The 72,089-nt window shown below is 42.9% G+C and overlaps 2 protein-coding genes and 1 non-coding gene across 3 annotated transcripts in view; 1 reads left to right on the top strand and 2 right to left on the bottom strand.

Moving 5' to 3' along the window:
• TTC23 (tetratricopeptide repeat domain 23) overlaps positions 1–28,358 on the top strand; it is a 48,452-nt gene extending 20,094 nt beyond the window's left edge. The window contains 5 exon segments of the mRNA XM_074964518.1: positions 6,253–6,430; positions 11,106–11,213; positions 13,317–13,439; positions 27,475–27,554; positions 27,934–28,358. Of these exon segments, the coding sequence (XP_074820619.1) occupies positions 6,253–6,430; positions 11,106–11,213; positions 13,317–13,439; positions 27,475–27,554; positions 27,934–28,006 (562 nt within the window). The 3' untranslated portion in view covers positions 28,007–28,358.
• Positions 28,359–30,755: 2,397 nt separating this feature from the next.
• Positions 30,756–61,638, bottom strand: SYNM (synemin). The gene is made up of 4 exons (XM_074966525.1): positions 60,740–61,638; positions 51,319–51,443; positions 39,906–39,979; positions 30,756–39,294 (listed from the first exon to the last, which is right to left on the bottom strand). The coding sequence occupies exons 1-4, from the start codon at positions 61,526–61,528 to the stop codon at positions 35,147–35,149; spliced, it is 5,136 nt and encodes a 1,711-aa protein (XP_074822626.1). The 5' UTR covers positions 61,529–61,638; the 3' UTR covers positions 30,756–35,146.
• Positions 61,639–66,311: 4,673 nt separating this feature from the next.
• TRNAV-CAC (transfer RNA valine (anticodon CAC)) lies at positions 66,312–66,384 on the bottom strand. Its single transcript has one exon. It is a non-coding gene; the product is annotated as a tRNA-Val (tRNA).
• Between the last annotated feature and the right edge of the window lie 5,705 nt (positions 66,385–72,089).

The following is a 72,089-nucleotide window of genomic DNA, read 5'->3' as shown; positions in this document are numbered from 1 at the left end:
AATGGACTCTCTGTAGGAAGCTTCTGTTGCTGTTAAAACACAGATTTTCAAGCAGCAGTAAAGGGGTTAAAGAGCAAAAAATGAATGGAGCTGAATGGACATTTGTATTTGGTCCTGTTGCACCATCTTCTCATTAAGTGTTTGAAGTGAATTCCTGAGCAGTGAGTTTGTAGAAAGTTAAGCAGCCAAAGTTGGAGCAAAAACTGATAAAAGAAGAAGCGATAATGAAATTGGGCCGAGCAGTTTCTAAGGAGGTGCTCAAGAGGCTGATATCTTGCACAAATGTCTGCTCAGAATATCTCATTCTTTTAAGTTCCTGACTCCTTCCCGGTTTTGTCACCATGACAGTGCAAAGTCTATGCCTAGCAGGGCAACTGGGAATTCCCTGGTTGTAGGGAAATCCTGGGTGACGTAGCGCTGGAATAGCCAGCTCTACACTACCCACTCCCTTCCCCCTGGAGTTGGGGGGCATTCCTGGGTGCACTGGGGACATGATTGGAGACAGAAGGAGACTCCACCAGAGTGTGATGAACTCTGGCAAACCTTTGGGCAGCCAAGCTATCTCTAGGGTCCTGGATTTGTGCTGGAAATGGCCCTCCTTGATGATCACTTTAGATAAGCTGTTACCAGCAGGACAGTGGGGTGGGAGGAAGTTTTGTTTCATGGTCTCTGTGTGTATATAATGTCTTCTGCAGTTTCCACGATATGCTATGCATCCGATGAAGTGAGCTGTAGCTCACGAAAGCTCATGCTCAAATAAACTGGTTAGTCTCTAAGGTGCCACAAGTACTCCTTTTCTTTTTTCTTTTTACGAATACAGACTAACACGGCTGTTACTCTGAAACCCATAATTTAGAGTGAGTCTTAGGTTGCTGTACATTATAGCAGGGGCCAATTTGACCCCTACTCAGCCCCAGGATCAGAGGAAAAGAAAGGGGCTTAAAGTCATCTTTCCTTCAGTCCCTTGCACCAAGTCTAATTTTCACTAGTTGCAAATGGCAGCTTAGGCATAGGGAAACCATAGCACACCCCGATTCCCCTTCTTGACAATCCTACTTTTAGGGGTTAACAGCAGCTGCAGAGCTTCATCTGTGGGCTAGAATTTGGATTAGAAGATCTTGTCCCAAAAACAATGACTAAGACTATTTGTTAACAAATTCAGATTAAATCTGTTAAATTACTTGATGGAAGAATAGTTGGATGGTCTCAAATTATTTTCTTGGATTCCTATGCTCCAATTTTTATGTCAAACATCATTCCATTATATCAATAATACATAAACTAGAGTTACACATTAGAGACAACCTTATCAACACAGGATATAAAGGCATTACAGCTGTAACTTTATTGTAATCCTTACTTTGGATCACTGATGTTATCTTTTGATTCTTAAAGAAAATAGAGGTGCATCAAATAATCACACACAAAACATTTCCAGCTTTAATATTTTGTTCTGTGGTAAAATTGTTTGTGCTTGCTGCTGGAGAATATATCCCTTTTAAGTATCACAAAATTGCAGTTCTTTTGTGTAGCTTGAAATGCATTCTTCATAGACTAGGATTTTACATCTGCTGCAATTTCCATGGACTTGATTTGGCAGATTAAATAAACTAGTGATTCCTCAATGAATTTCTGAGGATCTCTCTGGATAACACAAGAAAAGAATCTAATTCAAAATATGTTTTTCTTTCCTATTTATTTTGTCATAATAGGAATATACATTTTTAATTCATTCAGAGGACATCCTTGTCTCATTTAAGTCAATGGCAACATTCCCATTGACTTCAGTGGGATCAAAATTTGGACCTAAATAAGTGTTACATTTTTTTTATGTATGATCACACATTTAATATTTGATGCCTGAAATGTATTTCTTTACCCTGTACATTTGTTAACATTACCAAAAGTGTCCTATTTGGCCATCAACTCTAAAAGATTACTAGCTAGTGCAGTGATAATGACATTTATAATGTAAGGCCCAGATCCTGCAAACCCTTAATTATGCAAGCAATCCCTGATTAGTGCACACTGAAATCAATTGGACCACTCAGTAGATAAGGAGTACTCACATGAGTAAATGTTGAGAGGAATCATAATTTAAAGCCAGTTCCTCAGTTTAGCACCCAGTCTGAGAATCTGGGTTGGGTAGGTAGATGAAGGGTGGGAAGGAATCCTTCCCCTATCTCACGCTGCAGAACTGCTCTGCAGAGGCTATTTCAACCCAGTGACTGTGGTCTTAAAAGACACACACACTCAAATGCACACACTCCTTTACCTCTACCTCCAAGAGCAACAAAAGATCCACACATGATCAGTTCATCTGGCTCCAGATCTGTGTGCAGGAAGCCCTCTGTGGTCATTGAAGAAGGACTTGGATTTGCTTTCTAGCATTTCAAGTTTTGGGTAACCTTATTATTTGGAGCCACAAACACAAGAGAAACAGAGAACACTGTCTTTAAAAGACCCTCTTTTTGTTACATACATGTGCAATGGAACCCCCCCTGCACTGGAATTCTTCACTGGGGGCTCTAGAAGTTACTGTCATACAAATAATAATAAAATGTTGGCACAGCTATGGTTCCTTCTGATCTATGTTTAAGACCCATATTCATTTGTTCAGCATATACAAGTCTCCCCTCTCCTTCATAGTTTTCAGGTAGGACATTGAACTACCAAGATGATGTCATCATGGCATTTAGCTTTTTCTTTTCTTCTATGACTTTAGCAATCTACCCAGCAAACAAAGGGGCTATTCATTCAGTATTTTACTCTCCTGGCAGGACCCAGTTGCTTTATGGAAACAAGAAGAGTTGAAAATGCATACTTTTTTCCTTTGCTTAAGCAGCCTGAAAGTTGGCAAGTTCTGGAGGCTAAAATAATCTAGGGAAAAAAATCAAAGGGAGTTAGATATCCACTGGCTCACTCTAGATTTATGAATTATTTTACAGTTCTTTTTCACTCGCTTGACACTTTGCTCAATCAGCTAATTAGCCATCTGCCATGAATTCTGTTTGTTTCAAATCTATAGCTATAGATCTTTGTGGAGAAGTCATTTTTCAGGGAAAACTTTATATTTAGTGAATATATTATACTAGGTAAGCATTTTCCAGAAGATTTAAATAAGTTAGAATAGTGAGAAACATTTTCTTTTCACAAAGAGTTAATTCAGACCTCAGACAGAGGTTCTTGACTTTTCTTGCACATTTGTGCAAGGAAGAGATGGGCTTTCTGTGCCTGACTCATCCACCTGTGCAGGTGTGTACTCCCACTAGCAAGGTTGGATATCACAAGATAAGCATAGAGATGTCTATGGCCCTTCAGCACTGGTTGGCATTCTATAGCGACACTGGAGAGGAGCACACACTGCAACCATTTAAAGGGGATCATAGAATCATAGAATTCTATGAATCATAGAATATCAGGGTTGGAAGGGACCTCAGGAGGTCATTTAGTCCAACCCCCTGCTCAAAGCAGGACCAATCCCCAACTAAATCATCCCAGCCAGGGCTTTGTCAAGACTGACCTTAAAAATATCTAAGGAAGGAGATTCCACCACCTCCCTAGGCAACACATTCCAGTGTTTCACCACCCTCCTAGTGAAAAAGTTTTTCCTAATATCCAACCTAAACCTCCCCCACTGCAACTTGAGACCACTACTTCTTGTTCTGTCATCAGCTAGCACTGAGAACAGTCTAGAGCCATCCTCTTTGGAACCCCCTTTCAGGTAGTTGAAAGCAGCTATCAAATCCCCCCTCATTCTTCTCTTCCACAGACTAAACAATCCCAGTTCCCTGAGCCTCTCCTCATAAGTCATGTGTTCCAGTCCCCTAATCATTTTTGTTGCCCTCCGCTGGACTCTTTCCAATTTTTCCACATCCTTCTTGTAGTTGTGGGGCCCAAAACTGGACACAGTACTCCAGATGAGGCCTCACCAATGTCGAATAGAGGGGAACGATCACGTCCCCTGATCTGCTGGCAATGCCCCTACTTATACATCCCAAAATGCCATTGGCCTTCTTGGCAACAAGGGCACATTGTTGACTCATATCCAGCTTCTCGTCCACTGTAACCCCTAGGTCCTTTTCTGCAGAACTGCTGCCTACCCATTCGGTCCCTAGTCTGTAGCGGTGCATGGGATTCTTCCGTCCTAAGTGCAGGACTCTGCACTTGTCCTTGTGGAACCTCATCAGATTTCTTTTGGCCCAATCCTCCAATTTGTCTAGGTCCCTCTGTATCCTATCCCTACCCTCCAGCGTATCTACCTCTCCTCCCAGTTTAGTGTCATCTGCAAACTTGCTGAGGGTGCAATCCACACCATCCTCCAGATCATTTATGAAGATATTGAACAAAACTGGCCCGAGGACCGACCCTTGGGGCACTCCACTTGATACCGGCTGCCAACTAGACATGGAGCCATTGATCACTACCCGTTGAGCCCGACAATCTAGCCAACTTTCTATCCACCTTATAGTCCATTCATCCAGCCCATACTTCTTTAACTTGCTGGCAAGAATACTGTGGGAGACCGTGTCAAAAGCTCTGCTAAAGTCAAGGAACAACACGTCCACCGCTTTCCCCTCATCCACAGAGCCAGTTATCTTGTCATAGAAGGCAATTAGATTAGTCAGGCATGACTTGCCCTTGGTGAATCCATGCTGACTGTTCCTGATCACTTTCCTCTCCTCTAAGTGCTTCAGAATTGATTCCTTGAGGACCTGCTCCATGATTTTTCCAGGGATTGAGGTGAGGCTGACTGGCCTGTAGTTCCCAGGATCCTCCTTCTTCCCTTTTTTAAAGATGGGCAGTACATTAGCCTTTTTCCAGTCGTCCGGAACTTCCCCAATCGCCATGAGTTTTCAAAGATAATGGCCAATGTCTCTTTGCATTTCTCTATTGCCCCGGAAGTACTGTGCTGCCATGTGCTTCGGCCACTGCTGCTGGTATTTTTCCCGCTATACACCCTCTTAATACGGCATGGGCCGGTAAAGCCACATTCTGGCCCTAAGTTATTAACTGGTATTCATTTCAATTGTGTTGTCTTTCTAAACATGTTAAGAGTATGATTTGTGTAAGACTCTCTCCTTTTGTACTGCAGTGTACAATGCAGGTTGAAGAAAGGGAAGCTAAGATGCAAATCAGAGACCTCCATTTTTCAAGATTAAACATTTGTTAATTTTTAGGCAACACATTCCTTAGCATTTTATTGAAGAGGAAGTTTAAGATTAAAATTTAGGGGCAAAAATTCTCCTCTCTGTTGTGGATAGCTAGTGCCTGTTCATCACTCACTCCACATATGGAACTGGTCTTCCTGGCAATGGAATTGTATCCTAAGCCTTTAGGTACTTGAATACAGAAAACGTTTGTCACTTGCAATCGACGAGAAAATATACAGTCACTTGTTTTCTGGTGTCAAGATTACTCTTCCCTACTGTGGGTTTTTGGCACTGTTACGAATTATACCTGATAGGACACGCACACAACTGCTGCGAATTATACCTGGCAGGGCACGCACACAAATGCTGCGAATTATACCTGGTAGGTCACGCACAAAACTGCTGCGAATTATACCTGATAGGTCACGCACAATTCGAATCTAGGCTGAGGCACATGAACAAAGTCCACAACTGCAGAGTTCCCAAAAAACACCAAGTTTATTACGCTCGAGCGTGGTGCCCCCCTGCTAGCCAGGAGGGGACCCCGAATACAGATTATACGAAGGTTATATACTTTTTAGCAAAGCATGTTGCCCTCGTGCATCGGAAACCTTAGCCAATAAACAAACCCTTTTCTTATCTACTACCTATCCCTGCTTGGTGCATTCCTCATGCGAAACTAGTATGTTAATTACACAGCACGGTCCTAAAGCAATGCATCAGTAACTTTTATTATCAGGATGGGAGGCCTCACATCAAAGGCCAGGAGATAGGGAGTTAGGGACAGACAAAGAACAGATACCGGGAGTCAAGGCAGGCTGGAGACAAGGAGGAGGATTTTCACCGGAATGCAATATCTAAGGAACACTCCTCCTGGTGCATGATGTGCTTGCTTTTAGACAATGGTGGGCCCCAAACCAAAATGGAGTCACATGTGCTAACTTTTCCTTAACAGCACAAAAAGTTAGCAATGAGATTAAATTTCTTAAGACACAGGTAACTTCTGCGTTACATAAAATGCATCCTGTTTAGCATCTTCCTGGCACATGAGTTTTTAACAGCTATATAATTTAAAAGAAAACCTGCTTTTACTTTCCAGATTATACCAGTGTCACAAAAGATCAGAAGACGCTATTCTCTGCTGTCAAAAAGCTCTGAGCTATATTGAGAAGAGTGAGGGTGAAAGCAATCTGGAATGTATTCCTGTACACAAGAAAATGGCAGGAGTAGCACGGGTTCTTGGGGATCATGCAACAGCAATCCAGCATCTTGTAAAGGTAAAGAAGGTTTCAAGTAAGGCTTTTTGCTAAATGTCATGGTTAATAGATAGCAAATCATCACCGTAATGAGGCTCATGCACAATTAGTAAATACATGTCTTTGCTGCATTTTTTCAAAATTTCAAGACATTAGTTCCCGTTAAAGGATTAAATGATACACAGTCAGCAGCCAAGGCAGTACATTAAAAACCTAACTCCTGTTAATAATAATGGGATTTGTGCATCTAAACCACCATGGAGAGCACTGAAAATTGCCCGGGATGCTTACAAACATTAACTCTGAGCCTAATCCTGTAAAGTTCTAAGCACCTTGCAAATGGCAATCAGAATCCTTAACTCCTATAAAAAGACACTCAGTACCCTGCAGTATCAGGTCCTATATTACTACTAAGAACATCTGAAACCATCAACACAGCTGGTGGTGGCTGGTTTGGTTTTGGTTTTGTTACTTTTCCCAAAGAAAGATAAAGCTTGAGAGACTTGTAAAGAGCTAGATACTTACACACATAGGTGGCACTCAGTGGCTGTTTGGTGGAATATGTGAAATGAGTCAGTTGTGTGTTTCCTACCGGGACAGATGATTCTAAGTATTATTAAAACAAAGTCCACCATCACAATGACAATAATTAGCATCTTGCTGTAGTCTTGGCAGAGCAGCTTTGCCACTAGTAGACATGGAGTCTGAAAATGCTTTTTACTTACTAGAGATGATCCCTTTGGGTTTGAATTGAGATACGTTGCTGAGGTAGTGTTTTATGGAAGCATAAGAACATAAGAATGGCCATACTGGGTCAGACCAAAGGTCCATCTAGCCCACTATCCTGTGTTCCAACAGTGGCCAATGCCAGGTGCCCCAGAGGGAATGAACAGAACAGGTAATCACCAAGTGATCCATCCCCTGTTGTCCATTCCCAGCTTCTGGCAAACAGAGGCTAGGGACACCATCCCTGTTCATCCTGGCTACTAGCCATTGATGGACCTATCCTCCATGAACTTATCTAGTTCTTTTTTGAACCCTGTTATAGTCTTGGCCTTCACAACATCCTCTGACAAAGAGTTCCACAGGTTGACTGTGCGTTGTGTGAAAAAATAATTCCTTTTGGTTGCTTTAAACCTGCTGCCTATTAATTTCATTTGGTGACCCCTAGTTCTTGTGTTATAAGAAGGAATAAATAACACTTCCTTATTTACTTTCTCCACACCAGTCATGATTTTGTAGACCTCTATTATATCCCTCCTTAGCTGTCTCTTTTCCAAGCTGAAAAGTCCCAGTTTTATTAATTTCTCCTCATATGGCAGCCGTTGAATACCCCTAATAATTTTTGTTGCCCTTTTCTGAACCTTTTCCAATTCCAATATATCTTTTTTGAGATGGGGCGACCACATCTGCACGCAGTATTCAAGATGTGGACATACCATGGATTTATATAGAGGCAATATGATATTTTCTGTTTTATTATCTATCCCTTTCTTAATGATTCCCAACATTCTGTTCACTTTTTTGACTGCCGCTGCACATTGAGTGGATGTTTTCAGAGAACTATCCGCAATGACTCCAAGATCTCTTTCTTGAGTGGTAACAGCCAGTTTAGACCCCATCATTTTATATGTATAGTCGGGATTATGTTTTCCAATGTGCATTACTTTGCATTTATCAACATTGAATTTCATCTGCCATTTTGTTGCCCAGTCACTCAGTTTTGAGAGATCCTTTTGTAGCTCTTCACAGTCTGCCTGGGACTTAATTATCTTGAACAGTTTTATATCATCTGCAAATTTTGCCACCTCACTGTTTACCCCTTTTTCCAGATCATTTATGAATATATTGAATAGTACTAGGCCCAGTACAGACCCCTGGGGGACACCACTATTTACCTTTCTCCATTCTGAAAACTGACAATTTATTCCTAACTTTTTTTTCCTCTCTTTTAACCAGTTACCAATCCATGAGAGGACCTTCCCTCTTATCCCATGGCAGCTTATTTTGCTTAAGAGCCTTTGGTGAGGGACCTTGTCAAAGGCTTTCTGAAAATCTAAGTACTACTATATCCACTGGATCCCCTTTCTCCACATGCTTATTGACCCCTTCAAAGGATTCTAGTAGATTGGTGAGGCATGATTTCCCTTTACAAAAACCATGTTGACTCTCCCCCAACAAATTATGTTCATCTAGGTGTCTGACAATTTTGTTCTTTACTATTGTTTCAACCAGTTTGCCCGGTACTGAGGTCAGGCATATTGGCCTGTAATTGCCGGCATCACCTCTGGAGCCCTTATTAAAAATTAGCATCACATTAGCTATCCTCCAGTCATTTGGTACAGAAGATGATTTAAATGATAGGTTACAGACTACAGTTAGTAGTTTTGCAATTTCACATCTGAGTTCCTTCAGAACTCTTGGGTGAATACCATCTGGTCCTGGTGACTTATTACTGTTTAGTTTATCAATTTGTTCCAAAACCCTCCTCAAATGACACCTCAATCTGGGACAGTTCCTCAGATTTGTAAACCTAAAAAGAATGGCTTATGTTTGGGAATCTCCCTCACATCCTCAGCCATGAAGATTGATGCAAAGAATTCATTTAGTTTCTCCACAATGGCCTTATATTCTGCAGTCAGAATAAAAATGAAACTGAAAATCTCCATTAACGAGGTTGAATAGAAAACAGTAACCATTCTGCCTAAACTCAGAAATGTACTGGATCACCATTACACTGGAAAAATTCCTGGTGCTTTGCCCATGATACTTGGCAAACATCCCCTGTGCTCCCTATGCTGTAGCAAATTGCATTTTTCAGATCACTTCACAGCTGACTTTATTTCTGCTGCTGTCTGCATTCCTCCTCTCCCACTGCACCATTTACTCAGATTGTCTTGGGATGGACTACATCACTTACATGCAAGAGGAAGGGAAGAAATGAAAGCAATTGTGTTGTCTATACTAGGAGTTAAAGATGTATTGTTAGAACATGCCAGCTAACAAATTCTAAAAGTCTAGCGTAGATAAGGCCATGGAGACTTTAACACTTGATAAATTGTTCAAATTAAAGCATAGACACTTCCCTGTGGGTCACTTTGACCAGAAAATGTGTTAAAATACAACTTGCCCTATCTACACTTACGGTTTAAGCATGTTTAGGCTGTGTTTGCTAATCTGTTTTTTTAACACCACACACTAACACCGTTGTCAATATTCTAGCGAAGGCCTAAGGGGAAAGCCTGTGTATCTGAGAGACTAAATTCTCTCCACAGGCCTGAACATTTTCCAAAGGGGCTGTGGCTGAAGCTCTTCTGCGTACACTTCAGTACAGCCTGAGAGCTTGATCCAAGTCCTTTTCAAGTCAACAAGTTTGATGTCAATGGGAGTTGGATTGGGCGCTAGGAGATTACCAGAAAGAACTATATAGCCACTAACCGTAGAGGAACCCAAGTGAAGGCTGACCAATCTGTCCTTACCTTGCACCTTGGTTTTTGTATGCGCCAGTAGGTTTTAGGGGATGGGGTTTGGGAGGGCAGATGGTTGACTTGGGTGTTTTTAGAACAGCTTATACGAAGATGAAAGCTTCAGTCCTATGTGTTTATACACACTGAGTCAGATTTCCAAGACAGCTCAATATGTTGGGTATTGAACTTTTTTTGAAATAAGTGTCACAATGGGAACTGCTGGATGCTGAGCTGTTTTGGAAATCTGGCCCCAACTCTGGCTAGAGAGCTCTTGAAAACCTAGCCCATTACTTATATTGGCCACATAGCTGATAATAACTAGCCACTTCTCTGTAATGAGCGTACGTATCTTTTTTTAATGCTTGTACATAGAATCATAGATTATCAGAGTTGGAAAGGACCTCAGGAGGTCATCTAGTCCAACCGCCTGCTCAAAGCAGGACCAATCCCCCAGTTTTTGCCCCAGATCCCTAAATGGCCCCCTCAAGAATTGAACTCACAACCCTGGGTTTAGCAGGCCAATGCTCAAGCCACTGAGCTATCCCTTCCCCCATCTTTCTATGGATAATATATCCCAAGATTTGATAAGCCATTTATGAACCTGAGTGAAATTATGAGAATTCCATTCTGAAGCTCATACCACTCTGGTTACTTCGTGAAGCTAGCCTGGTGCAAAAGAGAGCATACCAGTAAAGCATCCCAGAAGGAAATAACCAATGCTTCTTAAAATATTAGAGCAGTGAAATATCATCACTTGGCTTTTGTCAGTTGTTTGTCACCCTAACGTTGCTTAAGAAGAGTTTTTTGGTACCGGGTATGCATGGTGCTGATTGAAATGTAATAGGCTCTTTTTGAGTTTTTTAAAATCCTTTCTAATGGCCCAGTCCTACTCACCCTCACTCACAAGAGATGTCTCATTGAAGTCAGTGGGATTATTCATGTGAAAAAGGGTTTGCAAGATTGGATCCTAAAGGTGGAATGCCCAAGGAAAATTGCACTGTAGTTGTAATTTCCCCAACTGGTGAGGCATGATCCTTTGTGTTCCTTGGATGAATCCACTTGTTTTTATTGGTGCAATATTTTGCATTGTATTGATATCAGCAGGCTTAAATTGGGGTTTAATGTACAGATATTACAAGAGCCTATATCTTGATAAGGTCACTGGGAATGATCATTTGTTCTACTTTGTAGTCAAAGTCCTAAACCTACATTTCATTTTTCTTTTGCAGTCTGTCTCGCTCATGCCATTTTCTTGCCTTTTCTCCCCAGTTTCATACAAGGAATATGTACCCAGGAATGTAGAGGAAGGAAATTTTATCTTTTTCCAAGCAGGTATTGTATGCAGTATACTTGAATCCTCCTCCTACTCCAGTGGGGACTGTTAGATTACTGCCATTTTAGGGCCTGGTTTTGCATCTCTTTGCCTCTGCCCAAGAGAGAACCAGGAATGGACTAGCAGGGCTTTTGGAAGTCAGGACTGAGGAGCATAAGCAAAGCTATGTTGGGAAGGTTGCAGTGTGCCCCCTATACTACACCTGGCTTACGTCAATACTGTTGTCTCCTCACTTTCGTAAGTACCAATGTCACTTACCAATTAAAAAAAGATTCATATGTCAATACTTACTTTAAGCTTTATCGCCTAAGCTTTATTGTAAAGTTTCCTCACATTTCTTATAGAACTAGTGTATGCTGATGTTCTGCCTTTGGGCAGCAACACATCACTTAATTTGCAAGTGCAAACCAGAGACTTGTGTTTTGTCACTCTGCTATTTGTGGCTTCATGTAATTTTAGTGGGCTTTTTGGAAACTCTAGAAACTCTTGCAGGTTTCCGTTTTCTTCTGCTCCCTCTCTCCTTCCTTTTTCTCTCTCCACTTCCTTTCCCTCACTCACAGCTACCTTGATCCTTTTTGATAACTCTTTCTTCTCTAAAATCACTACCCTCTGATGTTACATGTATGGCTACCTTTTGAAGTCAGTATATTTGCCTTAATATTTATATATACATAGGCTGACTTGGGATATCATATGTAGTTCAGTGTATACAGGCTTGCAGGGTAAAGTCTATATCATATAGCCATTGTTGCTTTTCTCTATGTTACGATTCTCTGTGTTTTGCTTTATATAGCTTTATTATTTATGCTTGTCCCCAAAACTCAATAAATATAATTTTAAAACTTCCATCCACTTTAAATTGGAACCTGATGGAAGTTTTGCAAATATCCATGTTTGGTCCTCACAATTTCAGAGATGAAAAAGCCATGTTCATTTCCCACAAGATATCCCATAAATCACTTAATTCCTCCTTCATTCTCTCCTGAATGTGGACTGAGCACAGTAACTTTTCTATTTGATTTTTCTATAGTCCTTCCCTTTTCAGGTCCACTTGAGAGACTGTTTTTGACTCCTGATTTTCCCCAGTTAGACTAGGAATTGCAGTTGCTTGTGAGTTTATTACCTTTCAGAAGGCTCCCTGCAGTGAAGAGTGGATGGGAGGAGGATAGAGCAACAAATACCTTGTATTTCTGCATGACCTGACACAGCTGAGCTGGCTTACTGCTGATTATGACAATGAGCAGCAGTGGCAGGGCTTTACTGGCAGAGAATGCTGCAGCAACATTATAGCCTCTTGCCATTAGTGTCATTATGCCCACAAGGACAAAGCATGGGAAAGGGTAAAAATCATCTTTAGCGGGACCAAGATTTTTCCCCTTTTGTGTAAAAAGTTTTAATAGTGAATCAGTGGATCTCATTATGAGGTGTATTCTTCTCTCATGCACATGCCTGTAAATCCCATGCGTTTGGAGTGGCATTGCACATGCCCACCAAGAGGTGCATATAAATCTCTCTGTGTCCAAAGTGAAGGGAAACCCCACTGATAAGACTGAAATGATGCTTCATTCTGGGCTTCAAATAAATATAACCATCATTTGTACAGCCCCTTTTACCCCAAGGATCCCAAAACACTCTAACCACATGTGACCATTTATGTGCAGGAGTCATCTCACCCACCCCTCAACTACAGCCATCTCGGGAGTGGACTATGCAGCTATATAACAGTGCACAGGAAAAATGCACAACAAATCAAGACAGGAAATGAACAAGAATACTGTTGTTAGAAACTGAAGTGGAAAATTAGATTGGAGGGGAGGGGGTTTTACTTTCTGAACCAAAACAGAATGTAACTGATATTTGGGATTGGTAGCTAAACAGTTCACCTCGGACCTGATCCAATGCCAGTGGAAGAAACTGGGAAAACTGATTTTAATATGCACCCAACATCTCATTTATAAAGTCTGTTTGATTTCCCTGAAAAAGAAACTTTCTGCCAAATAAGCCCATTTATTTTCTTCTTCTCCCACTGGAGACAGAGCTAGCTGTGACACCACATCAAAGAAGTGTCATTTAAACTAAACTGTTTCCTCTGTTTATTTTTTAACAGGCTCATTTCATTGCACTGAGAAAAAGCCCTTCTTCAGGGGAAGCAGCAGAAACTGCTCACTTGGTGACACAGGCTGCAGTTTCCTCTAAACGACCAGAGCACTGTGGTGAATTCCTTTTAAAGGTTATGAATGGTTACCATGCTGTCCTGCTTGTAGGAATGCACATTTCAGTAAATGCTGCATGCTGTATCACGGTAGATTTAGTCCCTCTTGCATTGTTTGCTTCATTTTGCAGACTTTGTATGACTGACGTTGTTTCTCAAGGCATAGCGGATGCTTTTGATATGTATCACCCTCCACTTAATCCTTTGCCTTTTATGAGCAATAGCTAAATCACCAGAGGGAGTTACAGAGGCAGCCTTGAAGCCACAGAAGATGTTATAAACCGACGGCAGGCATTTGCCATTTCTTTCTAACGTGTTTATCCATCTTTTAAAATCATTAGTGAGCTGCAGCCACTGCTATGACTGAACCAGTAAGTGTGCTGACTGCAATCTCTTTCCATTCCCTTGCTGGAATTCTTACTTTGCAATTTGAAGTGGCCTCAAGCTATCAATCAGTGTGTGCAGCTGTAGCTATACAAATTTGCTGTATCCAAAAGCCTGGGCACAGGGTTGCTGCCATCAAATTTTAAAACCCTACCATTTATCCTTTGGGACCCTGCCACTGAAAGTTTTCTGTCCTGATTTAGTATTCTGCTATTCTGTTAGGATTCTTTCAGTTCTATCAGTTAATAATAACCTAGTATTTATAGATTTGGTTCTCAACCAGTGGTACACATACCCCTGGGGGTACACAGAGGTCTTCCAGGGGGTACGTGAACTCATCTAGATATTTGCCTAGTTTTACAACAGGCTATATAAAAAGCACTAGCAAAGTCAATACATACTAAAATTTCATACAGACAACGACTTGTTTATACTGCTCTATCTACTATACACTGAAACATAAGTACACTATTTATATTCCAGGGGATTTAGTTAGAATTATATGGTAAAAATGAGAACGTCAGCAATTTTTCAGTAACAGTGAGCTGTGACACTTTTGTATTTTTATGTCTGATTTTGTAAGCAAGTAGTTTTTAAATGAGGTGAAACTTGGGATACACAAGACATATCAGACTCCTGAAAGGAATACGGTAGTCTGGAAAGGTTGAGAGCCACTGTTGTAGAGCATATTGCATGTTCCTTGCACTTGAAATATTTTCTACTTAATTTTCTGTAAACGCTGGAGGCACACTAATCAGGTTGACATGTAAGGCCATCCACCCTAAACTCTGATTGGCTGAGAGTTCAAAACTGTCATTAAGGTACATTGATGGAGCCTCAAAGCCAGAGGCATTGATACAGAGCTAGAATAAAGAGGATTTGACTCCCACGAGGGATGTTATTCAGTGAATCTGAAATACAGCCTGGTACAGAGAGCTCTGTACAAGGCTCTACATATCACTTAAGCCTCATGTTGTTATAGCCATAAGTGCAACATAGGAGCACAGATCCACATTAGAGGGGTGAATTTCACCCAGAGGGAATTTTAAATGTGAGAGTTTAGAACATGGGAACAGAAGTCTATTGTTCAGTTATTGTGAAGTGAATTCGAGGAGGTATACGGAAGGTTTAGACGACCAGGGAGAACCAGGACCTTGCCATTTATAGAAAATACCTTTATCTGATTTCTGATGGAGACTGAATGACTAAGACTGGCTCAGAGTAACAGATAGGGCCACCTACTCTAAGCCATACACTGACTATCCATTTCAAGCAGATCAGTTACATACAATGTGTGGGGAGAAGATATTTTGAAATAAAATTACTTATGCTCAGTGTTTAAATGGTTTATAAAGTGCTGCTGGTAAGTATTCTCATGCATATTTTAAAAGGCTATTTCAGGTGACCAGAATGAAGAAAGCCATGCAAGACTTTGGGCTGGCAGGTTTATAAAAGGAAAACAAATGGGGGGAATAAAAAACTCTTTCCAGCAGTCGTCAGCTATCCTAGCTCATATAATGGGCATTAGGAATATGTTCAGTGCTTCCTCGTGACCCTGAATTAACAGGATGTGATCTGTTTGCAATTCCCTTGGAATGATCTACCTCAACCCTTAGTTGAAGACACCAATTATCCCCTATCGGTTCAGCTATTATTTTAAATCACAAAGAAATTAAAGAGGCAGGAATGTATATTCCTTATGGGGAAAGCAAATTCCTGCAGTCTCATCCTGGTTTACACATTAACCAAATTTGAATACTTGCATGCCCCATCAAGTCTTGCAGCCTTTGAGACATTTCTTTTTTGTGTGTTTTTCTGCACCTTTCTCTTTCAATTTTTAATTTCTTGCTTATAAAACTGAGTAAGAAAGTATGACAGTATTGTCATTAAAAGTTGAAATATTTTTCATTATACAGAGCAAAGAAAAGAGCTTGGATCTCTTTCAGCCCTGTGGGCTTGATTCTTCCCTGCATCAGGGCTAAGCCTAGTGCCAGAACTGAGGGGGCAGCAGTACTTCTCTCCTGGGACTGCCAGGGCTGGTTCTGATCCCAACTCAAGTTTGGACATGCCTGAAGGCTGGCTTAACTTGTGCCATATCTTCAATATCTGGGGCATGGCCCCGCCTACCTTCATTCTGCTCCACCATGCCCCCAGCTCTGAGGAGGCTCCCTGTGTTGGGGTTATTTCCCAGGTGTGCTTTTTAATTGTGGCCCTTTAGTCTCTGAACGGGGGACACTGCCAGACATGCCCAAGTTGCTGCTTTGAATGTGGGCATGGGATCCAAAAGTTGGTTAAGCTACCAACATTTTATGATTACAAATATTCTAGCTACAGATTACTAGTCAGCCCTTCTCTGAGCAAAATACAATTATGAAATTATCCATGTAAAGATTTCTTAAGTGCCTTTACTTCTTGGAACTGTTTACAAATATTAATGAACATATGAAGAACTGCCTTAAAAAAGAGTAACAAAAGCTACTGCTCTTGTTTCAGCCAATTACCCTTTTATTGTTAGACAGAGTGAGGAAAGGGGGAGAAAATAACCAAATACTGAACAGATAAATATGCTTTAGATCATGCCCTGAAGCTCACAGGTCCTGAGCTCTGGCGAACAACCACTTCCAAAGGTGAGAGCCCTGTGCTGACAGAGTTTTGCTGTCAGTCATAAAAAAAAAAGTCAGTTATAGGATCTAGCAGCCAGAATGTCCTGGCTGATCTTAATTAATGTGATGGAATATGTGAGAGGTGATCTCACAGGTCCAGACACAGACCATTGAAGACTTTCAAGATTGTAATCAAAATTTTGAATTGCACCCAAAAGTAGTTGAGTTGCCAATGCATACTTGAGCATAGGTGGACTAATAACTCCTTTCACTCAGAAGGTGGCATCTTCCTTAGCTGAAACTTCCAGCTGTTTTTCAAGAATAGCCCTAACAATTGCATATGGTGGCTGTCTAGCTTGGATGTGACAAAGGCATGGATACCCATTGTGAGGTCACTTATCTCAGCCCTCACCTACATCACTATGACACTTTATATTTTTGTTCTAAAATACTCTAAGAAAATAAAATTCAGAGCTAGAAAACTTACCCCAGCCTATAGACTATAGTTTACTTTTACAATTCCATGGCAGATAAAATATCATTTCAAATTTTACATCCTCTATTGGGTACATGCTTTTTGAAGTCACCTGCTTCATATAAGAAGAACCTATCACAGGAACAGCTACATAATAGGAATTTTGAGCCTGTTTCCTCAAAACACCCCATCTATGTACAGAGTCTAGCAAGGGAAAAAATTGCTCAGTGCCCACTTCAATTCGTTTCCACTCTATTGGCTTGCACAGTGATACTAACCTGGCTAGCTTGCCAGTGCAACCAGTGTCAAACTTTATACTAACACTTCTCCCCAGCACTGAAAGGCATTCAAGATATTTGCGTTTTGTTTATAGCTTTTTCCATAAATGATATTCAGATAAAATAGCTTTTGGGACAACATGTACTTCAATGTAAACCTTCAAAGCCTGATAGCAAAAACAGAGCTGAACACAGGCAGCCTTGTTTGGAATTGTTTCCCTCTTTGCTTTGCAATGCTTGAGCCCCTTCCAGGCAGTGTTCTTTAAAGAGTATTTGAATACAGAGTCTGCGCATCACTGCAGACACGAGGCAGAGAGACCTTTCTTTAACTATGCCATTCCTTCCAAGCATGCAGTTGCCACAGTTTAGTAAAAAGCTAACATCACAGAAAGTTAGCTGCAGATTTGAGTCACACTAAGTATTACTTCAGGATAGGTTCTATTTATTGTACGCTTTCAGATTTTAAATGTATGTATATCTATAATATATCAAAGGTGCTCTGCTTAGATATGTCAGTACTTTCCACTTAGTTTATGGTATAAAATATGGCTTTAACAAAATATTATATAAATTTATACACATTTATAATTAATCTACTGCTGATACATTGCACTTATATAGCACTTTTCCTCCAAGGATCTCAAAGCACTTCATAAACACTCTCATGCCAGTATTTAGCCTTAGATGGAGTTTACCGCCAGCTTTAGACTGCATTCCCAAGCAGCCCAACTCCAAAAAGACCCAATCCCGGTGTGCCGGGGGCCACTACTGGCCTCACACCATCCACGGGCACCTCTTAATGGTTTCACGCCAGGACCGGGTCTTCTTGGGGTTGGGTTGCTTCGGAATGCAGCCCAAAGCTGGTGGTAAACTCCATCTAAGGCTAAATACTGGCACAAGACCAATAGTCAACAAGTACCATAAGGGAAAGTTGTAAAGAACTTTATAAACACTAATTATTTATGCCTTAACCTTGTTACTTATTTTACCCATCTTAGAGATGAGTAAACTGAGATTCAGACCAATTAAGTGATTTGCTCAAGGTGTCACAGCAAATAAGTGGGAGAATTGGGAATAGAATTCAAGAATCTTGACTCCAGTCCCACTAGATCACATTCACTCCCAAAAGTATATATATGTATAATACTAATTTTGAGACTGTCTTCAGATATTTAGTATGTTCATACCATGAACATGTTCATATTCAATATTATTGGTTTTCAGCCTTTTGTCAGAGATCAAATGTGGTAAAGTTATTTGCCCATTGTTACACAGTGAGTCAGTGACAGAGATGGGATTAGAACCCAGGAGTCTTGACTCACTGTTCTCCATTCTAACAATTTAATCTTACAGCCCCAGATTACATGCTGTTTTAAATTTAACATATTTTTATATTTAGACTTTCCCCAGTTTGTAACTGACCCTGCTGTCAAACAACATCAGTGAGAGGAGAACTTCTCTATTTTATCAAAAAGAAAAGGAGTACTTGTGGCACCTTAGAGACTAACAAATTTATTTGAGCATAAGCTTTCGTGAGCTACAGCTCACTTCATCGGATGCATGCAGCGGAAAATACAGTGGGGAGATTTATATACACAGAGAACACGAAACAATGGGTGTTACCATACACACTGTAACAAAAGTGATCAGGTAAGGTGAGCTATTACCAGTGGGGGGTGGGGGGGGGAACCTTTTGTAGTGATAATCAAGGTGGGGCATTTCCAGCAGTTGACAAGAACGTGTGAGGAACAGTGGGGGGGCGGGGGGAGAATAAACATGGGGAAATAGTTTTACTTTGTGTAATGACACATCCACTCCCAGTCTTTATTCAAGTCTAAGTTAATTGTATCCAGTTTGCAAATTAATTCCAATTCAGCAGTCTCTCGTTGGAGTCTGTTTTTGAAGTTTTTTTGTTGAAGAATTGCCACTTTTAGGTCTGTAATCGAGTGACCAAAGAGATTGAAGTGTTCTCCGACTGGTTTTTGAATGTTATAATTCTTGACGCCTTCATCATCTGGACCCATGGAAAAGAAACCCTTGAGGAATTCCACCACGATTTCAACAATTTCCGTCCCACCATCAACCTCAGCCTGGACCAGTCCACACAAGAGATCCACTTCCTGGACACTACGGTGCTAATAAGCGATGGTCACATAAATACCACCCTATACCGGAAACTAATTTGCAAACTGGATACAATTAACTTAGGCTTGAATAAAGACTGGGAGTGGATGGGACATTACAGAAAGTAAAACTGTTTCCCGATGTTTATTTCCCCCCCACACACACACACACTGTTCCTCAGACGTTCTTGTCAACTGCTGGAAATGGCCCACCTTGATTATCACTACAAAAGGTTCCCTCCCCCCCACCCCGGCTCTCCTGCTGGTAATAGCTCATCTTACCTGATCACTTTTGTTACAGTGTGCATGGTAACACCCATTGTTTCATGTTCTCTGTGTATATAAATCTCCCCATTGTATTTTCCACTGCATGCAGCCGATGAAGTGAGCTGTAGCTCACGAAAGCTTATGCTCAAATAAATTTGTAAGCTTATGCTCAAATAAATAAGCCACAAGTACTCCTTTTCTTTTTGCAGATATAGACTAACTCAGTTGCTACTCTGAAATCTATTTTATCATGTGTTGATAAACAACTCCCAACTAAATGGGTCACAAAGTGGAATAGCCTGCACATACTTTATTCATGAAGTGTTAATTGCCCTTTTTCTGTGAATTTACTTTGTGGTAGGTTAACATATGTAACCTTTAGAACAGCTGTGGGAATACACAACAGGTACAGGTCCTGCATGAAACAGCCTTAGGAAACAGACCTGAATGTGTGATTGTGCCATGTTGTAGCACTAAACTAAACTAAATATAGTCCTCTTTCAAACAGGACTATGTAAACATGAACCAGATATCTTTTAGTTTGCACCAACAGTGTCCACATGGGGCAGTTAGAGTGCAACTTCTTGGTGTACTCTGCAGTTCACACACCCATAATTTACACCGTGGCAGAGTATAGATAAGTCCTAAACCTCATAACCATGTATCAACTCGCTTATAGAATTGTGTTGCTGTTTACAGTGTGTTGCAGTTGTAGTCACAGTGAACTGCATGAGTTGCACTTCCCTTCCTTTTGGATACGTTCTGAACAAAATGGGAGGAGGGCAGAGAGGCTGAGCTCCTTAAATCAACCTTGTAATAACTAATGACTATGGGAGTGATATTAAAATAGCTGCTGTTCAGGATGCCAGTTACAGACTAGTCCAAATGCCAGAGGTCAAGAAAGTGAGCCAGTGCCCTATGGAAGACTAGGTATCAGATAACTGATGAATCTAGAACAGATTTTAATGTAACAGGACATCTGGCATTCGCTACAATTCTACTGTCCAATGATGAATTTACACCAGATTCCATGCTGATTGGCCTTACTCTTACGAAGAGAATAGGTGCAAGCTATCAGACATGCACAAATTCCTGATTTGGGTCAGTGCATATGGTACTTTATGTGCAAAGAGACATGCTTGCAGCCCTTCCTTCAGCCATCCCTCCAAAACATGTCCTTGTATGTCTAATTACTTTTGTGAAATTCCTAGACTGGGGAGGGAAAAGCCACATGTGCTTATTGAAGTACATGTTGTAATATAGCACATAAAAGCAGAGGACCCAATCCTAAAGTCCTGATACAAGCAAAATTTCCAGTGGCACAGGGATCAGGCTCACAGAAACCAGAAGTAAAAAAATACAAATGTATTCTCTAACTGGACAGTTATTGCACATTTAGAGCCAAGGAACAGATAATTTAGGGAGGGAGAACTTCTCTGGCTTTCCCCCCTACAAACAAATCACTACCTCTCTTCTTTCTTGCACATAGGCCCTTTTAAAGTAATGTTCTTAGGCAGAAATAACAAATGAGCAGCAAACTTATTTTTCTAATGGAAATCCAAAAGGAAATTTCATGAGCACCTTTAAGAATATTTTATCTTTGTACAAGTAATTGTGCTTCAATTGTCACAGAAGTTATCATACAAACTAACAAAAGTAGGAAATTAAAGCAGTACTTAGAAATCATTTTCTTAAAATGAAGAGTTCCTTACTTCTGTTATAGCACTCATTATTTATTATTGTTAAAAGTGAAAGGCTTTTTTTTTTTTTTTTGCATAGCTAAGAACATAAGAATGGCCATTGTGGGTCAGACCAGTATCCTCTCTTCTGACAGTGGCCAATGCCAGGTGCCCCCGAGGGAATGAACAGAACAGGTAATCCTCAAGTGATCCATTCCCTGTTGCTCAATATAGAACAACTATTTACACTTTTAAATCTAGGCAGTTGCTTCATATTTTACTCTTATAAACATCTGCATCATATTTCATTTAGATTTCTAATAGAGCTGGTTGAAAAAATTGAATAATTCTTTGTGAAATTTTTGACTGAAAATTTTGATGAAAAAATCAGATTTTGAAAAATTTAGACCAGCTCTTGCATCTAACCTGGTACTAACGAGGGCCAGATTGTGGAGTTCTTGTACATCATGAAATGCATTTATTCATGTGAGTAGTCCCATTGAATTCAGCATTTCACTTCGACCATTTGTTTCTCATAGGGTAGTGTGTGCTAAATCTAGCATAGCATAGCATACCATCTCCCTGATGCAAGTTTGCAGCTAAGTGCATGACAGTGGCAGCGTAAAGTAGGGCCAGGAGGCTGGCCTAAATGAGTCTGACTAACATTTCAAGGAAGGTCATGCAAAGCTTATAAAAATGTATGATGAAACATGTGATCCTCTGTTAGACTCCGACAATCTTTCGGAAATCCATTCCTTCTTTCTCAGATGCTGGTGATGAAAGGAATTTCTTCTTCCCCTTTGCCCCAGCAAGCAGAAGTTTTTGTCTGGGTTTATATTTTTAATCTCGAATAACCACTTCTACAAATAATTTTTAATTGTAGTAAACTAAACCAAAATATGGGTGTGTGCCTGTGTATATCAGTATTTGCCTTCCAAAATCATTGCTCTACTTTTATTCTGCTAGAAACATATCACAGAAAGGAGAAACACAGGTTGCGTTTTTAAGGGCTTGATCATATATACTTGAAGTTAATGACAAAGTTCCCATTGACTTTAATACTGCAGGATCAGGGCCTAAATGCATTAAACTCAGTCATTCTTTACAGATTTTTAAAGAAGCATCCATGCTGCATTAAAATCAATGCTAAGAGAAAGGCATTGATATCTAGGACATTATTGCCTCAAAATTTAGACAGATGTCCCAAAAAAGGATTCTATGAGGTTACAAAATTAATGGGATGATTTTAACATGTTGCCCATTTCTAAATTTCACAGGAGAATTCCATATGTGATGGATAAACTAGGCGTTGTTTTGTAGTGCAGAACATACATTTCAAACATGGAAAACCAAATACATGCTTTGTGATGTATGCTAGTGAAGCAGGGTTTTTTTAACGTTTTCCCTCGATGCATACCTAGAATTGGTGGCCTCTTATTTCGCAAATGCAGTTTTTGCCCTGCCATTTCCAGCCACAAATAAGTGCACATGCAATTGATGTTCCTTAAAGCATTAAGCAACCTCGTAGTTCCCCCAAATTAGATGGATTTTGTGACACCAGTTGCAGCTGTAGTTATTTTCAGCAGTTAAAATGCAGGCACAAAATAGGAGGCCAAGTGAAGGATCCTTAAAAACAGACACTATGTGTTTTGTTACATGTAACTTTAAGAAGTACATTGATTTACATACCATGAATTTTGATTTTAGGGAGAAGGGTAAGGAATGAGTGTTCTTGTCTACTTTAATGATAAATACTCTTAAGATAAGATGACCTTAAAATGCCTCTCATAGAAATTAAAAGAAATAGCTTATGACTTTGTGAAAGCACATTCAGTTATTTTATTTAGTTATAGAAACCTCTGACAGCTTAAGGAAATTGTAATTGTAATATTGTGTGGTTAAGGTTGACTCTAATTTTAAAGAGTAATATACAAGGTTACAACAGAATAATTCTTTCATACCACAATACTGAGAAGCTGGATATTTTCCTGTGCTCTCTTGGATAATGGTTTGCTGTTATTGGCCTGATTGCAAAAAAAACAAACATATTAAACTATACGACTTTTAGAGACAGATTTCTCAAATCCAATGGGCAATTTCAAAATGTTTGATTATTGTAAGTAAATATCATGATTGTGAAGGTGCTGAAGTTTCAAAACAATGGAAAATTATCACCTTCTCATTCACTGAGCCGGTACAGTCAGGCAGTGGAAATATCAGCTTCCCACACGGCTCTGCCAGCGTGTCCCAGCTCAGACCTAAAAGTTAGCTCACTCTCTGTGCCCATTCAGTTAATGACCTTACTGCCAGACAGTAGTGTTTTCTATAAAGTAAACATTTTCTGCTAGAAACTTGACTAAGGCAGATTCATTTAATATAAGCCACCAAATAGGGAGGTGTTAACAGCCCAGTCTAGATTTAAAACAGTAACCTACATTTGAAAAGTTCCACTACCAGACATGGGTTATGTATTTTTTCCACTTTGGATTCTTTAGTAATTAGTGAAAACAGTTCCATTAAAACATTAAGGGCTGGGTTTTCCAAAAATTGAAGCCCTTGGTCCATGTGCATTTGCATATCTACATAGTACACTCAAGCCATTTGCGTACATAAAGGAGCAAATAACTCATTAGTGCATAAAGAAAAGGAGTACTTGTGGCACCTTAGAGACTAACTAATTTATTTGAGCATAAGCTTTCGTGAGCTACAGCTCACTTCATCGGATGCATTCCGATGTAGCTCACGAAAGCTTATGCTCAAATAAATTTGTTAGTCTCTAAGGTGCCACAAGTACTCCTTTTCTTTTTGCAAATACAGACTAACACGGCTGCTACTCTGAAACCTGTCATTATTGCATGCAATTTCTGTAACTCTGCATGGAGTAGATGCACAAATGGTCACCTACCATCGGCCTCAACTTTCTGAAAATTAGGTCCAAAGGCTTAAAAGATGGAAATCTGTTAAATTCCTTTCAAGAAACAAGAACTGAAGGCTGGTTTTAGATAATAATACTTTGCACTTATAAAGTGACTCATCAGAGGATCTCAAAGCAACTTACAAAGGTAGTTATGTACTTTTCCCTCCATTTTACAGGTGGAGAAACTGACAGAGAGATGACTGATTTGCCCAAAAGTCTCCTTACACTCTATCCTCTATTTTAGCTACTAGACTGTGCCAACTCCATTATAATTTATTCTGCATTCTTTCTGTGTATCTTTTTTAATCTTTAATCAAAAAAGGTACTATAGAGTGGCTAGCAGACAACACGCAGGATATAGTTGCGAACCCATTCTGGTATAGCGACAACTCACAACAAAAATAATCTACAGTTAAGTCTGAACCTTTGCAATTGCCCAATTTAGTATTTGGAATGTATGAGGCCAGCAGCTTCTTAGTGGGGCCTGTTGTTGCAGGCTACTTTAACTGCGCCTTCTGTGTTCTGCTGTTTGTATCACAACAGCAGCTGCAGCCACAGAGTTCCCAGCTTAACTACCTGGAGTCCATTTAAAAGAGAAGCTTTTCCAGATGTAGCTTTCCCTGTGCTGAGTGGTCTGTCTGGTACATGGGTATAAAAACAAATCAGAAGGTGAGATTATATTATGTAGTACAACATAACATTATTCAATAATCAGTTTAAGGAGCTAGCCTGAATTGAGAAATATAGAAGGGCTCTGTAGAACTTCAGCTGACAAGAGAGTCTGACATTTTTGTATCATAAAGTCCCTTTTTCACCTTAAGGCAAATACAGCTCTAAACAATTTTTTGCATGTTGTGTAAGACTTGCTAATAATCCATGGAGTCTAATAAAGTCAGATGTAGTCTAAGAATTTATTTCAAGGCATCACACTTTAAATCTTAGACCAACCCAATTAATAAATCACCATTTACAGTAAAATTCATCAACTTATTTATTGTATATACAAATAACAATTTCATACTACTGACTGATGACAGGAACAAAACGTAAACTATTCCTATGCATATTCTATATTAAATAGAATATATCCTGTTGAGCTCACACAAGCACTGGCTAAATAACCAAACTGGCTATATTGTGTAGTGAGAAGAGCTCTTTAGAAAAGCTATAGGGACCCATAAAGTTTAATTGTTTCTCAGCTCAGAAAATTTATAAAAATTACACTAGTAAAGACCAATATTTGTGACTTTTTAGATGACTATTTGGACTTGCTCTCATCATATTTAATGTAGAATGTGTGCCCACAATACATCAATTTACAGCATAGTGTTATGGCATAGTGTCCTTTAGTATACTTTATCTGAGATGAAGGAAATAGAGTGCAGACAGAAGTATAATTTTTAAGTTGACCATTTCCCTTTAATTCCAAGTCTTTGACAAAGTGTGCTAACTTCACCAAGTGAAATACCAGCTTTAGGCTGCTGAATCCAAAAACAGTCACCATGTCAATAGCTTGAAACAATCTGTTGGTATCATGTGTGTGTTTTACCATGACGCTTGTCAGTGCCGAAAGTGTTCCACATCTTTAAGGTTATTATTATATGTCACTGCTATTTTTATTAACCTTACTTCATTATGTGTTCTGTGTTTGTAACTAATGCCACATTCCTGTAGCCAATGGCATAGCTGTGGGTGGGGAGGCAAGGATCTAAGTGTCTGTTTCAGTCTTTCCTATCCAACATACTGAGGTCTTCAACTTTTAAAAGCATCTCACTTTAGCTGTGTTTCAGCTAATTTTATTAGTGAAGAAACATTCCCTGTTACCAGCTGTGTGAGTAGATGTATGTACCCAGACTTCCTGTGATATTTATTTTTATAGTACTGATTTTTTTTTCTTACTCTAGTCCAGACTGTTTCTCAAACATTAATTAGATCAGGGGATGATTAAAATAAAAACAACACGGTAGTGCTACAGTTATTCAGTTAACATAAGATCACGCTTGCAATGTTCTCTCTGCGATCTCCACTTGAAGGTTAGGGCCTTGTAACTACTTTTTTTAAAAAAATATGATGCATTTAAAATTAAACCTTGACCTTTAGAGCTGGTTGAAAGCATTCGGATTTCCTTCCGCTGAGGGAACAAGATCTATTCTTGTATGAAGTATCATTGGTCTTTAAAACATGGGTATCTGAAGACCCACTTCAGCTTGTAACTAGCTAGCTGACAACAACAGACTTTAAGGGTAATTTTGGACAGTGTCTTATTAAAACACAAAACAGTTGTTATTAAAGCTTGCTGTTACCAGGAAATACCTGTTTCTCTGATCCTCTCTCTTTTGCCTAAAAGGACAAAACAAAAATGGTAAGCTCTTTGGCACATGGACCATTCTATCTTTTGTGTTTGTACAGCACCTATCACGTGGTGGGTACCACCAGATTATATACATAATCATATTTCTTGTGAGAAAGTTGTTTTTTCCTCACTGTTCTGCAAGGAATCAGCTATTTGAATTTCCAGTGCACATTTTTAAAATTAATTTTTTAATATTTTCAACGGCTAATTCAATGATAGCATGAGTTCAGATTACTGTATACAAATTAGAGATGCACCAAATGAACAGAATAAATAAAAACCAGCCAGAACCTTCCCTCCACCATGCAAACCAAACACAATTTTTATTTTTAGGTACAAAGCAGTTTAAGATTATTTTGAAATTTTAGTCTGTGGTTCCTGGTTTGGGCTGGAAACTCTTTAGGGTTTTAGAGTAGAGTAATTGCTGTAGATCCCTATTAGTTTCACTCCTGTTAAATTATGTAAGACTTTGCTATAAGAACAATTTGCTTTCCCAGGAACAGAATGCAACATAAACCCTGAGCTAAATTCTCCACTAAACCACATGCAAGTGGTTTTCTTTAAGGTGAATGTGGACTGTATTTGCATTGTTAGCTTAATAAATACCTCTATGACACCCCTATATGACTATACAATCATAACTTACGCAATCATAAAAATAAGTTCATGCCTAGTAATCCAATAGCAAATATAAATAATTATCTTCACCACACTCCGTCAATTCACAGCTCCAGTGGGAGTGGCTTTATGAAACCCAGGGATATGACAAGTTAGTCTTGTTCTTATTTAATTTGAGAGCTAATTATTTTGTAATATGATTACAATTTTCTTTAAGATATCTATCTTTATTTGTATAAATAGATCTGTTTGTTTTTCCTAGCTTGGCTTTTTTTATCGAAATATTTTGGATCAGATTCTGTATACTCCAATGGTAATGAGTGGTATTACGTATCTTATTAAATTATGTGTTGCAGTGCCTGTACCTACAGACCCTCTTATACGGCACCAACAACAAAAGGACTATAGCAACCCAGGAGGCCATTGACTCGTCAAAGTGAGTGAGTTTGCAGTCTTCTTGGCTGATCTTTTTATATGCTGTTACATTCTGCGTTCCCCTGCACGTCCCAGAGATATTTGGGCCGTAGATGTCACAGAAATATCTGATGGAAAAGAAAGATGACCCAAATTGTTGGAAAGTTCATAGGGCAACAGTTTGTTGAATATAACACTCTAGTTTAAGGATAACTCTTCAGACTTCCACATCAGTGATCTAACCACGGCCCTACAGAGATTTTGAAATGTGCCATCACCACTTAGATTAATCAGAGCACAAAATGAACTTCAGCCGAGGGTAGATTCCCTTTCACCTTGTAAATTAAGTGATGAATAGTGGAACTTGACAATGATTTACAACACCCTTCCTTCTTTTTCAGGGCCCCAGATGTAGCAGCAAAACAGAGAAGATCAGATAAAAAAAGACCACCATTCTGTGCTATTGTGCAATAGTACTCCATAGTGGGAAGACCCAAAGCCAATATATATATGAAGGTTTTTCATGTTTACGTCTGAAGACTTAACCTGTATTTGCAAGTATCCGTCAAGCAGAACTGAAATCCATCATTGGATTAAATACTGAATGTAAAGCAAACTTTCATGAGGATAGATTACTTACCTTAATGGATACAGGAAAAAAATTAATACAGGTGAATGCCATTTTTAATGTTTATACTCTTGGATCATAGCGTTTTAAGATTATGTAATGACAGCCTCTTCAGTTTTCTCTCTTGTGAATGAAATTTTTTTTTCCCTGTTTGGAAATACAAAACTGCCACAGTAATAAAATAATAAATTTAAATAAAAAATAAGATTCACGCAGGTATTGCTGTTTCTGTACTGCACACTTACTAGCTTCTTGAACAAATCTGGATTTTAATTTTTCTATTTAATATATTCATAAAGGCACCCTATTACCTTGATAGCCAAGCACCATTAACTGCATTGGGCAAACACTGTTAATCTTTTTTTTGTTTGTTAAACACAATAGGGTATGAGTTAGGAAAATAACAATCCCCCCAATCCCCCTCCAAAAAAGAGCTGACAGTAGGGTGGGGTATTTTTTTTGTTTGTTTTTAAAGAAGTCTTTCTTTTGTATCAGATATATGTAACTTTAAGCAAGTTCTGCCATGTGAAGAACATCTAGGGTTCATTTGATCTCAGGACTTTTCCTCCACTGTTGGCAAAAGGTATGCCATAGCTGAAATGTGCTTGATTTCAGGCTGCAGAGTACCAGCTGCTGCTACCCATAGCACAATTTGGACAGGAAAAACTGAATCAATAGGGTCAGCTACACAATGAACATGCATGAATAATTGCAGATCACATCATTTAAAGATTAAGCTCATATTTAGCTATAGGGATTTTTATGCTGCAGGAAGAATACAGGTTCATCCCTGGTAACTTTAGGACCATTTAAAAAGAATTTTGGATATAAAGATATGTGTATCTCTGGGTCAGATGTTATTTTCAAGAGTTCAGTACTTCGCGGAAAGAGGAGTTTCCATGGAATCATTTGATGTTAGCATAACTGACAACCATGTTAAATCTAGGAATTAAGAAGATCTTAAACGATGTGCTGAAAAAACAACCCAAAATGATGGCCATCTCCTTACTATTCAGAGGGTTTCAGCTCTGATTCACAGTACTGTTAGGGAGAGTCACTCAGAAGGGGAGACTAAAACCTCAATTAGCAGTTTAGGGAATAATGTCTCTTAATTATAAAATGAAGGCCGAAAACATACTTCTGGTCTGAGTCTTTGGTTTCAGTGAGACCACTCGACCACTTCCATGTCACCATTTACCAGAAACCACCAATTCTATTCTTTTGCAAAAACTGAAGAGCTTTATATTTTTCTTACCTTAGACTCAGTGAAGCTGGCTGGTGTCTCTAGATAAAGCTTTCCTCCTTCATGTAATAAATGACCACTCCACATTTTCTTTAGCAAGTAGAAAACTCCAGAAACATCTATACATTAGGTAAGTGTCTGACATTTTACCTGTGTCCGCCAGGTTTGTGGCTGTTAAGAAAAAAGCTTTATCGTGAAACTGAGGTACTATGAATGTCCCTCCCCTTTAAGGTCCAAGCAAGTGCAACAGGGCTTTCCTTGCCATAGTTGAAAGATCAAAGTTAAGGAATATGTGATGTGGGGTTCACCCTACCCTTGCCCTGAAGGAGTTAATGGAGGCTAAGAAGGGGGGCAGGTAACCAGAGAGGCCACAGCTGAAGGGAATCAGATGGCCTATGTAATCCCCTCTCTAAACAGTGAGGGAGCCCAACTAGGGAGCAACAAGCTGGGCTGGATTTATAAAGTAAATTGACAGCAGGGAGCAGTCTGCAGCCACTCCCTAGGTGAAGAAAGGTGTGTTTGGGGGCTATGGATCCAAAACAGCCTACCTGGGAGAAGGAAGTTTTGGGGCTGGCAAAGCCAGAATGTTAGGAAAGGCTCAGGCAAAAGGCAAGAAGGTCCAGAATGGAACAGACCTTGGCTGTTGATTAGGTCCCTGAGCTGGAACCTGGAGTAAAGGGGAAGACTCAGGTTGTCCTTCAGCCGCTGGGGGAATAGCACTAGCTGGGCAGTGAATGGGAAGACTGCCTGAGTCCATTCATAAGAAGGGACTTTGATACCCCAGAAGGGAGGACACGTGTGACTTGGCCAGAGGGCTAAACCACAAGCACAGAGCATCTTGCCTTGCTGAGATCCAGGAAGAAAGGCAGGGTGTGCAGCAAGAGGCAGAAAGGAGGTGCCAGATCTGGAATCAGCTAGTCCTCAGAGCAACCAGGAGGAGGTGCACTAGCCGTGAGCAGACCCCATGACAGAATGGCATAATTCAGCCAAATCTTAGAGCAGCAGGAAAACTATGGTTCTCCTGTACACTCCAACTACTTCGGGTTTATAAATGCCCTGCCCCTTCTGCAGCCAGCTGCTAAGAAGGCACCTCAGCCACTCCAATCATGCTGGTTAGATGAGTCAAGGAATAACTGGTTGCTGTGTTTTTACTCCGTCCCTGCCACCATAGTGATACAGGCAGTTCATACTCTGGAATGAAAGCATGTGTTCTTTGAACTGAAAGGGGCTCATGGATCTGAACATACAGAGAGACCTCAAAGCATGAGACATGAAAACTTTGATTTCTTTTTCCTTTGCTAATGGGGACTTATCAATACCAACCGGGGGGCGAGGGGGAAGGAGGAGAAAGAAGCATATACACATTCTTTTTCATTGTTTAATACTGAATGTGAAAAAAGTGCAAAAATCATGAAACCACAACAGCAACGCAGACTGCATCATAAATGACCATACCACAAGCTGCCTGCAAAGTCTCATAGCTGACATCAACAAACCCTGCTTCAACATGTCTACAGTCTTTTAAACACCTGCTATAGAAAACATCAATCTGTACAGAGCTGTAGCTCTCTCATATATCTCTCTTCTTACACGTGTATACTCCCATTTTATTTGCTTTCAAATCCAAAAGTGTACATGTTTAAAGATTAATATAGTCCCCCACTTCTGAGGTAAACTACTTCAAGCATATAAATACAAACTCCTACTGAATAAAACTAGTAGTTACATTTTAACAAAATTCTATTTGTTAAATTCAAATGCAGCAATTACCTTATTTGTATTTAGTGAAAAAAAAAACGGCAAAGTTTCTATGAGTAAGCTTCAACACTGTGTGCTGATTGAGGCCATGTTATCAATCCTTCCAGCTCCATGCTATCAATAAAGTAATTACACACAAAGCTGTTAAATAGGGCATGTGTCAGTATTTAAAAAAAACAAAAAAAAACAAAAAAAACACCTCAGAGGAGTAGGTTATATTTGCTCTGGCTAGGAATAGAAGCATGTCAACTAAGGCCTGGATTCTGTTACCACCGCGGTTTTCAACTTTTTTTAGGGGTTCACAACTGAAAAATTTTGAATGGAGGTGCGGATCCCTTTGGAAATCTTTGACATAGTCTGCAGACCCCAGGTTAAAAACCACTGTTCTATGATAACACCCTTTCATGGACCTCTTAGACAGTCTGCAGCCCTCCAGGGGTCCGCAGACCACAGGCTGAAAACCACTGTGCTAACACATCCAGATGGAGGTGGAATCTGCACAGATCAAATTGCAACAACAGGGCCCAAGTCACTACCTCTTTGTTTCCTGAAAGAATCGTTACCCAAAGGTGGTTGTCATGCAAAAAATAAAATAGATCTGTGGCTCTTTCCCAGTTTTCAGTAACACTGAAGGCGATGACATAAGGCTCGTGTTAATGGGATTCAAATGGAGAATATGCTGCTTACACAGTCTTCTTCAAGGCTTATATCCTTCTTTCGTTAAACCTCCTAGTTTTCATGGCTTGAGGGGACTCATCCATTGGAATGACTATGTTACTGTGCTTTTCCAATTCATTGTGACAAACCTAAACTCTTCAAGCAGCAGATTAAAATTCTGATTCAATCTAGAATTAAAGCACTTACATTTATGAAACAAACCTTTTCCTTTCCAAACAACTAAAGCAACCAACAACATAAATACATTTCAGTATAACTTATCAGATGTAGTAGGTCAGTGCTGTTAAAGGACATTTTAAAGAGCAGCTGGTGCCTCCTTGCAAACATTTTATTTAGAAACAATACTGATATGGTCTCTTTTTTCTTCTCCTTCAGTACTATGGACATCTGTATAAAACAGGAACTTATCATTCATTTACTCCTTGCCGGTTTGTCCTTCACCTGATGTCCTAATTCTCTGAACAATGGAAGATAAATACAATCTAGCATCAGTAGAATTGTTTCTAAAGAAAATAGGTCTCAAAGGTTTCCATGAGGCATCAATAAATCGGGTTGATATTATTGGCCTTCTTATTTGTGGCAGGAGAATACATATTCTGCAGCTATCCTTATGTCTATTTTAAGAGAGCTTTTTTTTAAGTTTCAACTTCAAACCAAATATGCAGAAAACTAAAGCTGATACTTTTCAAACCTATGTGCCTAAAATTAGATACCTAAATTATGTTTAAGTAAATATTTTAATAAAATTCTATCAAAGTATGAAATTACATGTCTAACTGAGCAACCAGTTTGAAAATTTTTGCCTAACTCCCATATAGGAATTTTTTAAAATCTAAAAATGCATTTTTTTTTTTTAGATTTTTTTTTAAAACCCTGTTCCAGAGAGGATAGACTAAGGCAATGGAATTTTAAGCTCTTCTTTGAGCTGTAATCATTCATGAGCCCCTTATCTGTCAATGGTAGCAAAAGTATGTTTTACAGAAGCATATATGAATAATTCTGACAAATATATCCGTTATGTGATTAAGAACATAAAATAAATGTGGCATGCACACCTTGGATGCATCTGCACTACTAGACATCGTATTTGTTTCCAGCACTAGGGCCACTGCTCCCTCTCTTCCCAGCTCAGAGAACAATCTCAGAACACACAGTGCTGAAGACACTGCATTCACACCATTGTAACCGCATCAGTGCTGGAAAACAGATACAAAATTTTGCAGTGCAGACAAAGCCCTATATTTAAAGCTTGAAATGCTGATAATTACTTGAAGATACCTGGTAGAGTCTCAATCTTGGTAATGAAGGCAGATCCTAATACACTAGTTTGTCTCATATGAAAAGTAGGTTAAGATGTTAAACTATACGTCATCTATCTCCACTTCACATTTAAGTCAGTACTGCAAAGTAGTAGTCAGTTTTTATAAAAAAATCTAACTTCTACTGAAACGAAAGAAACTGAGAAGTTAATGAAGGCCACACCACAATAAAATAATTTAGTTGGATTGTAATTTGCGTTAAACAAACACAAACTATGTTTAAGTAACATTGCGCTTGTGACCAAAACCAAACCACAAGAAAGGAATTCAAAGTTAAAGGGTAATAGTCTGGCACAATAGGGCTGTCTGGGTTGAACGTGTGGTTCTACTTTCAGAGCATGTCTGTATAAAAATGGCAGCTTCTTACTCTGTACAGTGTATCTAACTCTCTGTGTATATTCAGAAGTATGTCTACAACAAAAGCTGTGCGTGGTCTAGCCTACCGAGCTAGCTTAAATCCAGCTAGCACAGGTAACAACAGCAGCGAAGAGAGCGCAGCACGGGCTTCAGCACAGGTACAACAAGTTCGGCAGAGACCCTGGGTAGGTACTCAGCTTGCGAGTCCGCGCTGAAGCCCATGCTGCACGGTCTTCACTACCGTTAACAGGCTAGCAGGATTCAAGCTAGCTCAAGGTTAGCCCTTGCCCAGCTTTTGCTGAGTAGACAAACCCAGAGTCAGATCTTATTTTAGTGTCAACAATAAATTTTTGTTACTCTTTTTGCTCCTGTTAGCACTGCAGAAGTAGTACAGCTACCAGAGAATGAGCTGGATTCTATTCTTGATTGAGCTCCCAAATAATTAACTCAATTCTACTTGCAGGACTGAAATATGCTCCTCAGTTACACACTTGAGCAAACACAGTAAAATCAATGGCATTTCAAGTGCTGTAACTGAAGGCAGAGTGTGGCCCAAGAAAATCTATTACTGGTGATAAGAAGTCAGAAAGAACCGTGACGAGTGACTTTCAGGTGCTAGGTTGAATATACAGTTAGAAAAAAAAATGCCATTTTTTCAGTCACTTGTCAGAGAAGAACCACACTTGAGCTAATCCCATTGTGTGAAGGCATTATACCGTATGGTATATGCCATCCCACTCTCCTTAGGTACCTGCAATTCCTAACATCAGAACAGTACTATATACTGAGACTAGTCATTTCACATATCACAATGTAGAGTATTTGAAGTTGGAGGGATTTTACCACTGATTTCAATGTAACTAGGATTTAGCCTATGGTTTTTATCCATTTGCCTACTGATTCTCTCTAAAAATATTAAAAATATTACACTTTGTAAAGGCAAACCAAACATTTTCCTGAAAACAATATGACTGATGTAGTCTTACTGCTTTGCTTTATTGTGTCTGGTTCTAACTATAAAGGTGACAAAGGTTACCATAAATTTTTGCTATGCGTGGTTTGCTTAAAAAGAGTTTTACTTCATAGTTGTAATGGTTTAATTTTTCCTAAGATTTTACTATTGTACATGAGCACATGAAAATGGAACTTAAAAATCAATTGCCTGTATGCCTTATTCTAATATTCTTCCAATAGAGTTATTGTGACTCATTTTGCCTGTGGTTAATACTTTGAAATCTAAACAGAAGTGCTGAATTCTTTAAGTATCCCAGTACAACACAGCGTTCAAAAGTTGATAGAAAAATCCAGTTCAGACTCTCACTTGTGGATTAGCTCAATATAAAAATTAAAAAAAAAACAAGATCCTGAAAAATCTCCAGCAGAAACTTCCTGTCCTGGAGACTGAAGAAACTAGAAACAGGTCAGTGAAAAAAGAATTTGCAATAGAGGGAGCCCTCCCTTAAAGAACTTTCACAAATTAGGGGAAAGGATGGTGAATATATTGAGGCTTGGATTTAAAATGTGTCAGTCCAATGTTGGTGTAGTAGTGGGACAGTTCCTTTTAAAAAGACGGCAGTCAAAAATCTCTGTGATGAACAAGCTGATAAGCAAGGTTATATTAAAACGTCCTTTCAGAACCAGTCTCCATCATTATCTTCTTCCCCCTCTTCTTCTTTGTCTAGATACACAAGTGCAATTTTCTTTTCATCAGAAATCATTGACCTTTGGTCTACAAGTCTTTGCAGTTGTACACTTTTTTCAAATGCTGACTTCTCTGTTACTTGTTCCCCATGAGCCTGGGAAGCATCAGGAAAAACACTTGCTTCTTTGGTACTTTCACCGTCAGTGTCTTTCTGGTCACTTTCAACCACAACCTGTGACTGTCTGACATCAGGCTCCTTCCTACTTGATACAGTGACTGTAGCTGCTTGTGTTCTCCCTTCCACCACAGGCATTCCCGCCACATTAGTTACATCCATTTGAAAACTAAAAGATGTTTCCTGGGGTCCTAATTTAATATGCCTTATAGATTGGCTGCTCTCTGATGACCCTTCTGTCTGAAAATGATTGCCCATTGTTTCAGAAATGGGTCCTTTGAAGATGATTTGCTCTGTATGAGTTTCTGTGGGACTCAATTTAATGAGCCTGATGGATCTATTGATATCTGAGTTTCCTTCACTCTCCGAAAGGCTTTCTCCTGCACTACTGATCTCTGGAGATTCAGAAATGGAGCCTTGATATATGACTTGTTCAGTAGTTTTAATTTCCTTTTGACCTAATGTAATGTGCTTTATTGACCCTTCTGAATGAAAATGGTCTCCCGATTCACTGAACTCCAGATGTTCAGAAATGGGACCCTTGTAGATGATTTGTTCAGTTGTCATAAATTCTTTGGGACCTAATTTAATATGCCTGATAGATGCATTAGTATCTGATCTATGCTCCACATGAGAGCTGTCTCCTGTACTGCCAAGCTCTGCTGTTTCAGAAAGAGGCCCTTCGTATGTGATTTTCTCAGTGGAATGAATCTCTTTTTGTCCTAATTTAATGTGCCTTATTGAACTTCCTGTCTGAGAAAGCTCTCCTGTGCCACTGAGCTCCACATTTCCAGAAATGGGCCCTTCAAATATTACTTGTTCTGTATGAATTTCTTTTGGACTTAATCTAATGTGCCTTACTGATTTGTTGGTATCTGTTGATCCTTCCATAGGAGAGAGATCCCCTGAGCTATTGAGCTCTGAAGAGTCTGAAGTGGGCCCTTTGAAAATGAGATCTTCAGTAATTTGCGGTGAACCCACTGTGATATGCCTCATGGACCTATTAACATCAGTTGGAACCTGTGGCTGAGCAAGGTTTTCAGGTTCATCTACCTCTACAGGTTTAGTAATAGGCCCTTTATAAATGATTTCTTCAGTGGTTTGAATTTCCTTAGGACCCATTTTAAAAAGCTTCACAGACCTACCAATATCCAATGAGCCTTCTGTCGAAACAAGGTCTCCCCTACCACCAAGTTCCAGAGTTTCAGAAATGGGCCCTTCGTATATGACCTGCTCAGTTCTCCGAATTTCTGTTGGACCTATTTTAATATGCCTTAAAGATTTGTTAATATCAGTCGATATCTGTGACTGAGAGACTTCTTCTGCATTATCAAATTCTATAGCTTCTGAAACTGGACCTTCATGAATAACTTGTTCAGTGGAATGATATTCCATGCCATCATTACTTCTTACACTGGATGAGCTGTAAACCCCTTGGCTAGCCCAAGGAGTGGATTTATTACTGGATGGAGAAATGTCTGTTTCTATACTGCTTTTACCATGAGTCCATCTTTCCAAATCTGGGTCATTACGTTCATCAAAGCCCTCTTGTTTTGGGGACTTCAGTGACACCTTCTCAATCTCACTTGTGATGACTCCACCAAGCTGTGCAATATCAAACTGATCAGTGTCAAGGGTCTGGGACAGATTGACTTCAGCCACAATCGTCACTAAACCATCTTCATTAGTTTGCTCAACTTTTTTGATGTCAACTGCCAGGCTACTGGAGTCAGCATGATTTTCTTTCGTTAATGCAGCTAGTTCCTCTTTCACGCTTTCTGGAAGACTCCCCTCCAGTTGTTCCAATGCCTCTTTCAACTGTTGTTTAGGGTCCTTGGTTTCCTTCAATAAAAGCCCCTTTATTGAGGCCTGAAATTCATGTGGTATTTTAATCTCTTTCTCAATAACAATGGATTCTGCATGTGATGCTTCACCTTTTGGATGTTCCTCATTTAAAACATAGGCACTTGCTTCCTCTCCCACAACCTGATATGTTTGTTCTGGTGAGCTCAAGCTATCATCTTTTCTTCTTTGTGTGCCCTGCAAAAATTCATCTTGCCAAGAATATTTAATAGTCGATTCTTCTTCTATGTGAATTTGCCCATACACTGAGTCCTCATCTTTTCCATGACCCAAAGGGTAATCATCTGGAGTAGATACAAAATATCTTTGTTCATCAACTGAGTCGTCTGCCTCGGTTACTTCTTCCACATGGGTGAGGATCTCACTGGATTGTTTTTTCTTTTTAAAATCTTCAGCTGTAGCTGTGATGGTCTGCTCCCCCTCATCACCATAATGCCGCTCCATGCTGGGTGAGGTATCCTCTACTTCCTCTACTTCAAATGGTGCTGAAAATTCACTCCTTTCATCAGTTGCGGAGTCTAGTGGCTCCTCAACAATCTCAACATTCACAGACACTTTGCCTACACGGTCCCTTCCTTTCAGGCGAACATTTATTAGATCTTCTATCACATCTGTGGATGGAATTCCCTTAGCGTCTTCCAGAACCACTTTGCCCTCCTTGTTTAATAGACTTCCAAGATCAACTTCATCAGAAATCGATATTTCTTCTTGAACTTGAGACTGTACTGTGATTTCAGTCATCTCTTTCTCATCATCATGTTTTTTCTTTTCATGGTAGTTTACTTTTGTATGTGGAGTTGTTTCTGAACCAGAAGACTGAACAAAACTTTTAAGAATATCAGCGACAATAGTTTCTGCTATGTTTTCGGTTGACAAAGTACCCATTCTAGGGCTACTTTTGTCACTAATTCCATGTTCATCTTCCAAATTGGGTTCTTTTTCTGAAACATTCACATTGAGAATTTCAACAGGTTTAATTGTCCGTTCATCTGTCTCTCTTCCTACAGATGTTTTAAAGCCTTGAAATGTTATTTCTGTGTTACTGTTCTGCAATATTTTGTCTGGAGTATACATTTCAACACTGATGGGAATCTCAACAGCCTCCTTGCTTACTGATTCCAAGAACACATTTGTATTACTTTTGGTTAATTCATCTTCTTTAATCTTTGCATCAGGGAGAAAAAATTCTCCCTCTCTGGCTGATTTATGTACTCTGGTTTGTTCTTCCCATGTAACATTTTTTTCCTCTTTGGCAGTGCTATCTTCCTTACTCCTGACTCCTGAAAAAATCTTTTTGTTATCATTAATAATCATGTCTTCCATTATGTGTGTTTTCTGCTCTGGTTTAACCTCAGTCTTTCCAAAATTAACACTTCTTTCTGCCGTAGTGGGTTTATCATCCATTTCCTTTTTCTCCAGGACAATAATTTTTTCCTCGTTGACTGGTTGCTTATTTTTTTCTTCTAACAAGCCATTTTCCCCCTCTTTAACTGGTTTGTCTCCTTCTGTTTTTTCTTTCAATATAGTACGAGTGTCATCTAGGGCTTGTTCGGATTTGGTTTGTTTAAAATTGGAATTCAGCTCGTAAGATGAAAATTTAGTAAAATTATCTGGTTTTGTTCTTGTACTTTCAGAAACACCTGACCTTGTGTCAACTTTGTGGTCCTTGTTTGAACTTTGAACACTTGTCAATTCTTTTGAAAAAGAAACTGCCGAAGTAGTTGTGGCTTCTGTTCTCTTTCTTTCAGGAAATGTTTTTCGCTGAATTTTAGTGTCTCCCCAAAGACCGTATGTGGGAGTAAAGGTTTTGAACTCTCTATGGTCCTTCATAATTCTTTCATAAGTGGCATCCTTTTCAATAGTGGTTGATGGATGATATTCTGAATTAAGAATATCTTTTCTTAAAACTTTTCCACTATCTGTTGTCCATGGTCCACCACGCCTTGTCTGAGTTGAATAAAGTGCAGAGCTGCGAATATTCGTTACTGGTGTTTTATGTCTAGTGTCAGCACTCTTGATAATCGGAAAGCTTTTCTTTTTCTTTTCTTCTCGGTATGCTGAGTAACTATTAGGGTAGTCATAAGATGTATTTCTGACACCTGCAAGAAGAGTGTAGATAAGCAAAAATTAAAATACCGTCTTGTATGTAAAATATAAAAATAATCTATGTACAATAACAGTGGCATGCAATAATCTAGATATCTTAACGTAATGTTAAAATATTTATGAAGAAATAATGTCAATTCACTTTCAAGCATACCTGCAGCAGTGCAAGTAGGGTGGTACGGTATGGTGTGCCGTACCAGCAAGATATTTATAGCTGGTACGGCGTATCTGAAAGACACAGGCAGAGCACAACAGCCGGCAGCTCCTCTGGCGCAGCCGTACCGCCCCCTACCCTTCCACGCAGGGTCTCCTCCCTCTGTACAGCAGCCCCACCAGAGGGCAGGGCTGGGGGCGGTACAGCCACCCCGGAGCAGCTGCCAGCGTGGGGCCCCCCCGGTGGCCCCATGTTCTGCTCCTTTCCCTGCTGCGGTTCCCAGGAGAGCTGATTCTCTGATTCTCAGAAACCGCTCACAGAGTTCATTTTTTGCTTTACACAGCTAAAAATACACTACAAGAAATTGACACTGACTCATTGGAAAAAAAAATATTAAACAACGACTAAAACCTACATTTAGATGTCTAAGTGTAATGTTCGCTTTTTTACCTTGTGGTATTTTTCTCCCCTGCTGATCAATCCACGTAATCATCCATTGGCTGCTCTCCCCTTCTAGTAAAGTTCTGTAACACACACACACACACACACACACACACACACACACAAATACATTCGATTAAAATGAAGAGAAAGAATAGTTATAATATACTTTAGAAGTTTGGTAGCAAAGCACCATCACAAATGAACAGGAGAAAAAAGAGTATTACTTCCACTTTCAAACATAGTGACCGATGCTAAGGAAAACAGAGCTCTAAATAAACTAGAGAAGGTAATTATTCTCAGTAATGCACAGATAATGAAGTAAAATCATCAAGCTGAAATCAGCACAATATATTTTGCAAAAACGGTTTGGGTAACTACTTTATGGCAATATTTCAGAGTAGCAGCCGTGTTAGTCTGTATTCGCAAAAAGAAAAGGAGTGCTTGTGGCACCTTGGCTCAAATAAATGTGTTAGTCTCTAAGGGGCTACAAGTCCTCCTTCTCTTTTTATGACAATAGTTATCTTGCTAGATTTTTAGGCCGATTCATCTTTCCTCTCCATTTCTCAGCGTTCTCTTCTCGCTCTTTTTGGCACTTCCTCCCCCATGTCTAAAATAACCTGCATGGTTTTAAGAAACCAGGGCTGCTGTAAACTTTATCCCTGTTAAGGCTCCGCAGCCCAGCTATGTGTGTTAGCTCAACAGTCATTTACCAGAAACAAACAGAATACACATTTTGTTTGGCTTCTCAATAAAGGGGTTATGCCAGAAGCAAAAAAACAGGGGAAAAAGTCACAACTATCTGTTGTTGAACATCTGCATCCATCACTTTCACTTGCTGCCTATCCTCAGGACACCAGTACACTGCAGAGTCTGCCAAACCGCATCCCCTATCTTACTGACAAACACAGCTGTCCTTAGGGAGCAAGCCTTCAGCCGGCTTCCTTGAGAATACTAGACTGAACTTAAAAAATTGTCTTAGAGAAGAAGAGCATAGAATTTTTTCACCTGGCCACCATGCCTGGGTCTATACTGTATAGTGCACCTAGTACGCACCATATAGAGACACACTGGCCACTGCTCATCCCAATATTTTGCTCATTCTGACTGGCAGTCTGACAATCAGGCACAAACTCATCCTGTCCCTGCATGTTTTGCTACCCTGAGGCAAACATGCCCTAGGGAACAAGTCCCATTGAAATTAACAGAGCTGAGATTCAATACGTTTTTAAGGAGCAATTATCTTCCCTTAGGAATGCTGAGTTACACACATTTCATCATCAAATTTTTTTTCTAAGGAAGGATGCTCACAGGGCCCTAAAGGTACCCTCTAGAATCAGCATAGAAATTGCAGATGAAAAAAAACCCAAAAAACTTCTCTATCTGCCAATGTATCATCTACAAAATGCATGCAGTAAGGCTGCATCCTGTGTGCTACTAGAATTTTTAGAAATGGAGGCCAAATAAATATGGACAGGAAAATTTCGAGTAAATCCTACAACCATCAATGTGCAGATTTTTCCTATGTCATTCCAAGGCTGCTGTTTCTTCCCCTGCACTGCCAACACACTCCTATACTGCTGTGAAATAAGTTCCTCTTTCTGTTCTTTATTAACTGATGCCCGTTTCCCCCAATTATATGCCTCCCCAAAAGTTAGACCTAAACTCTGCAGTACTCTGGTGCAGCAGACTTGAAATTCTGTGGTAGCTTTATTTAAATATCAAATTGAACAATGTAATCACAGTACAGTAACCCTTCTGTTTTATTCATGTTCATAGAATCACAGTACTGGAAGGGACCTCGAGAGGTCATCTAGTCCAATCCCCTGCACTCAAGGCAGGATTAAGTATTATGTTATACTGCCCCCTCATTCCATTTTGGAAATGCCAAATGTTTTGCACTGATAAGCTGTAACTACATCATAGAAGTTGTTGGGTTGAAGCTGGAAGTTCTTGATAGCCAAGGCTCTGAACTCCTGAAGGGAGTGGAAGAAAGTTTCATAAACACATTAGCTGGCTGTTTCTGCTAAAATAATCAGCAGTGAAATAGATAATTTTTACATTTAAAATATCATCTTTAGGTTTCAGACTTAACCACCTGAGATGAATGGATGAGGCTTTCTTCCGGCAACTCACGGAAGCTACTAGATCGCATGCCCTGATTCTCATGGGTGACTTTAATTTTCCTGATATCTGCTGGGAGAGCAATACAGCGGTGCATAGACAATCCAGGAAGTTTTTGGAAAGCGTAGGGGACAATTTCCTGGCGCAAGTGCTAGGGGAGCCAACTAGGGGGGGCGCTTTTCTTGACCTGCTGCTCACAAACCGGGTAGAATTAGTGGGGGAAGCAAAAGTGGATGGGAATCTGGGAGGCAGTGACCATGAGTTGGTTGAGTTCAGGATCCTGACGCAGGGAAGAAAGGTAAGCAGCAGGATACGGACCCTGGACTTCAGGAAAGCAGACTTCGACTCCCTCAGGGAACGGATGGGTAGGATCCCCTGGGGGACTATCATGAAGGGGAAGGGAGTCCAGGAGAGCTGGCTGTATTTCAAGGAATCCCTGTTGAGGTTACAGGGACAAACCATCCCGATGAGTCGAAAGAATAGTAAACATGGCAAGCGACCAGCTTGGCTTAATGGTGAAATCCTAGCGGATCTTAAACATAAAAAAGAAGCTTACAAGAAGTGGAAGGTTGGACATATGACCAGGGAAGAGTATAAAAATATTACTCGGGCATGTAGGAAAGATATAAGGAGGGCCAAATCGCACCTGGAGCTGCAGCTAGCAAGAGATGTCAAGAGTAACAAGAAGGGTTTCTTCAGGTATGTTGGCAACAAGAAGAAAGCCAAGGAAAGTGTGGGCCCCTTACTGAATGAGGGAGGCAACCTAGTGACAGAGGATGTGGAAAAAGCTAATGTACTCAATGCTTTTTTTGCCTCTGTTTTCACTAACAAGGTCAGCTCCCAGACTGCTGCGCTGGGCATCACAGAATGGGGAAGAGATGGCCAGCCCTCTGTGGAGATAGAGGTGGTTAGGGACTATTTAGAAAAGCTGGACGTGCACAAGTCCATGGGGCCGGACGAGTTACATCCGAGAGTGCTGAAGGAATTGGCGGCTGTGATTGCAGAGCCCTTGGCCATTATCTTTGAAAACTCGTGGCGAACGGGGGAAGTCCCGGATGACTGGAAAAAGGCTAATGTAGTGCCAATCTTTAAAAAAGGGAAGAAGGAGGATCCTGGGAACTACAGGCCAGTCAGCCTCACCTCAGTCCCTGGAAAAATCATGGAGCAGGTCCTCAAAGAATCAATCCTGAAGCACTTACATGAGAGGAAAGTGATCAGGAACAGTCAGCATGGATTCACCAAGGGAAGGTCATGCCTGACTAATCTAATCGCCTTTTATGATGAGATTACTGGTTCTGTGGATGAAGGGAAAGCAGTGGATGTATTGTTTCTTGACTTTAGCAAAGCTTTTGACACGGTCTCCCACAGTATTCTTGTCAGCAAGTTAAGGAAGTATGGGCTAGATGAATGCACTATAAGGTGGGTAGAAAGCTGGCTAGATTGTCGGGCTCAACGGGTAGTGATAAATGGCTCCATGTCTAGTTGGCAGCCGGTGTCAAGTGGAGTGCCCCAGGGGTCGGTCCTGGGGCCGGTTTTGTTCAATATCTTCATAAATGATCTGGAGGATGGTGTGGATTGCACTCTCAGCAAATTTGCAGATGATACTAAGCTGGGAGGAGTGGTAGATACGCTGGAGGGGAGGGATAGGATACAGAAGGACCTAGACAAATTGGAGGATTGGGCCAAAAGAAATCTGATGAGGTTCAATAAGGATAAGTGCAGGGTCCTGCACTTAGGATGGAAGAATCCAATGCACCGCTACAGACTAGGGACCGAATGGCTAGGCAGCAGTTCTGCGGAAAAGGACCTAGGGGTGACAGTGGACGAGAAGCTGGATATGAGTCAACAGTGTGCCCTTGTTGCCAAGAAGGCCAATGGCATTTTGGGATGTATAAGTAGGGGCATAGCGAGCAGATCGAGGGATGTGATCGTTCCCCTCTATTCGACACTGGTGAGGCCTCATCTGGAGTACTGTGTCCAGTTTTGGGCCCCACACTACAAGAAGGATGTGGATAAATTGGAGAGAGTCCAGCGAAGGGCAACAAAAATGATTAGGGGTCTAGAGCACATGACTTATGAAGAGAGGCTGAGGGAGCTGGGATTGTTTAGTCTGCAGAAGAGAAGAATGAGGGGGGATTTGATAGCTGCTTTCAACTACCTGAAAGGGGGTTCCAAAGAGGATGGCTCTAGACTGTTCTCAATGGTAGCAGATGACAGAACGCGGAGTAATGGTCTCAAGTTGCAATGGGGGAGGTTTAGATTGGATATTAGGAAAAACTTTTTCACTAGGAGGGTGGTGAAACACTGGAATGCGTTACCTAGGGAGGTGGTAGAATCTCCTTCCTTAGAGGTTTTTAAGGTCAGGCTTGACAAAGCCCTGGCTGGGATGATTTAACTGGGAATTGGTCCTGCTTCGAGCAGGGGGTTGGACTAGATGACCTTCTGGGGTCCCTTCCAACCCTGATATTCTATGATTCTATGACATTTTACACCTCTGCCTTTCTGCGCATTCAGGAGGACAACACTACATCAGTTGACAGTTCCCTTTGTAAGGTTTTCTTTGCAACCATGTATTTGTACAGATTAAGAAAAGGGCAAGGTTAGGTCAGGGTTTGTTAACATGTAGTTGCTAACCACAAACTTTTCCCTAGCGTAGACACGGGTTAACATACTTAAACTAGTCAAATTCAGCTCTAGAGAGGAGGCCCAGGTCAAGCTCAACCAGTTAAATCAAAATGAAAGATGTTACCCTGCGTCTACACTAGGGGAAAGGTCGTGACTAGTTATTCCTAATCTAGAGAAACCTCCAAAGACCAAACATCTGATCTCTTCTATCCTGTAAGTGCAAAGAAAATTTCTCCTCATTAGGCACTATGGATGGTGCTGCCAATGCTACAGAAAAGTCTGAAAGATCTGACCGTGCAGGCACTGAAAGTAGCAATTGTGACGATGGAAATTAGGAATGTGGATAGTATGACTAGGGATTTTTGGCTGCTGTTAAAACAACAGTTGTTCAGTTGCTGGAGCAACGTATGAAGTCACTAAAAATAAGTTCCAAGAAGTACACTGTATATGGCAACAGCACACAGAGACAAGCTGGATGTGAAAACATTATTACTGACAACATGCTATTATGGGAAAACAAAGAGAAAAACCCCAGCAAAACTGGACTGTGACTCAGTATTTCTATGGGACTTGGCTCATGATAGATTTTCACTGACTTTAATGCAATGCAAATATTAAAATCATTTTTACACTTTAAGATAGTAAATTAGTAAGGAACAGCATAGTCTAGTGGATACAGCACAAGCGTGAGAATCAGGAACTCTGGCTTCTATTCCTGGCTCTGCCAACAATCTGCTGTGTAATCTCAAACAAGTAACTTCACCTCTCGATTCTTCAGTTTCCTCTCCCTACCCTTTGTTCCTCTTATCTATTTAGATGGTAAGCTGTTTGGGACAAAGACCATCTCTTACTATGTGTTTGTACAGTTCCTAGAAGATTGGGGTCCTAATCTCAGTTGGGACCTCTATGTACTACCATAATACAAACAATGAAAAATGCTCCTCCAAGAAATCCTCCCTTATAAAGTAATTGTGCAGATACTTCCTTGAAGTCACACCCTGAATGCAGAAACCCACTCCACTAACATAACAGTATGCCTAAGAAAATTTATTACCAAAAGAGTCAGGAAATTAATACTGAATCTTTAACTCATCCCCCTGGTTATTACCGTCAGTATTTAACCTTTATTGTGTGTTAGCACCTAGAGGCTAACCAGGTTGGGGTTCCATTGTGCTTGGGCAGGCAAACTTTTTGGCCTGAGGGCCACATCGGGTTTCCAAAATGGTATGGAGGACCGGTTAGGGGAGGCTGTGCCTCCCCAAACAGCCAGGCGTAGCCCGGCCCCTGCCCCCTATCCGAGCCTCCCTGCTTCTCGACCCCTGACAGCCTCCCCAGGACTCCTGCCCCATCCAACCCCCCCGTCCCCTGACGGCCCCCCGGGACTCCTACCCCATCCACCCGCTCCCTGACCGCCCCTGGACCCCCCGCCCCATCCAACCCTTCTTCTCATTCCTGACTGCCCCCCTAGGACCCCTGCCCCATCCAACCACCCCTTCTCCCTGTCTTCTGACCGCCCCCGGAACCCCTGCTTCATCTAACCCCCCACTCCTTCCTGACTGCCCCCCCCAGGAACCCTGCTCCCATTCAACCCCCATTCCCTGCCCTCTGACCGCCCCAACCCACACCCCCGCACCCTGATCACCACCCCGAACTCCCCTGCCCTCTATCCATCCCCCCCGCTCCCTGCCTCCTTACTGCACTGCCTAGAGCACCGGGACAGGCAGTCAATGGAGCCAGCCACGCCACCCGCGCAGCACAGAGTACCGGGTCAGGCCGTGGCTCTGCTGCCGCCCAGAGCATTGTGCCGGTGGCGCAGTGAGCTGAGGCTGTGGGGGAGGGGGAACAGCAGGGGAGGGACCAGGGGCTAGCCTCCTGGGCCAGGAGCTCAGGGGCCGAGCAGGAGGGTTCTGTGGGCCAGATGAGGCCCGCGGGCCATAGTTTGCCCACCTCTGTGCTCGGGGCTGTAAAAGCACAAAGAACATGACAGGCTCTGCCCCAAGGATCTTACAGTCTAAAAGACAAGAGAGAACAGGTGGATGAGGCACACAAGTGGGGTGGGACAGGAGGGAGAAGGTACTGAAAATAATAAGATGTGCACAATTTGTGATGATCTGCAGCACAAGCCTTACCACAAAAAGTCAGTCATGTACAAAAAAGACCTCTTCGGTCATTTCTTCCAAGGGGTCTCAACTAGGGGATCAAGAACCCCAGAGAGGGGTGGGTTGCAATCAGGTCCAGGAGGTCCTGGCCACTCTCCCTTTCTTCAGTGCTAGATGGGAGGGGGTCCTGAAACTCTCAGGCTGTGGGGGATGGGGACTTTTTCTGTTATAACAAGGGGTGATTATCTGGAAATGGTTGAGAACCACTGACATACACCAGGCCTGTCACAGGTTGAGTAAGCCCTTTAAAGAGAGTTCAGGCTTAGTTCCACCTAGCCTGGTTTTCCTCCTAAATCATGGGATTGGAGGACAGGGATCATGTGAAGAAGAGCAGGTGACTGAGTGCTTGCCAGGCCTGCTTGGATATATATGAGGCAGAACACTCTCGGTAAATGAGGGAGCTGGCAGGAGCAACATGTTTGGTGGTAACATAAATAACTGGCAGTGGTTCCCTGCAGAGAGGGAACCAGGGAATGAATCTGGAAGAAGTTGGTGGAGGGCTCCTGAGATGGGACCAGGAAGGCAGTCTGGCTGAAGTAGGAAGTGGCCTTGGAAACGAAGAAGCAGGGTAGACTGGACTTGGTAGCAAGTAGCTGCTTCAGTGTATTGGGTCTCTGAGCCTGGAACAGAGAGAGGACTGGGTGAGACCTGGAAGTGGCGGTGACAGGCTGTCATCCAGGAACAAAGCTGGTGGAGGGCAGAAGGGCTACAGAGCCCTGAAGTAGAGACTGGTCAGCCCCCATTGTAAGGGGAGAAGGAGCTCCTGGCAACTGAAGGGGGCCATGTGATGATAATGCAGACCCTAGGCAGAGGGCTATGACCCATGATGGCAAAAGGCTTGTTCACTATTTAGTTGTCCTTCCATTTGCCCTGAAAGTGGAGGACTTTTCCTTTGGCTGAAGGCTCAAAGCTCCTGAGTCACCAAACAATCCTACCAACCAGAGGGAGACTGTGAAGTGAAACTGAGATACGGGGCACCTGATGAGGATCCAGGCAAGATGATGCTGCAACAATGCTCCACTGCCCAGTGCAAGATCGTTCCCAACAGTCGGTCTTCCAATATTTTGTTCAATCTAGTTTTAAGTATCAAGCGATGTGTCTTCCACCATTTCCCTTTGGAGACTATTACACAGTCTAATCTATTTTGGCTTTTGTAGGATCTCAACAGCATGGAACCATGTGGTGCAACACTAGAAAAATATTTATTTCAGCCTTTACAGGTAAAGAATGGGAATGGCCGCTGCCATTTCCAGAACTGGTCCCATTCATAAAAGCAGGAAGGATTGGCAACATTAGGAAGGAAGTATGTTTGGTTCCTGGGGAAGGGAGTTCCTTGCAACATGACCCTTTTGGCCAGCCAGTTCAGGAGTGGCCATGACTAGCTCCAGTGGAAATACTCTCTCATCCTTACTTAGCAATGCTAGCTCTAGGAGTTGTAAAAGAAAGCAAAAAAAATACAGAGTGGGAGACACACTGACACTCTGGGCTGTGTGGGACAAAGGAGAAGGAAGTAAACCAAACACCATGTGCTTAATCCATGATGCCACAGGACAGAATGTCTCACAGCAATCACTGAAACTTCATAATAGAAACCTCAGAATGATAAGCATGGGTCTTTACAGGGGCCTTGATGTACCTAAATGAAGGATAGGAGCAGATTTCCTCTATGAGAATGAGAAGAAGCTGACATCACATACCCTGGTTATCACAGGTACAGAGGATTACTACAGGAACTGGTTTAATAACAACAGAAGACCAGGAGTCCAGAGCAGTCTTATGCAACAGTTGGTTTGGTGGAACCAAGTTATCTTCCTTCTTCAGTGGAGTGAAGAAAGATCATCCACTGGGATGGGGGGAATTAAATCCCCAGTGAAGGGTGGTGGTTTTGTTTGTGTGAAACATGGAGTATCCAAAAAGTAATTTTTTCCCTTCCTGAGATTTTAAAGGAACTTTCTTTACAGTGATAAGACAGAACTGCTTTTCGATAAACTGGAAGTCCCATATCTCTGACCTCAACCAAACACGGTTTCTTTCAACAGGAAGTTGTAAGTTTAAATGCTGAAGTCTGGTCCCGGCAAGACAGAGATGGTGACCAACGGCGGCACAGAGAATCACAAGCTATTAAAGAACATTTCACAAGTCTCTGTAGGCTAAGGCAGCAACCACAACGGACAACAAAAACATTCCAGGCAATGCCAAGCAGTTTCCCACTCCCTGAGGACTGCGAATCCGTACACAAACCGCCAACACTATAGGTAATCGTGAAATGACTTCTGGAGAGGCTCCAAGATTTAATGAGTTCGCAGTTGACTTTTACAGAGCTGCAACACTGCCGGTTCACTTACTAACTAAGCACGTGTCAGAGCACCTAGCTGTCTGGGCAGCATCATGCACACCACTGTGTGAATATTAATTGTCACAGCACCTCTGAGCCTTCTGCACCGAGACAAAGGTATTACTACCCCATTTAGCAGACGCATAAATTGAGGCAGAAAGATTAGATCACTAACCCAAAGCAACAGATGAAGTTGGTGTTAGAGCTGGGATTAGATCTCAAGAGTTCCGTGTCTTTTTAGTAACACTTAACTTCTGTGCTCTTTCTACTAAATAACTGTCTCTGAATTAACAAACATGTATGGATCACTTCACCCACCACTTTCTGGACCAACTCAGCTGCTTCATAGTTCACAACAACATTACACAATATTTAAGGACGGTAGTAGCAATACTTATCAAGCAATGTTGTAACGATACATTCTGTGTGTGTCAAACATTAATACACAACATAAACAAATCTATGGATTCATAGAGATAAGATAGCAGTCAGACATGTTAAACTTTTGCAGGTTATTTGGTTCACTCAATAAGAATTGTTGTCTTGTGAATTTAAAAATCAATACAAATTGTAAAGAATAAGTTTCATCTGCCAACTTTATTGAAAATAAAGTGTTAATAGTGGAAAAGCTCAAAACCTTTACCATAAAAATTTTATCTGTCTGCTATCCATCAACGTTTTTTCCCCTTCTGAACCAGTATGTGCCTTGTGTCAATTAACAACTTAAGATCTTGAGATTTCAAAATTGCTCTGGCTTTTCTATTGCTCAACTAGTGACTGACTAGAAAGATTCACAGGTAAAGAGGATTTATTAGCAGAATGGCTATTTACTTCTCAGACTTGGCCTGAGCATGTGTTTCCTTAGCAAAAGCCAGGATGGTGGAAAGTAAAGTTTAAAACAGTGATACTCAGACCTCTGTGGTTCAGGAGCCAAATTAGCACTCAACATTACTCAAAAGAGCCACAGTAGTATGAATTCATTGTTTCATTTACTATATATATATTATTCTTACACCAAAATGACTGACCATGTATTCTACCATTAGTTAAAACAACATAGTAAAAGCATTCTGAATGGTTAATAACTTAGATTGGTTAATAATTAAATCACACCATGTTTTAATATCTCAGGCTACAAAGAGCCACAAGAGACATTAAAAGAGCCACTTGCAACTCCCAAACCTCAGTTTGAGTATCACTGGTTTAGAAAATTGAGTTTTCTGTTAACTTCTTTATTCCATTTCCTTCTCTGGCAAAAACAGAACTTGTATTTGAAACAATGCCTTTCAGCTAAGAACATCACTGCTTAAATGAGAGGGGTAGAGACAAAAAAAGGTCCAGTAAGCAGCACACCCAAACCCTGTAACAATCTGAACATTGAATGCTGGCACTATGACTTGCCAGATGGAAGATCCACACTGCCTTATGTCTTATCAATTATAATCTGACAGACGCTGAGCCTTCAGCTAGTACTTGCATAAATTCAAATATGGTAAGAACAATTACATTCACTTGGTTTTTAGCATCACAGTAATCAAGCATGCTCCTTTAGCACCAAGAACTTTACTGCAAAATAAGTAACAAGCTTTTAGAATTCCAGGATTCAGAGGATTATGTGGCTTCAGTAACACGCTGTTCCATAGACTGTAGACATAATTACTGTTAGTTAAAATGGCTGTACGTAAGTGCTACATCAAAGGTTCTAATCTCCGTCTGCAGTCTGCACATGAGTAATACCTATTAACATTATTAATAAAGAACAACAATAGTTACAATAACTTTACACTTTTACATGATCTTCTATCTGAAGGTATTAAAGGACTTTACAAATATTAAGCCTCAACACTCCTGCAACATAGGTATTATTTCTCCTTTACACAGATGAGAGAACTCAGGCATAGGGAGGTTAAGTTACTTGACCCAGATCACACAGTAAGCCAATAGCAAGCCGAGCACTGCACCCAGAAGTCCAGAGACCCCACTCTAATGGGAATTATGCATGGGCACTGGGAGGAGAAGAAATCTGAAGAGTTTACGGGCAAGTGTCTTCCTTTTAAAAAGCTGATGCACTATTATACCCTAAAGATGGAAAAGGCCAGTGTAGTTCACAGGTCTGAGTTGTAATGAGTAATTTAAAACATCTCCTGATGGTACTACCCATTGCAGTTATAATCCTTACCTGTAAGTTTCAACTTCAAGGCTGAGTCCCACTTTCACCTGCATTAGTTCATTGTAGTCCTTTAGGTAATCCATGATGGACATAATCAGGAATTGCTTTTCGTCTTCTAGGGCGTCAATTATCCTCTAAACAGAAATACTTCCTATTAGTTTTGAAGAATTTGACTTTACACTTTCACACTTGTGCTTATAATAACTTTCCAGCTTTACTACAAACACCAAGATAAATATCTTAAAAAGTATTAAAGCAACATGCACTAACAGCTCAGCTTTACAGAAAAAAATAAATAAACCTACTCTCAGACTTCACTGGCATATGGTTCATGAGATACTATTACTGGAATAGATTATTCATGCTAGGATGTGTCAGTTACATCTGGCTAAATTGTTTTCAAATATTTAAACAAAATCCCATCTAGCTGCCCCCCCACCCTCCACACACACACAGGTCACCATTTATGCAGGTAAGCAAAAAGCACCCTATTATAAATTTGGTATGTGGCACAATAAAAGCCAGATTCAACACTGGAATAAACACACACACCCCTTTCCATTTAAACACATCTGAAATGCTCAAATACAATGGTGAACGACGCAACATGACAACCTGAATAGAATCCGACTTGGTTGCAACTGTCTGTTAACCTTTCAGGAGACCACAGATGTGTGGACCCAAGTCATGAGTTTGAGATTCCAATGTCTGGGGATGTTTGGACCTATGAGTGATGGTTCCAGGTACAGTTCTGGCCTCTGGGAATAGGCCAGTGGTCACTCATTTTCATGTTGAGGAGTTTAACTGAGCAGCGTTCTGAATGCTCACTGAGGATGAGCATAGGTCTTGGGGCTCAGGGTAGCTAGAGTCCCATCTTCCCATCGAGGGGTTCCAGACAGGGGGTCTGCACCCTGCGAGTGTACATGAGACGCCAGACCAAGAGACAGTGCCTGGACACTGCCCAGACCTAGTGGGCTTGGAAGCATGTGTGATCCAAAGGCTTGGGTCCAATCAGCAGTCTGGTGACCATCCACAAAGGGGGACTGTAGCAATTACAAAAGCATTAATTCCACCAGGAGCAGACAGCATATAGACAGGAAAGCAGACAAAAATCTCAGATATAGTCTCCCATTTACCAATAGTTAAAAGACAAGGGAGTAACTGCTGTGAAGTCTATCCTGCCCCCACCCGCCAGGGTAGGGTGCATAAACTTGTTTGGCCAGGTTCTGGAACAGACAAGGGACTTTGAGGAAGATAAAAAGGGCAACCCTTGAAGAGGCTCATCCTCTGTCTGGGTGGATTTTTCAAATAACAGGCAACGTCCAAGATTTTTGCAGAACAGACATTGCCGCTCAGAAAGAGCCCAGACTGGTCTGCTTCCCGATTGGTCCCTCCCCTGCATCCGCAGCTGATTGGTCCATTCCCCCGCTGCAGGTAGTCACTCCAGCATCCCTAACTGTACTCCCCCTCCAGCTTACCCCCAAACTGCAGCGGTATCCTCTTTTGGGGAACCTGAAATATGGTAATCCGAGGGGGTGCACACTGTCCCCCAAGCTCTAGAAGTGGGGGTGTCTGGATAAGATGAGCCTACCTAAATTTTAGGCCAAACAGTAGAGTCTTTGTTGTGTTAATACCCCTTTCCTCTTTTGAGGCTGCATTCCTTCTGTTGAAATTAAACAATACTTTGTTTTGAAAAGGCTGTTTAATCTCCCTGTATTCACACATTGGTCACAGCTCCCAAAGGGAAGAATTTCAGGGCTCGAATCCCGTCAGGCCTGCTGCAGAATCATGGTTGATATGCAAGGGACTCTAGCCTCATGCCAAGGTCTAAGAGCGGGAGAATTGCAAGCTTCCACCCCAGGGAGAGGAGGACTAGAGGCCTAAAGCCATAGAGAGGATCCCTTGAGACCAACTCACAGAGGGGGTCAGAGGAACAGCTAGCCATGAACTGTACCAAAAGCAAATAGCCAAGGACATCATTACATGTTCTGGAGAAAAACCGATCTTCTGTCACTGGTATTCCTTGATGGAATTACATCCTTCCCTATCAGTTATGACGATTATAATGCATGGCTACCTGAGACTGCAGAGCATGACAGCTGGAACATTTGCGTGTTAAACTGAGGGCTACTCTGCACTAGAACTGCTGCAGCTGCCCCGTTGTAGCGCGTCTGGTGAAGACGCTCTGTGCTGATGGGAGAGAGCTCTCCCGTGGACATAACAAATCCACCTCCACGAGAGGCAGTAGCTCTCCCACTGACATAGCCCTGTCCACACCGACACTTAGGTCAGTGTAATTTATGTCGCAAAGGGATGTGGATTATTCACGCCTTTGAGCTACATAAATTATACTGAAGTAAGCTCTAGTGTAGACCAAGCCTTAAGGAAGGGTAGTTATTACATTAGTCCCAAAAAATAATCCTTAAATTGCCTTATGTTTTCTTGGCCTTTATACATGCTGAGCTAACTTGGTTCACTCTAACAATCTCAAAGGTCTTTCCTGGTATCGTTGGTAAAGAAGTAGCACCCATGTCTTGGAAGGTCACCGCTCTGTTATGTAAAGAGAAGAGGAAAAGTCACTGGACTCCACTCAAGCACTGAAGGCGACTAATTCTCACACCCCTTAAGGTGGTTCCTTCTAGTCAGGGATGAGAAACATTAGCAGGGCAGTGGAAGAAAGACTACACTCGTGCTGCCCAAACTGTACTTGTTCTGCGAATAAAGAAAGGACTTCAGTCTCCAGCACTCTTGGTCTAGCATCTTTTACAAACTCCACGGCCACTTAGCAGCTTAATGGGAGAAAAAGAAAAAGAGGACACCCAGCCCTCGGCTGGCTGGAAATTGGTACAGGAATTCAGTGTGACAGATTTGTGTTAAATGTTAATTCAACAAGAGGCTGTTTTCCTCTCCTTTGGAGCTCACAGCACCATGGAACAGATACAGGAGGCAGTCCTAAGGCTAGTGAAGTTGGTGGCAAATGTCCAGTTGGCTTCAGTGGAGCAGGATGAAAGCCAGGGTCTTTTCTGCATTCTAAAAATATAGGGCCCTCTCCTGCTATCGCACTGTATGTGAATCTGCCATTGAAGTCAATGGGATTTTCCCCATAAATATCGTCACAGCATTCTATTAGGGCCACAGAAACCTGAGAGTCCTTCTGAGCCATCCATTGGCCCACCAGGCCCAATGCAGGATTTGTGCTAGTGCTTGGCCAGTCCAGTTAGGTAATAAAATTTATTTGCAGAATAGTCTATCAGCACTGAAAGCTTTACGGAGGATAGGGAGCCCTGGAGGAGACAAGGATGGCCACACAGAAAGAGTGGATAATATATGGAAAATATTAATAAATCCCCTTGCTACAACAGCTGTAGAGGAAATGCCTACCATAATCACTCATATTAAAAAAAAAGCATGTATCTGTGAGTGACATCACTTTTAAATAAACAAGCAGCCAATAACTGGTTTTTAGACATGACTTCAAAAGCTTAACTAAGTATCTTCTCTCCTGTACAAGAAATTATGTCAGGAAAAATTGAGCAAGAGTAGAAGACCTAAAATGCTTGCTTTCCACCATTTTATATTTTTCATGACAGATATGAATGAGAGATCACCTTTTCCCCACGTCCTGCCTTGAAAAAACCAGGTTGAGTTTGCATAGTTGGTCACTAGAAAAATCTTCTTTAATTGTTAACTGGGCAGTTTAACATGATACAGATGGCGGAGCGTAGATCCCCACACTGGCACTGAAAGGGTTGACTGAAGCTGGAGAGCTCAATTAGAGCACCTGGTGGCAACTACAGGGTGGGGCAGCCCCATTAAAGATAAAGCATAGATGGGAAGAAGCCCAGATAAGCCAATGGGGAGAGTGTGAAAGAATTCTACAATCCCCTTCTCAGCAGTACAGTGGTGGATAGAAAGCAGGAAGACACCTGCTGAGCCAAGGAAGGACTCGAGGGGAGTAGAGGGAAAAAGCCCAAGGAAAGAGTTGGCCCTGGGTTCCTCCTCCTGAGCAGAGAACTCCAGCAACTGGCCAGGAGATGCCAGTGGGGTGGACACTAGTGGTGGTCCGTGATAAATGGCAGGATCTGGACCTCTGGGGAGAAAGCCCAAGGAGATGTTGAACTGAGAAGCAGAGCAGAGGGGAAAGCTAAGAAGGATTAAAGTTCAATTGTGAGGAGGGCAAAAATGGTTTGTTTATGTTTTCATCTGGGATTTGTTAGGGGACACCGGGGGGAGCCCTGCAAGCCCCTGCCCTGAAAGAAGGATGAACGTTGAGACATGGTGCAGCCTGGGAAGACAGGTTGTGAAGGCTGATAAGAATACAGGTATACATTGGGCCCAGGAACAGGCTGTGGCAAATGCCTGCTGAGGGAAGAAAAAGCCCAGAGAGTTAGCAGGGAGCAGGTCTGAATAGACAGTGCTTGCCTGCTCACTACCGTGTCCCTGAGCTGGAACCCAGGGGAGAGGAAGGGCCAGGGGAAGGTGGCATGAAGCCCCTGATATAAGGGGTAAGGACTCCTTAAAGTCCTGAGATGACAGAGTTTAAGGACCACGGGGCCCAAAGCTGGGGACTGAAGATCTGATGTAAGGACACTGGACTTCTATTTGTTGGACCCCCCCTGGCACCTAGCGGTGCAGGGTTGGGGGCAGTAAATGGCCTGGATGGAGGGCTGAGCTATGAGAAAAGGCAGACCACTGCAGGGCCAGAGCCGCTTCGGCAGGGAAGCAAAGCCTACTACACCATGCCCAGCCATAAGGTGGCATGCCAGCGGTAAGTCCACCCTGCCACAGTATCACTGAGAGGCAATACACATGGACCCTCATGAGGCCACTTTTACAGATGCTTCGATATAATATAGGTGTATATGCAACTATGTCAGCTTATGCGTTTTCATTTTGGGGGCTAAAGCAGTTTGGGTTGCTTATCATAACTCATTTTAAGGTAACAGTAAGATATTGTTTAACACACCTCAAACTGGGCCGATTTTAATTTACAAAATAACATTTCATCCTAAGTACAACAGCACAGCTAGCAGCCACATGGTAATTTTGATTTTTCTATTAACTGGCATTTTTAACCTGTTTCTCTTCTGTGCTGCCAATCCTGTAAGATTTTTAAAGTTGACTCACTCTCCAGAATACCTGCAGTCACCTTTCCCCACTAATCCTCAGCAAAATGTAAACATATAAGGAGTAGGGTTGTCAGCCCTCCAGGATTGTCCTGGAGTGTCCATGAATTAAAGATTAATCTTTAATTAAAGATTATGTCATTTGATGACACCTCCAGGAATACGTCCAACCAAAATTTGCAACCCTAATATGGAGATGACACTGGTACAAAAATATCTTTTCTGGTTGAGTTACAGAAAAAAAGTAGCCATTCTTGAAACTGCAGGAGAAAAACTTTTGGTTCTGAGCTGTAAATGATAAAAAGTGGGGAGGGGGGGAGGATGACTCTTGGAATATGGTGCTGTTTTAATTTGACCCATTATTGTTAAGGATCAATCAGTTTTTCCATCATCAATTTCTAATGTCACCAGTTTATAACATGGCTCTAAAGATAATGTATTTTTAGGAATGAAGGAATTTATGACATTCAGGTGGAAGAAATATAAGGTTATATAATTTTTACTCCTATCAAAATAAAAACAAAACATTGAGCCACAGGAAACTCCTGATAAAAGCATTGTTATTCTCTACACTTTCACCTGGTTTTAGTTGCAGGACTATTATTAAAATCAGAGACTCACAGATAAAAATCTCCATGTACTGCTTTGAAAAATATTTAAATGCATGTTTAAAAGGAGAATGACTTAAACTCTCAAAGACCAGAATATTTCAAGTTAAGTGTAAAAGCTCTGCTGTTTGCTGTGTTTTGTTTTGAATTGATCAGTCTCCGTTCATAGCAACTTGCAAACAAGCTAGCAATTTAAAATCCAGACACAGAGCAACCGCTCTCTAGTCCCCTCACAATGTGCAATATCTCCATAATCTCCCATGCTAGACATGCCCTTACACACAATGTGATCATTAACAGGAGAGCTGCAGACAGACAAAGAGATCTAGCAGAGTGTTAATAAAAGGTCTGATGAAGAACAAAAGAAATGCTGCCCTGAGGAAATGGAGAGCAAAACTGTTTTCTGATCTGCATAGTGGATTGATGGACTGGATGATCTAATATGTCTTCTCCAACCCTAACCTTTGATATTTTGATTTCCCAGCATATGCTGATCTATCCATGCACATGGGGTGCTTTATAACTGGCATACTGCAGAACAGTGGCCAAAAGTACAATCTTGGCCAAAAGTACAGTGGCAATTTGATATTGTAAAACACAATGGCATTTTAATGTCCACACAGAGCAGACACCTCTATTTAAGGCCTCATTCCATCCTCACCCTACCCCCCCCCAAAAAAACCCGACCCCAGTCAATACCATGGTAACCAGTCTCTCTGCTATAGAAAAATGGAGGGCTCAGTTAACCATACTGGGGTCTGAATCCTCCTGGCTCAAGACCATGAGTAGAGAACTGTTCTATCAAGAGGGGAGTGCAGGACATCACTGACTGTGGTGGGCAGGAAAATGGCAGGACTCAATTCACCTGTCCCAAGGGCCAACTCCCATCACCAGATACTTGGCATCAGTGCTTTAAAGTGCGCTCTGTCGCAGACCCACCAAATAAAACTTCTACAACTCGAGCCTTCGGTTACTGAGGGGTACACATTTCAGCTCTGCCTAGGGAAAAGTACCTCTGTCTGGCTGCTTTCCACTCCAGGCCTTATTGGGATCCAGGAAGTGCTAAAGGATGCTAAAGGATCCTCCCCCAGCCTAAGAGGGGGGTCCACGGGACCTGGAAAACCAAATAATTATGGGGGACAACTAATGAACAACAGGGACAGGAGTGCGGTCAAAGGGTCGAACGAAGAGAACCGGACAGGGACACCGAGCAGAGAACCTGGACAGTGCCCACTGCTCCTCGAAGGCGTCAAGGGAGTCAGTGGACACTGCCCAGAGGAACTCTGCCCGGATACGTGAACGGACAGAGGATCAGAAATAGGCCCCACAGTCACAGGAGACTCCATCGGCCAACCTCCTCACCCTGGTTTTATAGACGGCCACTTTAGCCAGGGCCAGGAGGAGGTTGACCAGGAGGTCCCGTGACTTAGTGGGGCCACGGATAGGGAGTGCATAGATAAGGAGGTGAGGGCAAAAGAGCAACCAAAAGCTTAACAAAGCATTTGTGAGGAGCCGGAATAGGGGCTGCAGCCTGGCGCACTCCAGGTATACATGCGCCACGGTTTCCCTCACGCCGCAAAAGGGGTAGGTGTCCGGGATTGGGGTGAACCGCGCCAAGTACACGCCCGTGCTCACGGCCCCGTGAAGGAGCCACCAACTGATATCCCCGGCGGGCCTCGGGGCCAGAGTGGAATATAGGCCGGCCCACCGGCTTTCCACTCCAGGCAGTAGGCTGCACTCTCTCCCCTCCTGTGAGGATCCTGTTAGGAGGAGTGGGTGCAGAAGTGCAGCTCCCACCCCCATCCCTCCCTGGTACTCCAGGCCTTGAAGTGGGGAAAACGATCCTCCTGCAGCTGCCCTCCCACCCACCCCCCCCCCCCGGCTCCAACCAGGCCAAGGGGGGTGAAGAACAGCAGGAGCTGCAGGAAGAGCAGAGGGGAGGCTGGAGGGGACAGAATTGATGGTGGGAGTTGGGGGGGGGGGAGGGGAAGCAGGTAGAAGTGAGTCACCCACCCACCCCACACACACACACATTCATGTTTTGACCATTTTAAGCACTGCCTGCCATGTGCTGGAAAGAGAGCTCTGTAGGCCTGTCCCCCGAACACTGCATCCCATGACCCTGCGGCTCAGTTGACCCATTCCCAGGGCTTGCTTCGTTCCTCAGTGTGCTTATGGCGAGCTGGCAAGGGGACTCAGGTTGGCTGGCTGGGTTTGATCTCACCCAACACCGACTCCGCAGCTCAGTGTGCCTGTTCAGGGCAAAGTGGGAGCGGTACACCACTCACGAAGAGCATGTGTTAAGAGTCATCACCTCCCTGTTCACTCTCACAGCTTCCCCAGCCAGAAGTCCTAACACTGCCCAAGGTTTTGAAAGGGAATCCGAGTTTGTGTCATCCTGCCAGAAGTGGCCCCTCCGAGGCCTGCCCTTTAATGCAGCAGGCTTCTCTCCTTGCTGGCTGCCTCCTCCCCCAACCGGAGGACAGCCACAGTCCCAGAAGAGGTGGTGCTAGGGAAAGGCAGAGTGTGACCAGGTGCCCAATAGGAGGGAGCCAAGGAGTTGGGTGCAAGCAGAGGTGGTGCATGGGAAATGGGGTAGGAGAGAGGGAGCCGGGGTAGTGCAAGCTAAGGCAGAGGGCAGGAAGGGTGTCAGGAGCAGGAGCACAGGTGAGGGATCAGAGGTAGGGAAGGATGTATGGGCAGGGAAGGGAGGCAGCTGGTGGAGCAGGCTTATAGTGTGGGCCAGCAAGCCATTGCACAGTGTGGAGACAGCAGGGGTGGCTGAGAGCAGAGTTCCTGTGGGCAGGAAAGGAAAGGGGGGCAGACAGAGGGAGCTGACAGAGTCAAGAGGAAAGACTAGGGGAAAGAAGGATCCTAGGAAGAGGTGCAAAAAGAGGACGAAGGATTAGGACAGATGCAGGGGAGAGGAGACACCCCCAGAGGGAATCCAGAGGAAAGCAGGGTCAGATTTCCAATTAGACATGTGCCTAGGGGCACCAGCATTCTAGGGGTGCCTTGCCTCTCTAAAACTGGGTGCAAGGTGAAGGTCAGCTGGGGGGGGGCTGAAGATGCTGTGCCTAGGGCAGCGTAAAGTGTAAATCCGGCCATAGGCAAAAGGCACAAAATTTGGGACCCAAGGAAGGGAGAAGCTCAGGGTGGAGGGGGGGGAGACTCTCGGAAAGGGGGGGATAGTGGGGAGGAGAGGGGGCAAGGGGAGGCAGGGAAGGATGCTCTAGGAAAGGTGGGATAGTTGTGGGAGAGTGGTCCCCAGAGGCGGTGGGGAAGAGACTCTGGGACAGGGGAGAGGGCCCCCAGAGGGTGTGGGGAAGAGGCAGGAAGTGGGAAGAGAAGCCGAGACACGCGCAGATCCCAGAGAAGAGAAGAGAACAATCCTTCGGGGGAGTCAGACGCGGAGGCGAGGGGAGAAATCCAACTAATCTGCCTCCCGCGGCAGCGGAGGACCCAGCGCAGCACCCGCCACGCCCAGGCGGAGCTCCGCGCTGGGACACGCAGCGGCGGGGGCGGCCCCGACCTCCGGCAGGGCTCGTTTCAGCCGGAGTCGGGGTTTGCAGCGCGCCCGCCCCGGAGCCCTGCTCGGCTGTGTCCCCCCCCCCGGTGCGCGGGGCCGGGCCAGAGCCCAGCGGGGCGCCCCGTCCCGCTCCCCCCCCCCGCCGCGCCTGGGCAGCCCTCACCCACCTGGTACTCGTCCGCCTCGGCGCCGCGCAGCTCCTGCAGCGCCAGCAGCTCGTCCTCCTGCCGCCGGCCCAGGCCGCCCAGCTGCTGGCCCTGGCGCTGCAGCTCCTCCAGCTGCAGGCGGCACCGCGCGCCCTCGGCCCGCAGCTGCTCCAGGCTCTCCCGGCCCAGCCGCGCCTCCCGCTCCTGCAGCGCGCGGAGCTGGCCCTGGTAGCGGAGCAGGCTCGCCCGGCAGGCCTGGCCCAGCACCAGCTCGTAGGTCTCCTCCAGCTGCTCCAGGCTGAGCCCGGCCGCCAGCGGCGGCGGCAGCGCGGCCAGGTCCAGCCGCAGCGCCCGCACCTCGCCCGCCTCCCGCCGCCGCCGCTCCAGCAGCCGGCCGTGCTCGGCCCGCAGCCCCTGCAGCAGCTCCTCCAGGGCGGCGCACTCGCCCCACAGCCGCTCCAGCAGCTGCCGTTGCCCGGCCAGCTCGGGCGCCAGGCGGCGCCGCAGCTGCAGCACCTCGGCGCCCAGGAGCTCCAGCTGCCCCAGCTCCTGCCGCAGCCCGTCCCGCTCCAGCTCCGCTTCCCGCTTGGCCCGGCTCAGCTCGGCCACGCGCCCCCGCAGCTCGGCCACCTCCTGCTGGGGGCCCCGCAGCCCGGCCAGCTCCTGCTGCTGCAGCTCGGCCACCTCCTGGGCCAGCAGCCGGTTCTCCTGCTCCAGCTCCCGCACCCGGGACACGTAGAGCCGCAGCCGGGAGTTGAGCTCCCACAGCTGGGTCTTCTCGTCCCACTCCTCCCCCCGGTAGCGCAGCATCGTGCCCGGCGTCGGGGGCTGCGCTCGCCCCTGCAGCGGTGTCACTGGGCTGCGGGCTGCGGGCGGCAGCTCATAGCCCCGGCTGTGCCCCCGCCCTAGGTCGGCGTCGGACTCACGGCTGGACAGCGGCGACTCCCACACTGGGCTGGGGCTGGGGCTGGCGTGGGCTCCGGGGCTGGGGAGCCAATCGCCGGCTCCTCTGAGCGGCAGCAAAACAACGCCCCCTGCCGGAGCCGCCCGGCCTGGCCCAGTCCGGCTTGGAGAGAGGTGTTGTTCCCCACCATTCCCAGTTTTGGTTTGTTTTTAAAGCTGGGTAAAGTGGGGTTAAGAGCTGATCGGGCAAAACCCTGATCCCTTTGGGAAGGGTCCCAAAATACAGTGGGGCAGCTGAGAAATGAATACATTGGAATCCAAGTGCAAGGCTCCTGGTAGGACACCAAGCCCTCCCCATCCCTAGCTGTTGTGAAAAACTTTCTTCTGCTTCTCCATAGGCCTCTAATTCTGTCCTTCCTTTGGATATTTGGTTAGTTTGTGATCAGCTACTGTCCCTGCATCCGGACTAGGTTTAATTTATTTAAATAATAAAAATTAATAATAATAACTGGCTCTCAAAATGATTTTTGTAAGTTTTGAAAGTGTGGAAATACACAGCTAAGGGAACCCAAATGACTTTCCCTGTATCCTTAATTAACCTGGAACCATTGTTTCTGCTGGGCCTGGTTCTCCTCTACCTGCTGCAGCACTTTGCACAGATGTATGGACTTGGTCCAGTGTTTGCTGAAATCAGTAGGAGTCCTTTCATTGACATGAACATACATTGGATCAGGCTCCAAATTGACCGGAATTGTATGTATCTTCTGGAATGGGGAGAGGTGACAGATGTGAGATCTGGGGGTTCAAAGGACTATATTAAACAATATGCCAGACACAAATGGAATTTTGGACCAAAAATTGTTAAATGGTTTTCCTGAGGAATATCTAGGGTGGTGTATGCAAATAAAAAATCGAACCTTTTGAAACTATGCTCTGCCATTGTCAGCTGATCACCTGTTACATGAGACCAAGATCAAAGGCCCAAGATGTATAAAGGAAAGACTGAAGTTCTGGTTCTGAATCTGAGACAATATTGATACTGGGGAAACCCAGTTGTGGGTTTTGGAGGGTCTGATAGCTACCAGAGCCTGAGGTTGGAATTGTATGTAAGTTCTTTTATTATTTTTAATATGTTTTCTTTGTAATGCTTTCACCTTAAGAATAAATGTGCTTGGTTATGGAGAGCTGTGTAATAATTTATAACTGCAGGTAATTATGCTGTTCAGAACCTCTGGAGAGAAAGCATAGCACAGACACTGACCTGTCTGGGAAGTCTGGCTTGCCGGGAATATCACAGTGTGGGCAGGAAACTGCAGCCTGGAAAAACCCTGGTCAGGAGGTAGGGAGACGTGATGGCTGAGGAGCTGTGAGCCTAGAGTAGGTGCCCTTGCACAGAGCGGGAATACAGGTGCAGTTGCCCTGAACTGTGACAGACCATACACAGCCACCAGAAAAAGACAAGCTAGCAAGAACTGACTGCATTTCAGACAATGCCTCAGAAGCATGGGGACAGGAAGCACACAGCCAGGATCAGATTAGAGTTTTGTGGGGCCCCTGGACCAGAGCAAGTGGGGGCCCCTCCCCACCCCTTCTACCTGCAGTCCCCTCGCTCTCCCCACCACCACACTCCTGCTGGGGAAATGGGGTCGGGGTGCAGGACCTTGCCCCGCTCTCCTGCCGGGGAGTGAGTCAGAGTGCAGGGGCTTGCCCTGCTCTGCCCACCCAACGCTCCAGCTGGGGAGCAGGGTCAGTGCACAGGGGCATCCCAATAGGCCAAGGGCCCTAGGCATGGCCCCATTGGCCCAGTGGCTAATTTGCCACTGCACACAGCCCTATACCCTCTTCCAGGATGGCAGAGATACTTCTCTGTTGCCCACCCCGGCAGCCTGAAGAGCTGAGTCAGCAACACATCTCCTCCACATCTCCCACCAACAAGCAGGGCCAAATCTTGCCCACTTACTTAGTCCTCACTCAGTCCTTAGTTCTCGCTAAATACATTTTTGCCTGAGTAAACACTAAATAAAATCAGAGAGTAAGGGTGTCAGGATTTGGCCCTGACCAAAATAGGTCAACAAACTCAGGCTTTGCAGATTTGCTTTGTCAGGAGTAAAAATGAAGTTGAAATGTACTAATCATAGAAATGCAGGGCTGGCAAGGACCTCAAGAAGCCATCAAGTCCAGGCCTCTGCGCTGTGACAAGACCAAGTAAACCTAGCTACTTAATAGTAGCTGCTTCTTCATGGCCTTTTGTCTAAAAATCTAGTACCAGTTTAATATCTGCTACACCAGTTTAATATCTGCTAATATCTGCTATCAGGAAAACCATCCTTCATTAACAAGGGGATGGATTTCAGTGATCTAACAGGATTTTCCCATCTCTTATTTCTATTATGCCAATTACCTGAGACATTTAATACAAACCATAGCAAATGTACTGCAGGGAGCAATCCTGGCCAGGAAGAGGGGACCTGGAGAGATGAGCTTTCTGGATTGTACTTTAATGATGATGTGAGATGCAATGCCAGTAGTTTCTTGGTATCTTTTCTTATTGACAGTATTTGAAATGATTTGCTCTATCTATATTAATACTTTATTATTATTTTATTAATATTGTTATACTGCAGGAAATTAGGTACCTAGCTCCTTGTCTCTCTTGACCCCACACCACAGAACTATTTGTTCCCTGGCTCTGAATGTTAAGTAACTTTCCATACCTAGTGAATATATTTTTCCACCTCTCCTCTTTAGATTTTTCTATACTTTGTATGGTCATTTGCTAAAGAGATTATGACATGCTCCTTGGTCTGTAGCTGCAAGACTTTTCTGGTGACTTCTTCCCTTCTAGGAATTTTGCAAATAAATCAGTCTATAACTACCAGGCAGTAAAATGGGGGCAGAACACTTTTAAATGATCAAAGGTTCATTTCAAAGGCAATAACTGAAATGCAGTAGTGTCAGCCCTGGGCTGGTTTCAAAGCTAGTGACCTCAAAAAGGTCTGTATCCCCAGAGCCAGTCCCGATACTTAAGTATCTGAATTGCAAATCAACAACAATACAATAGCATAAACCACCAGACACAATCAGAATTGCACTCGCTAGTGGCTGTAGTGAAATAATTTAATCACAGAAAAAGTCTCATCTCCCTCTAGCAGTGATGGACACAACCATAAATTGCAAATGAAGGCTACCCATATCTTGATGATGTCCCAGTTATTCCCCTTCCTTTTGGGGATAAAGTCTTTAGCAACTTTTTTATGGAATAAGAATAAACCCTCTGCTCGAGAGTCTTTGGTGCAGCCAGACCTTTGTGCTAGTTCCTGACATTTAACATGGCTGCAGAGGCACATGCAGAGTCTGCCAACAAAGAAGGTAAAGAGGCTGATCTTAAGCACAAGTGAGACAAGCAGCTGCTTGGAGTCTCACCCTTTCCAAAGCGGTGCGACACACTTAGAAATCCATGGCTCAGTCTGCTTCTGGGGCCCAATCCTGCCTCCACTGAAGTCAGTTGTAAAATTAAATGAAATCAATGACAGCCGGTCCAGCAGCAATATGGGGGGGGGGGGAGACCTCACAACCCCATCCACAGTCTGCCACTTCAGTAAGAACCAACTCCTGTATGTCCCTGTCAGCCCCTTCTGTAATAGGGAAGGCCATGTGCTTTTTGAGTCTCAGTTGTAGTTTCCCTGCAGTGGGTCCCACAAACTGTAATATCACAAATCCCTGCTAAACCTTAGTTCTGTTTCAGCATCAATCATTCTTATTACTGCATCTGTTGCATTTAAATGAAATGGATACACCTGTAATACTGGGGAAATGTTTGGATCCTGGCAGTTTTAACATAACTAGACAGAAAAAGCACAGCTTACTGTAATAATGTAGATATTCAATTTTATTGGGGGGGGGGGGGTTGTCCTTCTGCAATTCCTTCTCAAAGGTGCCAATCCTAAAACGAGATCTACACAGTCACAACCCAACCCAGACCATGGGGTCTCATGTGGGCACAAGGGTCCACTTGCCTGGAGCAGGTTGCAGGACTGGCGCCTGCATTTTTAGCTCTTCACCCTGGGGCTGTGGCGGCCCTATCGCATTTGCATACCAGCTAAAACAAAGCACATCTCAATGACAATTATTTGAATAAATATCAGATGCTTAATCAAGCCCTTACTGTCCAGTCAGTGCTGCTGAGCACCAGGCGATTGTATGAAATGATCAGCTTCCCCTTTTCCTTCATCTTGGGGAAACGCAATACAGACAGTTTGTCAATCACCAAGCCAGATGAGGGGTGCATTTCTTTCTGGTTTTTAAACCACCCCCCCCTTTTTTTTTTTAAATTGGAGATTTTTACCTTCTATCTTCAAAAAAATCGCTACCCCCAGCCTCTCAAGCAGGAATATACCCTAGGGGTGAAATCCTGAGCCCATTGCAATCAGGGGGAGTTTTGAGCCAGGTTTTCCTCCTGTGTCTTTCACCCTGTGTCTTTCATCCTGCAATTACCAATCGCCCTCTGGTGTCGGTTTCTTTAGCAAGCAAGGGCAAGAAAACGAAGGCAGGAGAAAAGACAGAGTGGCTGGAGGGCTGTGAAGCGCAGAGGCGATAGCTCTCCCATAGCACACACCCTCTCCTCCTTTCACTTCCTCCTCCTGTCCCTTTATAAAACTAACGGGAGGAAAGCAGCAAAATCCTCGCAGGATGTTTCCGCCCGGGGTCGAACCGGGGACCTTTCGCGTGTGAGGCGAACGTGATAACCACTACACTACGGAAACCCTCTCTCCGGTTGGCCCCGCCCGGCCCCTTTGTAGTGAGAGGAAGCCGGACTGTGGCCACTGGGGGCAGCGGCGCGGGGACTCCGGCGCCCGGGGGAGGCTCAGCGGCCGCCCCTGATGGGCGCGGCCCGGAGCCCGCTGCGCGCGGAGTGCGGGGGCGGGGCGCGTCTGAGAGGCCCGTGGGGGGAGCTCTATCGCCTCCCCCCGTGACGCCGGCTGGGCCTGCGGAGAGGAGCGCGGGGGAGGGAACGGGGGGGGGCCAGGGCGGAGGGGGCATGGCTGAGGGGGCGTGGAGGGGAGTGTGGGGGGGCGTGGCGGAGGGGGGCAGGGGGCATGGAGGGGGGTGTGGGGGGCATGGCTGAGGGGGCAGGGCAGCAGGGGGCATGGAGGGAGGTGTGGGGGCCAGGGCGGAGGGGGAAGGGCGGCAGGGGGCATGGAGGGGAGTGTGGGGGGGGCATGGCAGAGGGGGCATGGAGGGGGCGTGGGGGGCATGGCTGAGGGGGCAGGGCAGCAGGGGGCATGGCAGAGGGGGAAGGCTAGCAGGGGGCATGGAGGGGAGTTTGGGGGCCAGGGCGGAGGGGGAAGGGCGGCAGGGGGCATGGAGGGGAGTGGGGGGGGCATGGCAGAGGGGGCATGGAGGGGGGTGTGGGGGGGCATGGCGCAGGGGGGCAGGGGGCATGGAGAGGGGTGTGGGGGCCAGGGCGGAGGGGGCAGGGGGGCAGGGGGCATGGAGGGGGGTGTGGGGGCCAGGGCGGAGGGGGCAGGGCAGCAGGGGGCATGGAGGGGGGTGTGGGAGCATGGCAGAGGGGGCAGGGCAGCAGGGGGCATGGAGGGGGGTTTGGGGGCCAGGGTGGAGGGGGCAGGGCAGCAGGGGGCATGGAGGGTAGTGTGGGGGGCATGGCAGAGGGGGCAGGGCCAGCAGGGTGAATGGGGGGGCATGGCGGAGGGGGAAGGACAGCAGGGGGCATGGAGGGGGTGTGGGGGGCAGGCAGAGGGGGCTGGGCCAGCAGGGGGCCTGGAGGGGGGTGTGGGGGCATGGCAGAGGGGGGCAGGGCAGCAGGGGGCATGGAGGGGGAAGGGGGGCATGGTGGAGGGGGCACTCTGCGGGCTAGGAGGGAGCATGCTGCCTGGGGAGGAAGCAGGTTGGGTGCGGAAAGGAAAGAAGTTCGTGTTTTAAGTTTTAATGACCCCTCTCCCTGCGTCCCCTAGCTTTCAGCCTGGGAGTTGTGTGGAGGGATATCCCTGCACCTTGCCACCCTACACTAGCCAGCAGTCACTGCAATCCTTTGTTCTAATAAGTAAATTCCCTGGCTTGTGTAGCTGCTTCCCTTTTTGGGGGGAGAGCACAGATGCATGTCACACTTCTCCGTTTAAGTGGAATGCTGATCACAATCGGCAAAACAATTTTTAGTTCAGCGGTGAGATTTCCTTAGATTTTTTGTAAATGCCCTACTGAACAAGTGGGCAACAGACTGTATTTTATGCTTAATTAAGAAGTGCAATTCTATTTGCTGTAGGAAATGTGCCAGGTAACACAAGTGGCTTAGACCACTGGAGAAAATGGTTTTCATGTGTAATGGGGTGGGTGTAGACTCTGCTTCTTTAGTGCCTTCCTCATCAGGATTTCAAAACTCTTTTCAGAAATGGGTTTTATCCCCTTATTCCAATGAGGGAATTTAATCAGTGTTCTCAGTGCACTTCACAAACATCACTGAAATTAGCCTCATCAGACATTCCCATTTTAAAGAAACAAGGAGATTAAAGGCCACATTTTCAAAGTGGCCTCTTAATTCTGAGTGTCTGGATTTTAGGTGCCCAGGTGTAGACAACCATTTCCAAATATGCTGAACCACCACTCTCCCGTTGACTTCAGCTGAAGTTTTGGGGGCTCAATATTTCTGAACATCAGGTCACAGGTGTCCCAAGCCAGGCACCTGAAATCTGAGACACCCAAAATTAGAGGCCACTTTTGAAATATTTAGCCTAAGTGACTGGCTCAGAGGTATACAATGAATCTGCAGCAGAGTTTGGAATAGAACAGCAGGTAACTTAACTCAATCGTCTGCATACATCATAAATTGATCTTTACTCTCCAGGCAAGATTGTTTTCCTGCAGAGGGTATTTGTGTTTTCCTTATATGCACTAAAACCATGAGATTAAACAGATAGTTTTGTAGATGATTGTGGCCTTTGGATGTACTACTACAGCATACACAATTGCACAGCTTTCTCTTAAAGAGGACTATAAAATATGTGGGTCTGATTATGTCTTGATGCAGAAAAGCACTCTTTAACAAAGCCATATAAAATGACAGGTTTCAGAGTAGCAGCCGTGTTAGTCGGTTGCATCCGATGAATTGAGCTGTAGCTCACGAAAGCTTATGCTCAAATAAATTTGTTAGTCTCTAAGGTGCCACAAGTCCTCCTTTTCTTTTTCCATATAAAATGGTTATTCCAAAGAACCGAAGCCTAAAGTTGTGGCTAATGTTATTTTTCCCCATTAGTGATTTCATTTAGTTTTCTCCATGAGTTATTTATTGCTTCTGCCAATGTAACTTTTCCTCCATTTAAAGAGGTACTTGCAAGTCCTATATCCACCTCTAGATGGTGCGTTTTACTCAGGAGAGTATTAATTTGGGGCTTTACATAAACATTTTCGAAGTGCCAGTCTCCGGCAGGTTTGAAATGCTAAAATTGGACAAGACAAATTTGGGGTTTATCCTAATTGTAATAAAGGGATCTGAGATTAACACAGTACAAAAATTTTGAATATTTGTTACTTCACAGACATAAAGCATACTTAGGCTTGGAAAGATTCATTGTTTTATTGGTAAATGATGGTAAATGTCAATTTCACCATACACGCACAAACTGATGAAAAGATATTTCCATTGATGATAAAATTTTACAGATAGGAAAAGTAAAAAACAAATCAAAATAATACAAAAAAGCAGCTGCAGAACTTGGATTTTGATTTAAGATATTTCCTTTGTGTACTTTGACATGTGGTGGAGACAATTTGTGTATTAATGGTTATAAAGCTTCAACTTTTTGAATCTCAGCAGCTGCTGTCTTTAAATAATTATTGTCTGACCCCTCCACCCCAATTGCCTGACCCTAACATAATTTCCTACAGCTGTGAAAATTTAAATCAATAAATGTTTTTTTAAAAAAGTTTTAAAAATCTTTTAAAAGATTTAAAAATCTGTGAAAATTTAAATTAATGTTTTTTTTAAAAAAGCTTTAAAAGATTTTTAAAAGCTTAAAAAAGATTTTATGTAACTGTGAAAATGTAACTAGATAAAAATTGGGGAAAAAAGGTTTAAAAATAAACATTGATATTATCCATCTAAATCATTTAAAAAAATGAATTCTGCCGAGCCTAAGCATGTTATAAGCTACATGTGGTTGGAAGTGGGGTTGTTACATTATACTTTCATTTGCATGCTGTCTGTTCCTTCCTATCCTTGTCTTTGCATTAGACTAAAATAAAATCCATTTATTCTCTAAAGTAACAATCTTACTCTCCACTACTCTACTTGAATTTAAGTTGGAGAGGGTGACACAGACTTGAAGGGAGGAGGGAAAAATCAGTAACATTATAGCCCTGAAATGTTTGGTGCTACTGTAGTGACTAACCAGAAGCACGAAAGCTCATGCTCAAATAAACTGGTTAGTCTCTAAGGTGCCACAAGTACTCCTTTTCTTTTTTCTTTTTACGAATACAGACTAACACGGCTGTTACTCTGAAACAGTATTTACCCTCTTTCTGTTTATATACTCATATTCTGTGTCTAGCAACATATGTAGTTGTGTGCAGATCAGGAGGAAAAACAGTTACAGGGTTTTTAGTTTTGCAAGTGTGTCACTTTCCCCAAAACAAGAAGTTCACTAACAAATTAATTTTTTTAAATGAACCAGAAAGAGAGAATTCCTCAATCTGATTGGATTTGAATGGTTGTTTGTTGACTGTCATTAGATCATTTCCGTAGGACATTCCAAATTTTAATCTATTAAGACTCAGAACAGCTCTGTGAGGTGGGTAAAAGATATGTAAAGAGAACTTCATGCCCCATTGAAATTCACCATCCTCTAGGGTGGAACATGACAGCTGCTTTACTGCAAAACAGTTAGGGAAGGAAGTGACGAAAAATATATCTAATTCAAACAGAAGGAATTATTTAGACATATAGATTGTAATTCCCCCAAATTGTAATTTAGACCCCAGGATAGAAACCCATACTCCTCCAATAAGTGCCATTGGATTCAGAATGTGTTAATTCAGTAATTGAGAGTTAATTAGCTCACAGTTAATGCATGGAGGATCAACGGGAGTCTGCTTGAGCTGATGTGGCCGGATTATCTAGAAATGCCTAGAAAGAGTCAGAATATTGTTGCAACTAATATTTTATGATGCATCTCTCTTAATTTAATTAGTCTGGAGCCAGAGCTATGCAGAAGTGTGGCTTGAGGAAAGAGTAGTCTCTGAGCTGGCTGGAAGCTGGTTATACTGTTGTTTGATTCTCTAATCTCCTGGAAACTTTGTGTTCAAATAAAAGACAAACATTTATTAAGGAAATCCAACTGTCCTTGCTTAATATATAATACCCACCTTCCCTTTTGATATCAACATTTCTTGTGCATTAAAAGGTCAATATCAGATAGTTTAAAACCCAACATTTTGGTTATTTTAAAGGGAAATAATTTTTTTTGCAACACCTCATATTAATATTTTTTTTTCCTTTCTGGAGATTGAAAGAAAGAGAATAGCATTCATCATTGTTCAAGTGCATGAGAACCATACAGCTAAATTGACTACAAACAGAAGTCAATCTTTCTTCTGTCCAAGCTGAACATAATACAAAAAGAAGAGGAGTACTTGTGGCACCTTAGAGACTAACCAATTTATTTGAGCATAAGCTTTCATGAGCTACAGCTCACTTCATCGGATGCTATAGCTGTAGCTCACGAAAGCTTATGCTCAAATAAATTGTTTAGTCTCTAAGGTGCCACAAGTCCTCCTTTTCTTTTTGCAAATACAGACTAACACGGCTGTTACTCTGAAACCTGTCATAATACAAAAAGGAATCAAATAGAATGAATGGTGATGAGTACATTAGATTTTTAAAAGCCCACTAGTTTTTAATAATCTAAGATATTGTTAGCAACATAGTTAAGGAAATTACTTGCATTGACTTCAATGGGGCCAAGATTTCCCCAATGATATTTAACCTGAGACTGCAACTTTTAAAAAGTAAAAATGACCTCCTTATATAAAAGCAGCATTTCTAGTGCATTATAAACATTGTCTACCTCCTTTATTTTACATCTTAACTCAAATGCTGGCAGTGGAACTTGCGTGCAAAAAAGGATTATTTCCACTAAAAGGCTATTATGAAGTTTATCATTGACTCTACGGCTACAATCGCAATTCCCTATTGTATAAAACACTTTAAGGTATAAACAGCCTTGTTACATGTACTTAAATATCTTGGTTTCTCTGGCAGCAGCTTTAAAAAAAAAAAAAAAAGGAGAGTGATTGCAATGTGGAATGTTTCACTGTGGTATGTAAAATTTCACACTCCTGTCCCAGGTTCAGTACAAAAGGGTATCCACTGTAACTTAGTCTTTCATGTGGGTTTCTCAGAGTGTTGCTAGAGGTTTTTATTTAGCTTTCTACTATTAGATTTTTTTTTCTTATTCTT

The sequence above is a fragment of the Natator depressus genome, chromosome 10 (assembly GCF_965152275.1).
Source record: "Natator depressus isolate rNatDep1 chromosome 10, rNatDep2.hap1, whole genome shotgun sequence".
Taxonomy (NCBI): Eukaryota; Metazoa; Chordata; order Testudines; family Cheloniidae; genus Natator; species Natator depressus.
Note: the sequence above shows the minus strand (reverse complement) of the source record. Positions and strands in the feature narration are given on the sequence as shown.

Coding starts and splice junctions, on each gene's coding strand:
- SYNM (XM_074966525.1), bottom strand. CDS start 61,528: ATGCTGCGCTACCGGGGGGAGGAGTGGGACGAGAAGACCCAGCTGTGG. Junction 39,980..51,318: donor CTTGAAGTTGAAACTTACAG/GTAAGGATTATA, acceptor TGTGTGTTACAG/AACTTTACTAGAAGGGGAGA. Junction 39,295..39,905: donor GGGGAGAAAAATACCACAAG/GTAAAAAAGCGA, acceptor CTCTTCTTGCAG/GTGTCAGAAATACATCTTAT.